The following is a 71912-nucleotide window of genomic DNA, read 5'->3' as shown; positions in this document are numbered from 1 at the left end:
ATGTGTAGGAGCAAACTAATAACTCTATGAGTTTGTAGTTGGGAGCAGAGATTCCTTTTACAAAAGACAGGTTAAGAAGAGGAGAAAAACAAGCTTATTAACGTGGATATTTCAAACATGCATAGGAAGACATTTATAAAATGAGTAGTTCTCAAAGAGTGGTTTTGAATTTGACCCTATATGGCATCTTCCACAAAAGATATGACAAGACAAAGGGAAAGGACTTTTGGTGTTTATAGCAGCATCTCAGGGGCAAACAACACCTATTAGCATCTCAGCAGCAAACAAATTGTTGCTGAAGTCGAATTAGTAAAACTTGCCAATGCCTTTCCACTGCACCATCTCCAAGCCCATAAAAGTCCACATTTGTCTGCAGTAAATGACCTTTGTTCTCCCAGGCAGAGACAATTTTATAAGACCCTTAAGGAAATAATGAAGGTAGTTCTAAGAGGAAAGCTACAAGTGCCTACATTAAAAATTTGGAGAAATCTCAAAGAAATAACCTACTAAATGACACATCATAATATCTTTTTTAGAAAGCAAGAACAAGTCAATCACCCGAAATTTTAAAAAAATCAGAGAACACACACACACAATAGAGCACAACTTATGAAATGGAGTCTAGGAAAAAATGCAAAGAACTAATCAAACTGAGTTGTAGCTTTGAAAAACTGAAGAAAATCAACAAACCCTTAGCCAAACTAATGAAAAGAAAATTTAAATTAATTAAATCATGGTCATGGAAAGGAGACATTACAACTGATAGTACTGAAATATTCAGAGAACAATTAGGGAATATTTCAAAAAATATTTGTACTATAATAATTTTGGAAAATCTAGAAAAGAATAAAGTTTTAGACACATGACCAAAGTTGAACCAAGATGTCATTAAAAAAATACTAAACAAATCAATGCAGACAATAATATTAAAACAGTAATAAAAAGTTGTGAACAAAGCCCAGAAGGCTATGGTGGCTCTCAGTCTAGTCTAGCTACTTGAAAAGCGGAGGTCAGAAGATCATTGTTTGAAACCAGCTTGAGGAAAAAGAATTTCACAAGGCTCTCTCTCAACCAATGGCTGGGTATGGTGGTGTGCACCTGTTAGCCACAGCATCACAGGGAAAGCACAGTAGGAGGATTGCAGCTCAGGTCAGCCTGACATAAAGTGAATCTGACCTCAAAAATAATCAATGTAAAAAGGGCCTGGAAGTATGGCTCAAGTAGTAGAGTACCCAATGAGCAAGTAGAGCTCCTGAGTTCAATCCCCAGTACTATAAATGAATGAATGAATAGCCAAGGACAGGACAGCATCACTGCTGAATTTTACCAGACCTTTAAAGAACTGACTTACAATGTTCCCCAAACTAGTTTTAAGGAAGGAACACTTGCAAATTCACTCTAAGAAGCCTGAATTACTCAGATATCAAAACCAGTAAGGACACACAGCAAAACAATAAGACTTTGGAACAGTTTTCTTGATGATCATAGATGAAAAAAATTTTTATAAAATACATACAAATCAAATTCAATAATGCATTTAAAAATCATACAGGGCTGGGAAGGTGGCTCAGTGGTAGAACGCTTGCCTTGCATGCCTGAGGCCCTGGGTTTGATTCCTCAGCACCACATAAGCAAAAAGAAAAATGCCGCAAGTAGTGCTGTAGCTCAAGTGGTAGAGTGCTAGCCTTGAGCTGAAGAGCTGAGGAACAGCACCCAGGCCCAGAGTTCAGGCCCCAGGACCAGACCCCAAAAAAAAAAAAATAAAAAATAAAAAAATAAAAAATCATACAACCTGATAATGTAGTTACATTCCACGAATGTGAGGTTGGTTGAACATATGCAAATTGGTAAGTGTAATTCAGCACATAAATAGAATAAAGGACAGAAATCTCATAATCATCTCAATAGACATAGAAAGAGCTTTTGGCAGAATTGAACATCCTTTCATGATAAAATTCTCAAAGAAACTAGGGCTAGAAAGAGCAGATTTCAACATAATAAAAGCTGTCTATAACAAATCTACAGAAGCATTGCACTGAATGGGGGAAAAACTGAAAGCATTTCCTTGAAGGAAATCAGGAATGGGATAAAAGTGTCTACTTCTCTTCACTCTCTTGGGTCTTAGGGTTTCAAATGTATCCAATCTCTTATTTAACATAGTACTCAGAAGCATAGAGCAATAAGGTAAAAGATATAAATAAAAGGGACACAAATGGAAAAGGAAGATATCAAACTACTCCTATTTGATTCTCTACTTAAAAGAGCCTAATGATTTCACCAGCAGACTCTTAGGCCAACATTTCAACAAAATAACAGCATAGAAAATCAGCAGCTTTGCTACACATCAATAATTAATTCACTCAGATGGAAAGCAAAAACATACCACTCACAAAAAAAAGCCAACACCAAATATAAACCTAACTAAGGAGATAAAAGAATTCTACAAAGAAAACTATTAAAACTTTGAAGCTAAAGAAGATACTAGAGGATGACATGACCTTCTTTGCTTATAGATCAGAAGAATTGATATTGGAAAAATTGACATATTACCAAAAGCAAAAGCTATAAATATATATATATATAAATATATATATATATATACATATGTATTCCGTGCAATCTTTATCAACATTCCAGTGACACTCAATGTCTAGTTTTATGACTGGGGAAGAGATGGTCATCTTTGTGTATCAGTTATTATGTGATCTGAGGATAATCACATCTACTATAAAAGGCTGTTTTTAGGAATATAGTTAATATACAGATAAGTGCCACTTCAAGAGAGGCAGTAGAATTCAAGCAGACAGAATACAGCCCTTGAATTTCTTCATGAGACAGAGTTCTAGATTCTCAGATCTAATGGAGGAAACATAGCTGAGCAGATGTGTTCAATAGAATGAGATAAGCAGGAAGAAACATGCATAAATGACAAGGTTGTGGCAGAGTAAGGATAATAGATCAGATCTATCCACTGGAGGCTGGTAAACTGAACTATGTCTTTGGATGTAAGAGTAAATTGATTTATGGTCCCAGCTATAACTTAGGAGGGAGTTAGGATAGAAATCAAGAACTTCTCATTTGACACCAATTTCTTTTTCTTTTTTTTTTGCTGGGGGGGGGGGGGTTAGGGTGGTATCTGGTCGTGGGGCCTGAACTCTGGGCCTGGGCGCTGTCCCTCTTCAGCTCTTCAGCTCAAGGCTAGCACTCTACCACTTGAGCCACAGTGCCACTTCCGGCTTTTTTCTTTTTGCTTATGTGGTGCTGAGGAATCGAACCCAGGGCCTCAGGCATGCAAGGCAAGTGCTGTACCACTGAGCCACCTTCCCAGCCCACCAATTTCTTTTTCATATGTTATCATATGTTTTGTTTTCAGGAACCACAAAATAACAATATCATTTTCAGTCTTTCTATGTAGAGTTCTTAGAGAGAAGAAGGATAATAGATAAAATGTATGGATCTCATTTAGAACATATTTCTCATGCCAACTCATCTTTGGAGTAAGATTGGAGCTGCATGGTAGAGTGCTTGCTTAGCACATGGAAGACCCTAGTTCTACATCAAATGCAGAAAACAACCAAACATCTGATTTAAATTTAATATCATATGTTTGGACCATTATTAGCTATAGAAGCTACAATATTCATTCAATGTTCGTCCATTCAACAAATATTTCAAAGCCTTTCATGTGTCAATAACTATTCTAGGTGCTGAAAATATTGAAGTTGATAAGACAAAATGAAAGACTATAATAAATAAATAAGTAAAGTACTTAAACATTGTCTCTGCTTGAATGCTATTTATGTTAGAAATTAACCATTATAGTAATACTCATATATTCAAATCTGACTGCTTAAAAATTGTTTTGCTTCAATATCCACTTTAAAATTAAGGTTTCTATCAGGTGCTTGCGGCTCACTCTTGTAATCCTAGTTATTTCAGAAGGCTGAGATCTGAGGATCATAGTTCAAAGGCAACCCAAACATCAAAGCCCATAAGACAACTCTTATCTCAAATTTACCAGCAAAAAGCTAAAAGTGAAGCTGTGGCTCAAGTGGTAGAGCACTAGCTTTGAGGCAAAAAACTCAGGGACAGTACCCAGATCCTGAGTCCAAGCCCTACTACCTACACACACACTCCCTAAAATTAGGGTTTGTTAGATATTTTCTATAGCCTCATTGTCTGAGAGAGGCGATTATGAGGAAACTGTGTAATACACATAGTAAATATTTACAGCGAGGAAGTTGAAGGAGAGGTTGAGATACGAAAGTATTTGCTTGTGACACTATTTGTTATCTAGGCAACTGTAAAGCTTTTCTTGGGCAAATGTGTTCTCTCTTTTACTTTCCCAAGAGCAAAAGAAAAAAAAATGAAAAGAAATGTCAACAAAAGGAATCAGAAACTTCAAGAAATACTTAAGAACCAAGTAGTGAGTGAGGGCTGGAAAAAGGGGCAAGGATTTTAATATTTGGGGGTCAGAAAGTTACAAAAAAAACCCAGATTTTGTTCCATGAATTGAACAAAGTTTTCAAAGCCCTAACTGGTACAGAATACAGGAGAATTTAGGAATGAAAGATTGATATTTAGAGAGTAAAAAAGCATTCTCAAATGAAGAATGGTAAACCAATTACTTATTTTAAAAGGTAATTCATTTTAAAAGGTAATTAATAAATCCTAGCTCCAGTGGCTCACACCTGTAATCCTACCTACTCAGGAGGCTGATATCTGAGGATAGTGGTTCAAAGCCAGCCCTGGCAGAAAAGTCCCTATGAGACTCTTACCTCCAATTAACCACTCAAAAACTGGAAGTGGTTCTATGACTCAAGTGGTAGAGTGATAACCTTGAACACAAAGAGGCTCAGGGACAACACCCAGGCCCTGAGTTCAAGCCCCACAATCAACCAAAAAGGTAATTAATGGAAATTGACGAATTAATTGATTAATGACCATTGATCAACTAATTATTTGAGGGATGACAGTTACCAACAATATTAATCCTTTGATCCTATTCAACTTGTATTTTTCAATTATAGTTACCAACAATACACTTAGAGCTGTATGGTTTCCTTAGAAACATTACAGCCGGGCTCCCGGTGGCTCACGCCTGTAATCCTAGCTACTCAGGAGGCTGAGATCTGAGGATCATGGTTCAAAGCCAGCCCGTGCAGGAAACTCTGTGAAACTCTTATCTCCAATAAACCACCAGAAAACTGGAAGTGGCTCTATAGCTCAAGTGGTAGAGCACTAGCCTTGGGCTGAAGAGCTGATACACAGTGCTCAGGCCCAGAGTTCAAGACCCACGACCAAACAAAAAAAAATAACAAAACAATTGTCAGAGTCCTCATCTGAACTCTCATGTAGCCATCCTTGTTTGGATCATGAGACAGAGCACAATTGATTCTGTCGAATACTCATTCCATTATTTCCAACACTGAGCTTGTGTTGTAGCAATGTACATATTGATAGAAGTTCATCCCAGAAGCCAGCATGATTCTATAGTAATTCTATAATTCTATCTGACTAATGTGTACCCAATATTTTACAAACAAACACAATCCCATATGGTCATCTGCAGGCATACAGAGCTCCTGCACTGCCAGCTAGCTTTACTTCCAGTAACCACAGATATTGGCCTACCAGCTCATCTACTACTGCTAACAGGCACCAGAATCATAAGGAGTACCCAGAAAAAGATTGGGTTAGAAGTGAAGTTTCTTTAAAAAAAAATGTTTTGTTTTGCTTTTTGCAGTATGAGGCCCTCAATCCAGGGACTATAAGCACCCTTCAACCCTGTACCACTTGAACCACACCCCCATCTCTCTTGTTTATATACTTGGTTTTGTTTATAACTTTGCATGAGCTCCAAGTAGCTGGGATTACAGGTATGACTACCACACCCAGTTGGTTAGTGAACATTCTTTTTTCTTTTTCTTCCTTTTTTTTTTCGTGAGCCAAAAAACAAGCTGATGTCCTAGGGATAATGAGTCAATAGTAAAGATATCTTCACTGGCTTGTAGAATATTTAGATGGGACAAACATTAAAGGAATCTGAATAGGAGCATTTGCCGCTCTCTTTCTCAATAATGATGGCTATTTTTATTAAAATAAAATTTCTTTCCACAATGCATTTTCTATCAAAAATAAGAGAACAAAACAAAGTTCCCATTTTCCCCAAAGAAATCTCTAGTGTAAGGATTAAAGTGCTCATATTAGTGACAGAGGACAGAAGACGAGAGATGTCACCTATTTGGTTTAGTCTGTATACTCAGAAGAATCTGCCTCAAGGTCTCAAGTACTTCTTGTTTCTTTCTAAACAGAAAGAAAAGCTGAACAACTCAGGAACATGTCAACTCTTCTCAAGTCCAAAAATTCTAGTTTTCAAGCCATGTTTTAGGTTATTCAGAAATGCTCAGCTCCTTGTAAAATCAGAGAAATTTCTTAACTGGTCAGCATAAAAAAAGCTACATTGTGTAACTTCCCTTTAGCTGAACCACAAGCAATAACAGCATAAACAGTCACATCCTTACAAGGAAGCAACTGAAAACTCTATTTCCAAAGCTCAACTATGGAGAAAGGGCTAGTTATACAGACAGACAGACAGATAAATATAGATAACTATCTAGATATAAATAATAAGTCGTGATACAGATAATGATAGATATCAATCCAAATAGATAATCTATATCTATATAGATAGTAAATATATATTTATATATACCTACAAAGAGTGATAGATCTATACATCTAGATCCATATAGATTATCACTCTAGACAATCTGTATCTATAGAGATATCTACCTAAATTATACATTATCTATCTAAATATTTATAACTCTATAGTGCTATCTAGATCTAAATAGTCTACATCCTACAGGTAGTTACCTCTCTCTCTCTCTATATATATATATATATGTACATATATATATGTATGTATTTTCTGATATGGGCTATCCCTTTCTCTAAGGTATAAAATCAGTAAATAATAGTTACTTAGTGATTATCACATGTAAGACACTAGACTGCTTTTTCTCTGGAAAATACTATTATTATTCTCCTTTTACAGGGGAAGAAAATAAAGCTTAGAGAGTCTGTTGTAAGGTTAATATATTTAAAAGTCCAGATTCAAAGGCAGATCTGTTCAACAGCAGAATTTACATGTTTATCATCTCTCCCAAATACCATGGACAGTTGGCCTAAGTGGTGTTGCTCTTTTCTCTTTCTGTTTGTTTTAACTATTGCCTTTAAAACCACTTTTCTCAAATGAGTGCCTTAGAATCAGGTCATTTCCTGATGGGGGACTCATGAGATCATTTGTAACCACTGACCAATTGTAAGGACTTTTACTTTAATTCTGAGTAATATGAGAAGTCATTGAAAAGGTTTTTTTTTTTAAAGAGTGAAATGGCAAAATCCAGTTTGGGGAAGGCAAGAATTTGAATTTGTTCATTGCTTTATCCCTAATACCTAAACAGTAAGAGGCTCACACGAAGTAAAATTTATTTATCAGGAGAAGTAAAATAGGGAAATACAAAGTTAAGAATGGGAAAAGGAAGGAAGGAAAGAAGGAAAGAATCTTTATCATACTTCTCTATAGGTGATAAGATAATTATTCTTTTCTCTTATTTTTGCCAGTTGTGGGGCTTGAAGTCGGGTGTTAGTATTATGCTCATCTTTGGTCCTCAGCTCCACCCAGACCTGAGCCCCTCCCTCTCTCCGCCCAGATCCATCTGGGCTCCCATCTACCTCACTTCCTACCCTCAGACCCCTCCTGTTACCTGGATGGTGCTGATGCCTTGTGCTCCTTCTTGGGCTAGGGGTGTGGTTCAAGCCCTAGAGTGCCTGTCTAACAAGCAGGTGGCAAAACCATGAGCTTAAATCCCAGTACTACCAAACAAACAAAACTCTAAAATTAAATACAAAACAAAAAATACAACAAAGGAAAGGTTCATGACTTAATGTTAACTACTCCCCCATAATCTCACAGACAATACTAAATACCCACTAAGCATCAACAGTCTGGTCTTCAACAGTTTAGTGAATATGAATTGTGCCAGGAAGAGTTTCATGAAACTGTTCTGACTCATCCAGGTGTTTCTGCTGATAAGGAAATGCATTGCCATTTCCTGCTGGAGACATCAAGACACCCTTTTCAGTCCTATTTGCAAATGGGTGGAGAGAGAACAATCTTGCTGTAAAGGAAAGAGGAGTGCCAGCTCCCTTCACCTTTGCCCAACGCGGGCCCTCATTTGCATGTCAATAGGAAAGGAGTCTCAAAAGAGAAAAAAAATCAGAAATGAAGACAAGCTACCCAAGAGGAAGCAGTCAATCAAGGCCAGTATCAAGAAGGCAAACTGCAATATTGGTTGCAAAAACAATGTTTAAGAATGAGTATTTGCTTTATTTTAAAAATATTCTTGGTGGATATAATATTCATACATATTCATAAGGTATAATGTGATGTGTTCATTCATCTTTATATTGAGGAGTGACCAGACATACTGAGAGCATGCAGCACATCCATCTTTAACAAAAAGTTGTTTAAATTATTTTTTAATGTGACAAATGGACCTTGTAATGGGAAGAACACATTTTTGCCAGCAAAAAATCATCCTCCTCCCTGTGAAACTCCCCACAATACAAATCTTTGCTTCCTCAATCCAGAACGAGTGACTCATCTACATAGCACAACTGGCAACTTTCCTCTTCCCACAAACTCAAGTGCCTCTGATAGAAAGCAAACCAGTAACTTTAAAAGGCAAGTGTTCGTTCAGGAGTATTAGCCAGAGGGATTTTCCTGAGAAATGACATTGACAGGAAGCATGCAAGAACACAGAGTCACGTACAAATCTGTCCAGGGATTCAGCTTGCCACACCAGTCAGATCACCTGACTGGTTTGAGAGTTCAGGACAGTCAGTTAGGTGGCCTGCCACTCTGAGCCAACATAGTCAATGATCATTTTGTAGGTGTCGTCACAATCTATAGCCTGTTATTGGGAGAATCCAATAATATACTGTTGGCAAGGGCATCTTAAACTGTTAATTCAGCAATAACAAGTTCTTATTACCATTAGCATACTAAAGGTCAATACTGATGACTAATCAAATATAAAACATTGATACCACATATTTACAAAGGGTTATGTATGTAATCCTACCTACTCAAGAAGCTGAGATCTGGTGAATTCAAGATCAAAGTAGACAGAAAAGGTTGTTAGATTACATCTCTAAAACAGCCAGCAAAAAGTAGGGCTAAAGATGTGGGTCTTAGCAATAGTGTTATCATCCTAGCAAGTATTAGTTATCATGAAAGAAAGAGAAAAATCGTCATTAAAAAATAGTGTGCAGTTTGGGGTTCTGACTCAAATGCATCTACTCTTTTTATTTTTTCATTTGCAGCTAGTCTGAGCACATGGACTAATATCAAGTCTGCGATAGATGGCATTCTTTTTATGCAGCCGAAATGGACATCGAAGCAAAATTTACAACCCTACAAGCATGGAAATAAAAACAACAATGATGTAATAGCTTTCTTTAGCTAGTAGCCCATGGTGCTCTAGCTTCTATGTCCCTTTTGGAGCCCCTGAGATGCCCCCATAACCTGCCAAGAAATTCTACACATTGGGCTAAATCAACATATTGTTTCAAACCCTCACAGTGATGCAAGGAAAGGGCAGGCAGAAAACGTGAAACCTAATGCTCAGCGGCGTGGAGTCCATGTCATTTTAAACACAGTAGAGAGCAGCAACGCTTCATCCCCATTCTCAGGATCCTGATGGGGTCAGAGTATTATAAAATGACCTAGGATTCATTAAAAGGAAAATAAAAAAGCACACGCTTTATTGACCGGTTTTCCGTGGTACCTGAGAACTTCATGAGGGCATGAAGACACAAAGAAGTAGTTAGAGTAAGTTAGTTACATGCTAAATTGAGCAAAAAAAAAAAGAATAGTTGTAAAGAAGTAACACGTTATGTGGGAGTCTCAGATGATGTCATTTTTAACAAGGATGTTACAGAGTTCTTCGCATTTTGATTATCTGTCCTTGAGGGAAAAAACCTCCGATCTTTCTATCCCAGGAGAATGGGTTTCTCAGAGGAATTTCATCATCTGTTTGTTAGAAACACCAGGAAGAGATCTCCTTTTTCAAGTGTCTTTAAGCTAAATAGTCAAGATGCCATATAGCACATTTTTAACCCCTTCAACCACAATGGCACTCTGACAGGAGATTAAGCAGTAAGAATAGATGGCGAAGGAGAAGTATAAAAAACATAGCCAGACGCAGGCTAGTAATGTGACTAGCCAGAAGAGCCTAAGAGCAACATCATAGCCACATTCACATAGAGTAGAGGGCAGAAATGGAAGGCATGATTTTTCTAATCCAGTAGCTTTTTTTTTTTTTTTTTGTCCGTTGTGGGGCTTGAACTCTGGGCCTGGGCGCTGTCCCTCAGCTCTTCAGCTCAAGGCGAGCGCTCTACCACTTGAGCTACAGCGCCACTTCCGGTTTTCTGGTGGTTTATTGGAGATAGTCTCACGGTCTCTCCTGCCCAGGCTGGCTTTGAACCGTGATCCTCAGATCTCAGCCTCCTGAGTAGCTAGGATTACAGGCATGAGCCACCAGCGCCCAGCTATCCAGTAGCTTTTAAATGCAAGTTTACACTTTTGACTAGCTACAGTAAAGACACAAAGGTCACCAGATTCTAGCCATCAGATCTGAGGGCCAGAAAGTTCGTGTGTGTGTGTGTGTGTGTGTGTGTGTGTGTGTGTGTGTGTGTATGGTTTTTTTTTTTTTCCAGAGAAAAAAATTCAAGGAGCAATATATAGAAGAATTAAGTAGAAGCAGGTTTATAATGCAAAGTGAAATAAAAGTGCATTCTCCACAGGGTGAGAGGGCAGGCTCTAGAGGGAGCACTAAGTAGGGAGTGGGGGATGTCCCAAGATCTCAAGCTTTTATTGGGGTCTAAAGATGTGGAGGTAGCCAGTCCTAGATAACTAGAATTATGTGTCATCAACTTCCAGATTGGGTATCAGCCCATTCTGCACACATAGCAGGTGGGGAAGTTCTTGGCCTTGGATGATGATCAAAGTAGGATGTTCCTCCTCCTCTTCTTCCTTCTTCTCTTTCTTCCTTTTTCTCCCTCTTCTTCTTCTCCCTCCTCCTCCTCCTCCTCCTCCTCCTCCTCCTCCTCCTCCTCCTCCTCCTCCTCCTCCTCCTCCTCCTCCTCCTCCTCCTCCTCCTCCTCCTCCTCCTCCTCCTCCTCCTCCTCCTCTTCTTCTTCTTCTTCTTCTTCTTCTTCTTCTTCTTCTTCTTCTTCTCCTTCTATTTTTTCTCCTTTTCCTCCTCTTCTTTTTCTTCTCCTTCTCCTTCTTCTCTTCCTTTTTCTTCTCTTCTTTATCCTCTTCCTCTTTTCTTCCTCTTCTTCCTTCCTTTTCTCATTCTCCTCTTTTATCTTTTCCTTCTCCTCCTTTATCTTTTCCTTTTCCTCCTTCTCCTTTTCTTTCCCTCCCCCTTCTACTTTAAGAACTGTAGAGGTTTTGAGTCAAAAGACCCTGTTCAGTCATTCCTTTAAGTCAGAAGGCCTACATGTGACTTAATGACATCAAGGTCATCATTCTCCACCATCAGATCTCCCAACTCCTCTATTACTGTTGTTCATGTCAAATCAGACTCCTGTGATGTGGGTGCCTTATTAGAGTTTTTGAACATTCTTCTAAAATAAATCACTGTGCTAGGTGGTCTTACTACTTGATCACATTATTCATTTGGACAAGTTTAGAGAAATCATTTTGACTATAAGTTGTAACTTGATGGGGAGAGTATGCTGGGAAAAAATAATGTGTTTGTTTTTCTTAAAAGAGTATCCAATGTAATGTTTCATTTCTAATTCCTGATTATGCCTTGTTTTGATATTCATGCCACTGGTGAAAAAGAGGTGAAATTAACTTGGACAATATATATTATCTAATTCAATATATGCAAAGTAAGATAATCTACTATGCAGTCAATAATTTAAATATGGAGGAATGCTTTTTTACTTTCTTTGAGAAACAGTAATGTACTCACACTTAGAGCACATCTTAATTTGGACTGGCATATTGGTCAGTGGTCACAGAAGACATCTTGGATAATACAAGTTAAACTATTAAAATATTCCCAGATGTTTTCCCCAATTTCCTTTCAGATTTGATGTACTGAATTATAAATCCAAACCTTTGCCTTTTGAAAATAAATTGTATATTCAATTCACTTTCTGTTCCAAAATTCTCCACTTAAAGGAAAGAATCTACTTCTGCAAATTTAATCTGAGGCAATATTTACAGTGAGTACCCAGGCTAAGAAACCACAATCTTAGTTCAGCAAATCCCCTTTCTCCTCACCACTGCTAACACATTAACACACATAGCTCAAACCACAGAGGTGGGGGGGGGGCACACAGATCTTTTGAAGTGACAACAAAGTAATGGTTAAAACTTAACACCTTCTAAAAAGGAAATGGCTGCGGCTATGTCAACTTCTAGGTGCTAAATCAAACCTCCCAAACTTCTTTGTGGCAGAGCTATAAGAATCATTTGTACCACTTAAAGATTCATGTAATTACATGCCCTTTTCTTGAAAGAATCATAAAAATATATTCATGTGCCAGGCCCTGGTGGCTCAAACCTGTAATCCTAGCTACTCAGGAAGCTAAGAGATGAGGCTCAATGTGGTAGAACACTAGCCTTGAGCAAAAAAGCTCAGGGACAGTGCCAGGCCCTGAGTTCAAAAGCCCCACGATCACCACCACCAACATTATATATATGTATGTATATATACATATACATACTTATATACATATATATACATGTATATTCAAGTAATCACCACTGTCATAACCATTTTATAATAAAGCTACCAAGTTTGATCATTTTAAAGCAAATATAAAAGACAAACTCAGACTCTGTTTCCAATGAGGCTAGGGACAGCCACCGAATAGCTTCAAGATTAAGACTTGGTCTTTGTGTTCACCCAGTTAGACAAAAAGCCATTTCCAGCTAAGAAGGACTCAGTTCCCTTCTCTTCCTCAACATCTTCAACAGTTCACTTTCCCTTCCATCTCATATGTTCAATCTTCCTGAGGCAATGTGTCCTTGATATATGTGAAAACTACCCATTTTCTCTTCCTTCAGCAGATGCTAATTTATCTTTTCAGAACATTTTGTCTTCCATAAACTATAGGAATAAATTCAACCATGTAGGCTTCTCAAGCGCTGCCAAAGCCTCCAAAAACCTGGTTCTGTGCCAGCCTCAACCTCCTTGGTCACTTCACTCAGAGGAGATAAGTGGCCCTCAGCCACACAGGAGGAAATCTGCCAGCAGATGGTCTTCAGCCTTGATATGCAACTTCAGCAGCTATTCCCTGGTCTCCAATAGGACCACCTTTAGATTTGAACCACAACACCCGTCCTTCTCATAGTCTTCAGCCTGCTGTTCTGCCCTGCAGATGTTGAGAGACTTTCCAGCCACTATAATCATGTGAGACAAGTCCATAAAATGAATCAAGATAGATGAATGGATCGATGGATGGATGCATACCTACATGCATATACACATCTTAATTGATTCTCTTCCTCTGGAGAAATTCTTATTTCTATAATCATGCTTACTATGTCATTGCAAGTTTAGATGGTGATTTTTGGTGGGGTTGGAGGGGAAGAGTCTTGATAGGAATCCTAGGTTGGCCTCAAACTTGGGATCCTTTTGCCTCAGTCATCCAAGTGCTGGAATCTACAGGTATGCACTGCCATGCCCTACTTAATTGGTGATTTAATAGACTTCCCTGCTTGTTATTTCCAACCATGCTTAGGAGAGACTCTGGATACCCTGTGAACATTTTGGTTGGCTTTTGCTATATCCTTGGGAGTCTTTTCTCACTGTATAGTCCTCACTGTGTCTAAGTATAGCAGACCCCACTGCTCACTGTAAGTGGCACCATGATGGTTCTTCAGGCCTAAGCTTCCTCTTATTGCCTGCCTACAGAAACTTATCAAAAATAGTCTGTTTGAAGTTTATGGAAAATGCCTTCTCTCTCCATCAAAGTGGGAAGGAGGAGTCTCATGGCTCTTGCTTCTGCAATCCACCTTGTGACCACGAGGGAAGTCAGGCTAAAGAAGAGGAAGGACCAAGGGAAGTAGGGAAAAAGGGGGTTGTGTAAACTAGACCCCAACCTAACCCCACTTCCACCATGCTTGTTTATATAAATCACTGACTGCTCACTCTTCACACTGGGTCTCTCAGGGTCATCTTATCTAATGTCTCTCAGCCTCATTGGTGAGTGGTGAGTGGGTTTGTCTGTGAACTTGATGCCTCCGTTGTGGTTTCTGCTTTGTGTTCCTAGCATTGCTGTGTTTTCTGAGCCCCAGCGTTTGCAGAATTCTTATGGGGACTTTGCTTGGTTCTTCAAACTTAAGGCTTCCCTGTTCATTTTACATTCTTATTTGTCACCAGAATTGGAGCACTGTCCAACACACCAACCCCTTGGCAGAGGTTTTGAGAGTCTGAACAATCCTATCAAACAAGAGCGCAGAGTCTTTCCACACACCCCGTCCAGCCTCTGTGGGGGTACTGTCATCTACCTGGTAATCCGTGGAATGAGGACACTTGCAATGGAGATGCTGCTTGGTCAGATTGTTTTTTCCACTTTCTGAAAAAAAATGGCTTACCTTCCTCAAAGGCCAAGTTTACCACCTAATTCTCGTCAGTCCCACACTTAACATTTTGACTCTTCCACTGTTAGCCAACAGTGATCTATACTATGTAAGACATTATGTAAATGCAGACATTTGAGATGGAAATGAAGATTGGTCAGCAGAAAGCCAGCTCTGCTTCACCCTTTACCAGAAACACTCGCCGTCACTAACAATCCAGTCTTTTTTCTAGTCTGTGGGTCACCCTTCCAGGCTTTATCTCTGAAGCCAGTGTTCTTCCCTATCATCCTTCATATTGCTTTCTGTATTCCTGGATCCCAAGTGCAAGCAGAGTTCAAGGTCATTTCAAAAGACTGTCAGCCCCAATGTATCAGGGATATGACTGGATTTCTTATTAGCCTACAGGAAATACATAGTTAAATGTCTCTGTTTTTTCTACCTATTAGGCAGTCACTAGGAGCCCAACATGAGATTAGAAACCTATTCCAAGGTTAAGTTCAAAAGTCTTGCTGCACAGAATTTACTGACCACGCCCTATGCCCCGAATAGAATTGGTATCTCTCTACTGTGTTCTCACCAGAGTTGCTACAAACTTCTAGTGCAAGATTAATAAAGCTGAATAGCTTTTAATTTACAAATCTCTTTCTTTCTGTCTTCTCTCTTCTATGTTGCATTAAAACACTGCGGGAGGGAGAGTCTAAATAATACATATAACTAATGTTCATCTGTCTGCTCGTTAAGCATAGGACAGTCTTTATATGCATCTCATTTAACCCTCAAAGGATTATTCTACCTCCACTCTACACAAAGACCTTAAGTAATTTACCCAAGACCACATAACTGCACCATGATAAAAGGGGTATTCAATTTATATGATCCACCTTTGAGGACCCTCAGCTTTGTTGACAGTCTCGCAAAATAGTTGATTGTTGCTAACCACAACTGGGGACAGCACAATGGGATACCATAGCCAAAGAAATGAGAACAAAGACAGAGGAAATAGAGGGATCAGGGATCCGGGGGTCCAAGGTTCACAGAGAGCCCAAGGTCCCATAAGCAAGCCTATTTATTTACTTCAGTGCAGAGAAGGTTGCTATAGGTAGATGCAGAAATAACAAGGTATCAATCTATCTTGTGGCTACAATCATTAATATGAGGCATAGGTTGTGTACCTCGTAATAACTGACTCCCTTATTGTTAGGGAAGAGAAGGAAGTAGTGGACTTTTTGAAATCCATAACTGTAACATAAAGCATTCATTTTATTCCCAATGTCTCAAGCTTCATACAACTTCAAACCACTGTGACTCAGACATCATCCAGTGAACAGTAACTTACACACTTATTTTGCCTTGCCTATTTTGACCTTTCCAGGGTCCAGTTCTCAGCCTTCTGAGTACTGACCAGGTGGTATTCCAACCTCTTAACCTTTTCCTGCTCTCACAGCTCAGCCTTAGAGTTCTCTATATCTGATGGAGAAAGACTGTTACTCACTCCTAACAAACAGCTAGGATTCCTGTGATAATATAAATTCATGTTCTCAGACACTAAGTCTCCATGTGAGCAAAGTAAACTATAATCAACAGAATTGGGGGTAATAAGACATTATTTGTTTAATTTTTATTTGATTGCTAGACTTTAAAATCCTAGGATAATTATTAATTCAATTTATCTTAATTCCTTCTTATAGGTCTAAATTTTTTTAGTACATACACATATTGCAACTCAAAGGTATAGAAAGCAGAGATGTCTCTTTTTACCCATTCTTTAGGTTCATGGTGAAGGCATCTACAATAAAAGGCAGGTTAGTCAGAGACAAGGGTACACATTATTCAATAAGTAAGTTTTATATGGTACAGAGCCTTCATGAGGAAAGGAACACCCACAGGAAAAGGGAATTCTATAACTTTACATGTTAAGTTTGAGGAAGATAGAGATGGAAGTGCAACTGTCAGTATGCCTGGAATCTACTAGCAATAAACTAAGCTTAGCAAGACCTGTCATTCAAATTCTGCTCTGTGTACCTGAGTTTTCAGGTATGAGGACATTCCTTAACTCCAGACAGTAGGAAGAGACTTCTGAAGTGAATGTATTATTATTTGTTTCCGAGGAAAGTCAGAGAATCATCTCGTGGTTTACTTGGAGAGAGAAAGGCAGGAGGTCAGAGAGTTCTTTCTGCTTCTACTGTTTCCTTAAAAGTCAAAGTAATATACGTTGGGATAGATCCTAAACACTATCAGGGGCCAATGCCTACAATCAGAACCAAAGAGGGCCAGTACTTGTACATCCTTGTAATCTCAGCTATTCAAGAGGTGCAGATAGAAGGAAAACAGTTTGAGGCCAGCCTGAACAAAATGATAATGAGATCCTATCTCAAACACAAGCCAGAAGGTGCCTCACACCTAATCAGGAGGCTGAGACTGAGGATCATGATTTAAATCCAGCTTGGGCAGGAAAATCTGTGAGACTCATCCCCAATTAACCACTATAAAACTGGAAGTCATGTTGTGGCTCAAAGTGGTATAGCACTAGCAAGCCTTGAGCAAAAGAGCTCAGGGGCAGCACCCAGGCACTGAGTTCAAACCCCATGACCAACAAACAAAAACACAAAGACAAACAGCCAGGTATGGTGGTCCAGGCTGGGTATGATAGTGCATGCCTGTGGTCTGTGCTATTAGGAGGCAGAGATATAGGAAGATCATGGTCTGAGGCAAGACTCCATTTGAAAAATCTGAGACCCTATCTGAAAAACAAACTTAGAAAAGCAAACAGATTGGGTGTAGGTCAAGTGGAGCAGGCTTGGCAAAGGCAAGGCCCTGAGTTCTCAGTATGACTCCCCAAAACAAAAAACACAAAAAATGAACCCAGAATGTAATGTAGGCTAAGAGGGGTGCAAGCCTGTGACTCAGTTTGGAATTATGGGTCACAGAGATAATCCTTTTTTTTTTTTAAGCACAACTAAGGTTTTTGAGCAAATTTGTTGGAGACTTGGGAATCTGAACTGAAAGAGCAAGGCTAGAAGTCAAGAATGATTATGAATGAGAATTCAGAAAGATTTAGCTCCCCAAAGGTATATTTTCACATCAAGGAGGCATGAATTCTCAAATCCGTAGAGTCATCTCCTGAATGTAAGGTTAGAGGCTTTGGTCTTATGATTCCCACAGAGAAATTTATTTATATTCCACACACTGGCGACACATTCTTTGTACTCCTAAGGAGACTTTGTTTATGGGAGGGGAAAAAACATTTTTCTTCATGTCTCAGCAGGAACAAGGCCTCTTGTCTTGGATATAAATGCACAGATTCATTTTGCTGGGTGTTCTTGCCTGCAGAAGACACCAAGACACATACAATGATATCTGGTTCTCATTATACCATCTCTAAGTTAAGAACTGGATATTTGCCATAAATAACAAACATCCCACTTGCGTTAGAAGCTCGGTATTGGCATTCAAAGTAATAGTAATAAGTACAGACATTAAACACCTAATAGCAATTCATGACTTGCCTAATACCAAAGGAAATAAAATTGTTTGTTGGCCAAACACAACATGTCGTTTAGCTAAACCAAGTCACCAGTCTGCTAGTTTGTGGTAACTAGTGTGTAAGCTATGCTTGGCCTTTTGAAAAATGAATTATTATGTCATGATTTGACAGGCTCCCATAAAACCTCTTTGCCAAAGGTAAAATATAGCATTTCCTACTTTTCTATCCAGACCTCCAACGTTATTATTGGGAATCTATTCTTTTGCTAGTTAAGAACTGTTTTTGTCTCAAATTATATCTTTGGAGTGTTAATTCCCAAATGATTATCAAATACAGCAATAAGTTAACTTGTTTAACCATCATTCTCGGGACCACCTATGCATATCTGCTGACAGAACACAGAATTGTTTTGCCTAAATGTTGACAAAAATCAGAGTAGAGCCAGCAGCAGTGGTGCCCCCCTCTAGTCCCAGCACACAGGAGCAGAGATAGGAATATCAGAAAGTTGAGGCCAGCCTAGGCTACTCCATAGTGAGACCCTGTCTCAAATCAAACAAACACAAAAAGTTCAGAGTGGAAAGAACTAAGCTGAACCCTTGCAAATGGGAAGTTCTAGATATTCTTAAAATAGGAGGGTTTTGGGTGTCCAGAAGCAGAGAAAGGGCATGGGCCACTAGAACGGTGACTTCCCTTTCTGGTGTGTAATCTGGAGAGGAAGACACACTCAAAGAGAAAGTAATCAGGCATGGAGACATACTTGGCACACTTCTTCAGGGTGCTCAGATCTTCCTAACATTTATTTTCTCAGTCTAGGGTTGAGTGTGATGTTGAGAAATCAGAATAAGGAAGCTATCCTTTTTTGAGATAGACCACACACAAAGTTAGTGGGCTCTTGTAGTTGCCAGTCACAGAGATATTCTGATAGATTTTACTGACAAGGGATGTGGTAAAAATGTATAGCAAAGTCAGAGAAGAAAAGGCAACAATGTGCTTGTCCCCAGAGTCCCCAGGGACCCCAGATGGGGGAGGGAGTCCTGCTCAGTTCCACCAAACTCCAGCCACTACTGCAGCTGCAAGACCTCGGCAGGCCCTATCCGCACCCCTTGGCAAGACTATTTTAGTTTCTAGCTTCTCTGCTTGAGTGGGTGGCCTCTTCTTTTCTACCTTCTCTCCCAGCCATTCTCTTCTCCACTGTGGTTTCTATTTTAGCTCTCTGAATGAGGACTTAGGGTCATCTACCATTAAGTGAGAGAAAAATGTCAGCACAATTAACAGAAAATCCAATTAACAGTAGTTCAAAATGAATAGGGTCTGGTTTATTTCTCCCATAGGAAGAGACCACAGGCACTGACACTGGTTCTGTAGCTCAAGGCTGATATTGCTGACTCAAGCTTAACCTTCCAATTCTTCCAATTTTATGTATCAGCTTGTGGCTGCAAGATGGCCACTGCAGAGTTAGACATTACTGTGTCTACATTCAAAGTAGGAAATAGGAAAAAGGTCAAGACCTGCAAGGCCTCCTAAAGCATCTGTTCATTGTATGAGATGAAAGATTTCTCCCGTAAGTGCTTCAAACTCCCCGTCTACACACACGTAACTTTTGTTTCTGCAGCATTAATCAAAACTATATCATATGAACACACTTAGCTGTCACAAAGGTTGGAACAGTAGCATCAAGCCTCTTCAGTGAGAAAACAGTGAGAGAGAAGGTGAGAAAAGGTGTTGGCAGTCCACAGTGAACCATGTCTGCCATTGTGCCATGCAGCATGTGCCATCTACCCTAGGCAGAGCTGTATCCTAGGACTTCGCTGTATTGAGACAATTGTCACTAAGCCAGCGCTTTGTCAGACATCATCAGGTGTCAGCCTGGCAGCTAAGAAGATAAGAATGGATAAACTCTCCCCAGGGACCCAATTATAGCTTAATCAATCATGCATTTAGCTCTACTTGCTTCCATTCCACCTCACTTCATGAGCTTATTTTTTTTTTTTTTTTTTTTTTTTAAATTTAATTTAATTTTATTTGTGAACATACTGTACAGAGGAGTTACAGTTACATGGGCAGGATAATGTGTACATTTCTTACCAAGCATTGCAGCCTCCTCCTTTGTTTATCCTTCACATCCCTTCCCAGCCTCCCCCCTCCCCCCCTAATCCCAATCCTTCTCCTTCCTCCCTCCCCCCAGCTCCCCCCCCCCACCAACATTGTAAAGTTCGTTTTGGACATGACAACTTGTACTTCTCATTGTTGCAACAGGTCCACCTGTATCCTTAAACAACTGGTTATCTTATTCATTCATATGTTCATCAGGAAAATATTAATGAGAATGGCACACACTTGTCTGAGTAGAGGGCATATGACAGTGAAGAAAACACAAACTTTATTTTCTAGCAAGTGAAATAAATATTACTTGTGTCTATGTCCAGATACATGTATTTACATGTATATATATTTGTATATGCATAAAAATCTCAGATCAGGTCCCTTTCATGCTCCTATAATCTTACTGCTGTCCTCAGCAAGGATTAGATGATTTCAGTAATTACTTGTACAAAACATATTATATATACACAAATACCACCCCCCCCACACACATACACATTCCATGAAATCCAGATGGTAATAAGAGCTACAACAAAAGTAGAGCATTGGCTATAATTTATAGAATGATCAAGAGAATGCAGAACTATATGTTTTCACTGAAAAAATTTCAAAGTGTCTCCTTGAAAGGGAAGCTGGCTGACCTTCTGCTCTGGAGAACAGGGGAAGGAAATGCATGGTGCCAGAGCCCAAACAGTGTGGGCCACATGTTCAGTTCTCACCGATCGCATTGTATTTTTCATTTCTTCATTTATTTTTATTTGGCCTGTTCATTCCCTTAAGCCGTATTGAGTGTGGCTTTCAAAATATGATCCTGAGCAGCATTTCCGTGAGTATTTGGCTTTAGAATGACCACACAAATTTGTTTTCATAGTTTTAAAAACTCACCAAAGGCTATCATGGGACCAACATGTACTTGGATATTGTCCAGCCATCAGATATGGGAAATCTATTGAGAAAGCTAGCACATTGCATATTTGCTTCCACAATAGATGCTGTGATTGTTAAACTTTGCCCAAATTATATTTTTTCAAATTTTCTATTAAGTGGTTACATAATTTCCCAAATTTCACAGTATTATGGGATAGTGAAGCTTAGTTAAAGTCTCAAGCACGTTCTAACTTTCATAGGACAAATTGTCTATCATGGTCTATAACATTTATGAGTTCTATGAGCTTTGCAATACAGTTATTTCTTCCACATTGGGTGGTATGTACATTTCTTTTGTTTTGCATAGCATCAGCTGTTCACTCTTTCCCACTTGCTCCCTCCCTCCCACCACTGCCATTGAGTTGCTTAGTTAGTTCATTTTGGTCAATATCCAGTGCAGTTGATGGGTCCTGCTGTTGTATGTTTTTCCCTGATTCCCTCTAATTCTGTGTCATCCTCCTGGTTTCCCTCCGGTGTGCACATATATACCATACACAGATCAGCAGTATGTGCCCAAATTATTCTTTAGGAATAGAAGACAGAATCCTATCCTTCCCTGTAAGTAGGAGTGCTGTTAATACTCTCAATTGTCAGCTTTCTTTGGGAAAACGCTTCAGCTGAAGTCATAGGAACCCAAAAATCACATCCATTCAACACTGGAGCTTGTGGGCTAAACCCTTACTCCCACTCAGGACACTGCCACAAGGCCATCTTAGCTTAGAGCTCCCATTGCATTGGTTGAAATGAAGCCTTTGTTGGCATGGCATCACAGAGAACTTGTTCCTCTGTCTTGCTTCCTGTCCCTACTTTTCATGGGGTTTTAATCTCAACAGAGATTTAAAAAGTTGCTGGGCAACTTAATCTTCACTCCAGATTATACTGCAAATATTATGATCAGTTCTAGACCCCTAAGGTCAGTTATTTATCCTTACAACTCTGCAATGGCTAGAAGGTGCCTCTTATAGGTAGACATCATAAAAAAAAAATCAAAGGAAATAGTCCTCCTTCAACTAAATTACGTCTTCCTACTCAAAGTAGGTGTCAATGCACCCAACCCAAGGGCACTGGCTCTTCTTGAATGTTTTGTCAGAAGAAGGCAGCATGTCAAACTCCACCTTGAATCAGAGGTACTGAATCTGAATCTGATTTTTCAGAAGATCCCCAGGGTTCCCATGGACAGTAAAGTTTGATAAGTATTGAGCTAAGAGATTTAGTAATATTAGATTATCTAGCTGATAATTCTTTTTACTTGTACAGGATGCCTTTACAGGATGCTTTTTCTATGTAAAAGCTGGTTTGGAAATACTGGAATAGTACATTCTTTCATTCAACAAATACTAATTGATCGCCAGCAAAGATTTCAGCACCATGGGGTTTACATTCCAGAATAGAAAGAAAATAAAATCTGTGTGTGAGAGTATTATAGAGTAGGTTGTAAAAAGCACCATGAAGAAATACTATGATAATACAGTCTGGTCAAGAGGAGGGAGACTAGCTTGCAATTTCAGTGTTTTGCAAATGACCACACGTTAGGCAGAGAATTGAAGCAGGTGAGGTAGCCACAGGCCTATTTGGACACCATGGTAAAGACAAGAAGACCAAAGTGGCTGGAGTGGAATAGGAGAAATGCAGCCTCATAATAGTTGTGGTCAGAGAGGCGAGACGGCAGATCTTAATGAGCGGCTACTGGATGGATCGTGTCTGGACATTTCCTTGTTACAAAGCTTTCTCCCGACCCAAGTCCATTCGATTCTGGTCCTGGGTGTGTGCTCAAACCACGACGATCACTAGCAAAGTCTTAGCCCTGGCAGGACTGGCCTTCCAGAGAGGGTTCTGAAGCCTCAGGCTCCAGGACGCCCAGAAGGCTGGGCTACGTGTCTGGGCGTGGACGAGGGCCCGGCTTTGCCACCTTAGGGCACAAACAGGAAGAGGAATTGCGGAAGGTGGTGCCAGGCTGAAAGAAAGTAACCTTTGGAGCCAAGTTCCTCTCACAGCCAGTACCCTGGATCTTGAAACACTGTACTTATTCGCTTGAACCCCTTCCTCCAGCCCCCCCCCGGGCCCCGCCGGCACTACCTCGGCCTAAATCCAGTCTCCAGGTTTCCAGCTGCTCCGGGAGTCTCGGTCACGGTCCCACCCAGACCCACGGTCCCACCCACGCCCCGCCTCGCCATCCTAGCCCCGCCTTCCCCGCTCCACAAGCCCCGCCCCTCCCAATCTCGTCCACTCCAGGTCTTCCAGTCAGGCTACTGACCCCGCCCCCACAATGGCCACACCCCCCATGGGTGGGGCTCAGCTTTTACAACCCCGCCCCGCCCGGCCGCCCAAGCTCGGCCTCCCTCAGGCGTGGTAGTCGGGAAGGGTGGGCGGACGTGACGCGGAGTGGAGGCCGCGGGGCCCGTGCCGCGAGTCGCCCTTTGTGGCTCCGGGCTGGACCCATAGGTTATCGGAGGTATCATGACTCCCCTCGTCGTTTTCCTGCTTCTGGTGGTGCAAGCCGGGAGCGGGGCTACAAGGAGCCAAGAGGATCCCGAGCTGCCCTCCGGTAGGGTGTCGCGGCCGGGTGCGGACGGGGGCGGGAGGCCGGGAGTCGTCAGGGCCGGGAAGCCCCGCCTGGCCCGGCCGTTGTCCCCGCGTCTCCCCGGCCGAGCTCACCTTGGATCCCGCACCTGCGCCGCGCGGCTGCGGGGCGGCTGCGGGGGGCGGCGCCGGCGCACGCGGGGCCCGCGCGGCCCTACAGGGTTCTCCGAGTGTGTTTTTCCGTGCGTTCCTCGGCGCGCCGTGGACGCCCTGGCCCCAGCTGTGGCCTGGAGACGCTCCTCGGGGCGCTGTGTTGCCAGGCCTCGGTTCGCCGGGGTTGCTCAGCGACTCTCTAGATAGTGGCCTTGGGACCCCCGGGTCGCTTCTCAGGGCGTAGCACTTTGTTTCCATCTGCTTATTGACTTTTCTTAGCAAACACAGGCCAAAGATCGTTTCTCTGAAGTGGAGGGTAACGGTGATTAGGAGAAGGGAAAGCAGTAGACTTGAGTTCCCCAGTAGCCTTCGCTGGAAGGCCGGTGAGGCCCCACCTGCTTAACTCCCGGCGACCCCCGCTGGGCCTCCCAACCTAGGACTTCTTCCTAGAGTCCCTGGGGGCGCGCGCCTGTCAAACGCAGCCCTCCTTCTGAAGTCCTGCGAAGCAATACTTAGTCATTCCTGAGGCAGAGGTGGTTACAGAATGGGAGAAGACAGTTGTGGTTGATGATCTCTGCTTTCAAGGATCTTCACACTAGCTAACAGTAGCTGCGGCCCGGGGCACATCTCATTTCAGTCACCTGTGAAGTCTATGCTGGTGGTCTCCATGTATTGATGAGAAAGGGATACAACTGATTGAGGGCTCCTTGCTACTTGTGGGAAGCTGTTGTGGTTTGGCTCCATAGTCCAAGTTCTTATCCAGTCTATCAGCTGGCATTCTATCTAGGGCCATTTATAGCACAGCTGTGATGAAGAGTCTGGACTTGTGCACCAAGTACAAGGAGACACAATATATATGTCCGACTCTCCAAGGGAGTCTGGGAAGGCTTCACGGAGGTGGCCCTGGCCTTCTTATCAGAGGTGCAGAAGAGACTTGAGTGTACAGAGGTGTGAGAAACAGTGTTGAACTCATGGGATAAAAAGTGTTTCATCATTTGCCTGGGCTCCAGTGCCTCATGCCTGTAATCCTAGCTACTCAGGAGGCTGAGCTCTGAGGATTGCCGTTCAAAGCCAGCCCGGGCAGGAAAGACCGCGAGACTCTTCAATAAACGACCAGAAAACTGGAAGTGGCACTGTGGCTCAAGTGGTAGAGCACTAGTCTTAAGCTGAGGACCCAGAGGAGTTTATTGGCTCAGAAAACTCAAGTAAAAGTTGAGGAGAATGTCAAAGATGCCAACTGGGTCGTAGGAAGCTAGAAGCAGGAAGGCAAACAGCTAGATTTCACCATTTCATATTTCTGTTGGTCTGAGTATTGACAGCTTTCCCTGCTTGGCAGGAGTTATAGCTGTTGATAGCCCTCATCGTAGTCCTGTCCATTAACTGCCCTGCTTGTTCTGTCTCTTCTGGATTATCAGCTTTCCAAGAAAACAGCTCTAACCACACCTTTCCTTTTGTTTCTGTGATGAATTTGAGTGTACCGAGAGAAGCTGGTACTCCTCTGTATGGTTTTGTTAAACCCTCAGCTTTGAGGTCAAAGCTTTGAGCTTGGAGGAGCTTTGGGAATTAGATCTTAAAACGGGTAAAGTTTATTCTTGGTAATTTGCTTGCATACTACACCAACTTATTATCAGCTTATTTCCAAAAGCAATAAGTTATGTACAACTACCTGGGCATTTTCGAGAAATGTAAAAAAAAAATCTATGAGATTATTTTAGTTTATAAAATCATTCCAGCAGGATCTTTTAAAAAAACTTTATAGATAAAACACTCTTTTTCTTTTTCAGCATATGTTTTTCTTTACACAATGTAAACATCATAAATAATAGTTTGTAGTGATCCTTACTTTAATCTGAATGTAGAGCTATATAAAACCTCAGATTATAAAATCTTGAACTTAAGAAAACTACTATGTCTGTGTAGCACATGGTTTTGGCAAAGATAATGCAAGTAATGTCTAATAACCACATGACTTCTCTTTGATCGTGTTAAAACTCCAATTACACCTTTCAGTATAAATATACAGAAGCTTCGTCTAATAGTAATTTCTGCCTGCTGTAATTCGTGGAAACTTCTGCCTATCGTGAATGCTTTGAAAACTATTTTTTAAGTGCTTATCCTAGACTAATATGCTCCACTTTAAATTATGGAAAGCATAGTTCAATTCACATTGAAAACTAAGACTTCGGGGCTGGGAATATGGCTTAATGGAAGAGTGCTTGCCTAGCATGCATGTAGTCTGGGGTTCGATTCCTCAGTGCCATATAAACAAAAATCCAGAAGCAGCTCAAGTGATAGAGTGCTAGCCTTGAGCAAAAGAACCCCAGGGATAGAACCCAGGCTCTGAGGTCAAGCCCCAGGACTGGCCAAAAAAACACATATACAACTAAGGTTTGATAAATCTCTTACTATGTGCTATTTATTGTACCCTTTCCATGACTGAACTGACTACTGTATGCCTTTTCCTCAAAAAGAATTTCAGACTTGAATACATGTCATTTCAGTTGGGCATAAATATATAAAAAGGCTTAAAAGACGTGGTAGGCAAAGTGTGGTGGCTCTTATTTGTAATCCCAGTTACTTTTCAGGCAGAGATGAATAGGAAGGATAGTGGTTTGAGACCAGCCCAGGAAAAAGGTTAATAAGATCCCATTTTATTAAGTCTACATCTATAATCAAAGTGACATGGGAGGACCAAATAGGAGAATCACGGTCCAAAGTTGGCCTGAGACAAAAAAAAGTGAAAGACCTTGTTCAAAAAAATAACTAAAACATAAAGTACTAGGGGCATGGCTCAGGAAGTAGAGGGCCTACTTAGCCCTGGTAGAATGTAAAAAGACCAAAAAAAAAAAGTGGAGGGAGGAAGGGGGAATCCTTGTGTAGAGGTGAAAATTTTAGTTAATTACCATTGCCTTCAGTGTCCTGGAAAGCTGAAAATGTGCCCAATGTGAACAAGCTCAGGGGGTTTCCAAGTGAAATGGTGAAGGTGTCACCTGGCTTCTTTGTATTTCTTGTCTAGAATATGAGCCTGGATAAATTAACATGAAAAGGACTGTTGGGCTGGGTGCCCAGGATTTAAAAGAGAAAAAAACAAAATGAAATATTGAGTGTGTTTGGTAAAAAGCCCTTCCCATCCCAGAAAGCTAACTGTTGATGGCACTGGAGTTGTCAGTGACTGCTCCAGTCAGTCTCCACACGTCTGCCACAACAGAAGGTGTTAAGGGTCAGCACAGTATTCCGTGGTGAAGGGTTGAGAGCCAGGTGGCATTTCAGAGTGAAACTGGCCATCCCCACTGGTGGCATTTCAGAGTGAAACTGGCCATCCCCACTGTGGCTGGTTTTCTCTGGACAATGATTGCAATCTGTGTTGTCACACACCAAACATTCTGAAGTTAAGTGAATTCAAGAGTATTGGTGTATGAGGCAGTAATCTTATTTATATAGACCTTGAATATAATGGGAGTTTATTGCCCCAGCAATAAATTTGCTCTTGTATTTACATTTCCATTATTTTGCAATGTTTTCACAATTGAAAAATGAATCAATACATAAAAGTTGACCCTTAAAGATGACAAATCATATAAGTTTAATGCAGTCTATATACGTATATAACTTCCATAGGTATATATAAAACTTCCCAGCAGACTATTCAGAGCAGAACAGATAGGCATTTTTCTTCTTTATTATAACTGGCACACAATAATTATACATATATTCCATATATTTATAGAATGAAGTGTGATTCCTTTAGACATGTACACAATGTGGAATGATCAGATCAGAGCTAGAAATTTACTCTTACTTGAAATGATATCAGTATCTATTGCAGTATCTGTTTTTCTTCCAATAAACCTATTTGATTAATATGACATTCATAAGGTTTTTCTCATGGTAATGTTAGTTTCTTATTACTGTCCATTTTACTCTTACAGTGCCTTTACCAGCCAGTGTGATAATCAAATCTTATAACATGGACCCTGTCTTGTGTTGGGAGTACCAGAACATGACACAGAACCCTGTGTTTACTGTACAGGTAAAGAACTACGGGTAAGTGTGTTTTTTTTTTTAAATATCTATTTGATTCTTCCTTTATCTACATTTTTGCACATTTCACAACGCTGTGTTCTACTTTCTGAACTCCCTGTAGGTGGCCATAAGTACTAAGGATTCAAACTGGTTCTATACTATTCTACCTGCCTCTTATTTAGTCTTCCTGTCAAAATTGAAGTAGAAAAATAGCACTAACTTCCATGATTCTTTCTCTACTTACTCTCTGTTTCTCTGTCTTTCTTTCTGTCTCGCTGTCTTTCTTTTAAAAGTAGCATCAGGTAGTTATATAGGCTGTTTCATTTTAACATAACTATTTTTGCATACAATACATCTTAATCAGTCACCACACCACTTCCACAATTCTGCTCCCCACCCACACTTCACAAACCAGGCTCAGAACGTTTCCTAGAAGTGACTGCGAATAAGTAGCTACAGCTCAAGGACTCCCAAACCAGAAGAGTAACTTCAATGTGCATTAGTTTCATATTTTCCTTCATGGTTTGATTGAGGTTAAACATTTCTCTCAAGCTCCCTACAATGTGTTCACTATAGAGAACATGGTAGAGAGCTTGTTTCATTATTGGTGATGTGTTTATTCAGATGTCCACCACACAGATTCCTTTCAGTAAGCAACCAGATTCCTTTCAGTAAACAATCTGTGAGAGAAAGCGTATGAGTGTGTGCACATGCTGCTTTCTGTAAATCCATGAATATCTTTTGCATCCATTCATTAGTTTTGTTATTACTGTGATAGGCGCGCAGCTAATTTTTTTTTCACAATTTGTTCTATTTTACTTGCTAGATTGACAAACATTCAAAATGTAAACACACTCCTTTTGAAAATGGGAGACATAGGCATTCTCATATGTGAGTTGCATGGATACAAAATTGACCTAGCCTGAAGAAAAGAATTGGGAAGGATCTTCAAAAATTTTATGAGTTTCCCTTGTTTGTGTATTATTTGTTTATTTTGGCAGTACAAGGGATCAAGCCCAGAGCATTTTCATGTTCCAGGTAAACACGTTGCCACTAAGTTACATTTCCATCTCCCATGCATTTGCTTTTTGACCTAATAATCCCACATTATGACTTATCCTTACGATTTATAAAAATACACTTTAAAGACATTCCCCATGTTTAGGAGATAGACTGAACAAGTGGCTGCTCATCACAATTTGGGATTCTATGTACCTTTAAACAAAAACACGAAGAAAATTTCTAGATCTTATATGTAGTGATTTCCGGGATATGTTGTTAAATGAAAAAAAGAAACTAAGTCAATAAAGCATACATAGTGTAGTCTTTCGGAGGTAAAAAGGAATGGAGAGAAACATTTACATAGATAATGCCTTAATTTTGATAAAAGAATGATAGCAAGTGAAAACTTAAAAACCAATAAATTGACTATCTACAAGGATAGGTAATAATGTAGATATGGATAGAAAAGGAAAAAAGAAAACAACTTCAATCTTTTTTTTTCCGCTTGGAGAAATGCTGATTCCATGGTGAAGCTAAGGAAAGGCTAAGGCTTGAGTTTTTGGGTTTTAGGGAATTTTATGTTTGTTTGGTAGATTTGCCCTATTCTTGTAGAAGTGGGCATTGAACTCAGAGTCTCATGCATATTAGGCCAGAGCTCTACCATTGAGCTACGTCTTCAGGCAGGGAAGGATAATATAACTAGAAGGCCTCTTTATGATAGAATTTCTTTTAAAAATGATGGAGATAAGCCAGGGATAAGCCTATAGTCGTAACTACTCAGATAGCTGAGATCTCAGAATTGTGGATCAGAGCCATCCTGGGCAGACAAATCCACAAGATTCTTATCTTTAATTAACCATCAATTAACTAGCAATGGGTAGAACTAGAGGCATAGCTAAAGCGGTAAAGTGCCAACCATGATTTAAAAAAAAGCCAAGTGAAAGCACAAGCCTCAATAATAGCACCCCCTCCCCTTCACAAAAAAGACTAAAATGATGCAGAGATGTCAGAATGACCCAAAAGTCATCATAAATAGACACTAGCTAGCCAAAAGTTAGCAGTTTGAGCAGCAATATAAGATTACACAAAGAACTAAGAAAGGATCCCTGTATTTCCAACTGAAAAGAGAAGGGCTTCCTACTTTGGCTCCTCCATCCTATTTCAGCTTAGTTTGTTCTAGCAGCTCTGAGCTATGAATAAGAGCAAAGAGAGGAAGAGATGGTTCAAATGACTGCTATAATTAAGTTACCTTCGTGTTTCTTTCTTGTTTGTCATTTTAGGAATGGAGAATGGATTGATGCCTGCACCGATATCTCTCATCATTGCTGTTCTATTTTCAACCAAGTTGATGAACCAGAATATCCTCTCTGGGCCAGAGTTAAAGCTAGGGTTGGACAAAGAGAATCTGCCTATGTAGAGTCAAAAGAATTTACTCTGTGCAAACAAGGTAAGTAGAATGTACGCATGTATAAATTTTAATTTTGAGGATGTTTGTCTTCTGCATACGTTTGCTTTGCTTCGCAGTTGCTACAAATGATCATGATGCCTAAGACATTTGCAAAAATTTAGAGAATCATTATCTATCATTATTTTCATTCCAAGCTCCACACATAGGACAAGGAGACAACCATCACTTTGAAACTTATGAACCATTAAATGTCAACTCGATTTAAATCCCTATAGACGGCCATTCTCTGGTTGTACTTAGCAAATACCCTTTCCCTCCCTGTCTTCCTTGTCATTTATTTCCGTTTTGTATTCACACAGGAGTTTGCCATGGGTCTCTCGTTTTTTTTTCTTCCTCTGCCTGGTCCTTAAAGTCCTTGGAAATTTAAATAACAACTGAATACATTGAACATTTCAAAGCTGGACTTTGCTGGCTCACACCTGTAATTCTAGCTACTCAGGAGGCTGAGATCTGAGGACTGCAGTTTGACGTGAGCCCACTGGAAAGTCGGTGAGACTCTTATCTCCGATGAAGCACCCAAAAGCTGGAATTAGAGGTGTGGCTCAAGTAGTAGAGGACCAGCCTTGAGAGAGAAAGCTCAGGGATAACGCCCAAACCACACTTAGTTCAAGCCTCAGTACCATCACAAAGGGAAAATACACACACACACACACACACACACACACACACACATACACACACACACACACACACACCACACACACACACACACACACACACACACACACACACACACACACACACACACACACACCTGCAACTCTGTGACTTTTAGGTCTTGGCTCTTCTAGCAGCTACCCATGGCATACTTGACCTGTGATATCACTGTCGCTCCAACTCCAGAATGTTCATTGTCCTCACCCTGACAGTCATCTCTCTCCTGGGTAGAACCCTTTGGTTGCCTGACCCTCAGCTGGTCTTCTAGTCTTCAGTGCCTTTTCTTTTAGCTACACTTCCTTCTGGTTCAGCTTCTGTGCTGTTTCTTCAGCTACTGCCCCGTGCATGATCTCCACGGCTTTGATTCTGCTTCTGCTTTTCAGATTGCACCACTGTGAGCTTCCTACGGGTCGTTCCCCTGCTTGTCCTCTTGATGTTTTTATTCCCCTGAGTGCACGAATTTGTCAGCTGACACTGCCATCTAAATGATGCTTATCAAGGGCCCACTCTCTGTGTTCAAGCAAATATGCTAGGCCCTGAGACACTGACAAGAAAACTAGATCTGCCTGGCACACGGTAGGTGCCTAGTGAATACTTGAAGCATAGAGAAATGGTTTCCCAATGAAGTTGCAGATGTCGAAGACACAGTGATCATTTGCTGATATTTGAATTTCTGATTTTGACTTTCCCAGTAAAGATCAAACTGTTGACGAACTCTTACAGAGCCTAAATTTATGCCACACACTCTAGTGTGTGAAGACACAGAGTTTCACTGATAGAAGATGACTAAAGTGGCCTTTCAGAAACAGTTTTCGGGGGGCTGGGAAGGTGGCTCAGTGGTAGAGCGCTTGCCTTGCATGCATGAGGCCCTGGGTTCGATTCCTCAGCACCACATAAGCAAAAAAAGAAGAAAAAAGCCAGAAGTGGTGCTGTGGCTCAAGTGTAGAGTGCTAGACTTGAGCTGAAGAGCTGAGGGACAGTGCCCAGGCCCAAAGTTCAGGTCCCACAACTGGACCCCCCCCAAAAAAAGAAATAGTTTTTAGAAACCAAGATTTTAAATATATAGAAACAAAGATAAAGGAACATACACTTAATAGAGCTTCTTTTATGTCAAGGGTTTCTTTTTCTTGTTTAAGTTGGTACAATATAATTGTTTTTCTTTTTTAAAATTATTTTTTTTTTTACCTTTTGGTGTTTTTTAAAACCCAACTATAACCAATTATATTTCCCTGAAGCTATAAATGAAATTAAACTGCCAAAAGAGGTTTGGATAAGAGAATGTCTTGTCTGCAATTTAGCACACATTTGTTTTTGAGATATATTTAGAATGGCTTCTAAGGCTTTGGGGAGAAGTTTAAATGTGGTTCTAGTAGAATCATAACAGAAAAAGTAGATTGGTTTATGGATTTTGATAATCTTATGAAATGCACTGGGAAGGTCCACAACTGGTATTAATTATACTTCTTTTCTCGGCCAGGAGAAATTGGACCACCTGCACTGAAAGTCAGAAGGCAGGAAGACCAGCTCATCACTGATATATTTCACCCTTCAATTGTTACAAATGGAGAAGTGCAAGGAATTATGTATGATGCTATGTACGAAGGCGCTTGTTACACGTTCGACTACACCGTGTATCTGAGAGTGAATGGGAGCAAGGTAGGTGTTTCTGTTGCACCTTGTGCAATGGAAATTATTCCATAGCTACCCCCAAGTTATTGGTTCATTTAATATTCATAAGTAGAATGCTTATGGGTCTTTAAGCAAGAATAAGACAGGTCTTATTTGGGGAAAAAGCACACCTATGGTGTTTATGACCAGATGAATACACTTGTGATTTTTTTTTCTTTTGTCCTAATTTAGCAAGGCCTAAACTATAATTATAATTGGTATACTCCACTGAGGAGATGAGACTAATTTCAGCTGGTGGTGGTGGTGATTCAACTAGAAGGGCGGGCTGTGGTTTATAATAATGGATCAGAACAGGCCTCCAAGGAAGGTGTTAACTAGAGCCAAGGCTGAGGTCAAGAGGAGAGACTCCTAGGATAGGCAGGGAAAGTGTGTCAGGTGCAGGGACCCAACAGGGCTGAGATGGCACTGGAGGGCAATAGGGCAGTGGGTGGAGGGTGCAGAGAATGAGGAAAGGGAGGGTATTGGAGGGATTGACTTTGATCCTTGATGTGGCACCTACAGAACTATTTACTCAGCAGAGTGACATCTGAGTTAGAGCTTCCAGTAGCCCCTCGGCTGCTAGCACAGTTGTCTTTTCAAAGAGCTGATCTAATTGTGATATTCTACTGCCTAAGACCTTTCCACACATCCCATCAGCTTCAAAATACCTAAATGATGACGTAGGAGATTCTCGGGATCTGGCCCTTTGTGTCCTCTCCAGCCACCGTCCCACATCCCCTTAGCCACCGACCTGCATCCCTTCAGCCTTGTCTTCCATGCTTGTGCCCTGCTGAGAAGTTCCATACTCTTTCAGAGAATATCCTCCTTGTCTGTCTATTGGCCCATCTCTGACCATTCCTTGGCACCATCTCCCTTTTGAATTTTTTTTTTATTTCTGGCAATGAATATTATTTCCTTTTCTATGTCTGGGTGCTATTTCCTAGTTCCATGTAGGATCCTATTCCATACTCTCAGTTGGCGTTTCTTTCTGATCTGTACACTGAATTATAAGGTATTTGAAGTTAGGCCCCACATACTACCCATAGTGGTTACCCGTGTTACCACAACAAAGTACCTGAAACAATTAATGGAAAGAAAAGCTTTATTTAGGCCAGTTTTCCAGGCTCAAAGGCATGGTGCCTTGGCTGACTCAGTTCTGGTAGCACATCATAGTAGAAATCATTACATCTCAATTCTTTCCTGTGCCTCACATACGTTAGGCGGGCAGTAAGCTGCTCCTCTAACTCAAATGGTTACATCTCTAACTAGAGAAGAGAGGAAGACCAAGGTCTCACAGTCTCCAGGGGCATGCCCCCAGGGACCTAACAACCTCACGGGTGGCTCTGCCTCTGAAGGCCACAGCACCTCTCAAAACCACCACCATGGGGCTGGGAAGGTGGCTCAGTGGTAGAGCGCTTGCCTTGCATGCCAGAGGCCCTGGGTTCGATTCCTCAGCACCACATAAGCAAAAAGAAAAAAGCCGGAAGTGGCACTGTGGCTCAAGTGGTAGAGCGCTAGCCTTGAGCTGAAGAGCTGAGGGACAGAGCCCAGGCCCAGAGTTCAGGCCCCATGACCAGACCCAAAAAAAAAAACAAAAAAACAAACAATCAAAACCACCACCGTGGGACCTGGGGAGGACATTTGGCCAAAACTCTACCTTTGTCTCTAGGTCTCACTGGGTGATCCTGGATTAGCATTGTAGGAATAGGATAAATGAATATTGGTTGGTTTAACAGTTGCCAGAGAGCATTCTTCTTATTAAAAACAAAACGAACAAACAAAAAACCCTGAGCCAGGTGCCTGTGGCTCACACTTCTCAGGAGCTTGAAATCTGAGGCTTGCAATTTGAAGCCAGCCGAAAAGCCCATGAGGCTCTCATCTCCAACTAGCCATCAAAAGCCAGAAGTGGAACTGTGGCTCAAGTGGTAGAGCACTAGCATTGTGCAACAAAGCTCTGAGACAGTGCCCAGGTCCTGAGTTCAAGCCCCAGGACCGGCAGAAACACAAAACAAAACAAACAAAAATCCAATAATTTTCTATTCCTATAAAGAACATGGTAGCAGACACACATTGTACAGCTATGTTGAAGAAACAAATGGACTTACTATTTGATGTCACAGCTGTTTTCAGACATACTCAATATATATCATATATATTTCTCAATATACTTTCGTGTGTTTCTTAGGTGATTAAGCAATATAAATAAAGTGATTTATTTATTTACTTGTTTAGCAGATTAAAGAATCCATGTGTTTCTATTCGTTTTTTCTTTTTCCATGTAGAGCCTCATTACAAAACATGTACATGCGGACAATTGCAACGAGACCCTGTGCCAACTCAGCATCCTCATATCCTCACTGGAGTCTGAGTATTGTATTTCAGCAGTAGGAGTCTCAAGAGAATGGGCGGTAACAACTGAGAAGACAAAAGAAGTTTGTATTACCATTTTCAGTAGCCATATAACAGGTAAGTCCTTGGGTGCAACTGTAACTGCCTGGGGTCTGGAAATTCTTGGCCCCATTTGAGGACTGCATAGGGAAAGTTGATCCAGGATGCCATAGGGCCAGTGGTTCTTAGAAGGAGTTTATGTAAGTTCAGGTGTCACCAGAGATGTGTGCCTGGGATATCCAATGTGCCCTGAAGAGCCCACATGTGGCACTTTCCATAGGTGGCTTTGTGATCAAGGCAGGCTCTTTTAATTCTACAGTAACTGATGGAGGAACATGGACTTGGAGAGAAGAAAACGGTCCATGTTATTCATCTAGAGACAAGGAGAAAATACAGACAGTTGTAGGACTTCTCTTTTAGAATCTGAATTTACAGTGCATATTTGTATTTGTTAATCTTTTCTCTTGCTCCTTTTGAGAAGTATCTATTCAAATCATTTGCTCATTTTATATTTTTTGCTGTTAAGGATTTTTTTCTTGTTGTTGTTTTGTGTTTTTTTTTTTTGCCAGTCCTGGGCTTGAACTCAGGGCCTGAGCTCTGACTCTGAGACTGAGCTCATAGCTAGTGCTCTACCACTTGAGCCACAGCACCACTTCTGGGTTTTTCTGTTCACGAGATATTAAGGACTTGAACTCAGGGCTTCATGCATGCTAGGCAAGCACTCTACCACTAAGCCACATTCCCAGCCCATTAAGGGTTTTGAATTCTCTTATATGAACCTTTTGTCAGATGACAAGTTGGCAACTATTTTCTTCTGTTATATAAATTGTCTCTTTGTGGTAAGGAATCTTTTTCATTTGATATAATCCCATTTGTTTATTTTTGCTCTTGTTTCCTGCGTGTTTTTTTTTTTTTTTGAGGTCCTAGCCCAAAAAATCATCACCTGTATCTTGAAGTGTTTCCCCAAGTTCTCCTTAGTAGTTTGAGTTTTAGGTCTATCTGATTTTGTTCTAAGCATTACAATTTTCTAGCCTATAGTTTTTCATAAACCCTAAGGATATTTTGTATTTCTGTGGAATTAGTTGGCTTGTCTCCTTTTTTAGCTCTAATTTTATTTAACAAGTATATCTTTGAAGAATGGAAATCTAAGCTGAACTTCAGCTTAGATTTAATACTAATAACTTTGCAGCCATTATATGAATATTTCAAATAGGTGAATTAAAACAATAGAGAGCATTTCTGTTCATTGCCATTATCCACTTTGAAAATTGAAGCCCTACTTAATAAGCAAATTGTAAAATAATGCACCTGCCCTAGATACAACTTTTCTAAAGCCTAGATGAAAAATGGAGCAACACACTGGCCACATGGTGGCAGCACTGTAGCTGGTGAGCAATAAACCCTCTCATGTCTTTATATACTAGACACTCAACCCTAGATTTCTAACATAGTACTAGAATTCATTATGTTGATATGTCTTAAATTTGCCAATACTGTTGAAATACTGCATGATATAAATTTTAGTAAGTAGTAACTTGCACTATTACTATTTGGAAGAGGTAACTTTGGAATAGAAATTATAGGGACAGATAGATGCCATGAGGACCAAACACATCTATGATATATAGATTCCTATTCAATTTTAGAAGAGAGAACTTATAGGAAAAATGATAAAGATTGTACTGTAAAAAATGTGAACATTAAAAGCAGAACTAGGCCAGACATGCCTGTAATCCTAGCTATTCTGGAGGTTGAGATCTGGGGATCTCAGTTCAAAGCCAGACAAATCCAAGAGACTCTTATCTCCAGTTAACCAGTAAAGAGCCATACTGGAGGTGTGGCTTAAGTGGTAGAGCAATCCAGCTGTAACCAAAAAAACTGAGCAAGATCTCCAGGCCCTGAGTTCAATCTCTAGTATCAGCATTCCCCTGCAAAAAAGAAAAGGCCATGATAGAGCAAAATGCATAATGGTAATCACAGTGGTATAGTCTCTGAACTACACTCCTGATTTATAAAATTATTCTTTATATCTTGTTTGTAATCCAGGAGATTTTATTCCTATGAAACATATTTGTGCGGGTATATCTATGTATATATATTCATCTGTGAATCTTTATGCATAATTTATAATCTTGAAATAAAGGTAAGAAAAATTGTAAGTAGTAAGACTAAATTATGTAAGAGTTATGTACACTGACACAATTTGTGTGTAATGTGGTGTGTGTGTGTGTGTGTGTGTGTGTGTGTGTGTATATGTATGACAGAGAGAGAGACAGACAGACAGAGATGGTCCTTGGGCTTGAACTCAATGCTATCCTTGAGCTTTTTTTGCTCAAGACTAGTACTCTACCATTTGAGCCACAGCTCCACTTTCAGCGTTTTTTTGTTTTTTTTAAGTTTATTGGAGTCTCCATCCCACGCTGGCTTCAAACCATGATCTTCAGATCTCAGTCTCCTAAGTAGCTAGGATTGCAGGTGTCAGCCACCAGCACCCAGCTAAGAGAGACTTAAATACCCTTGCCCTTTTTTACTGAGAAAAAAATGGAACTATCCTAATATCCTAAGGTTTAGGCTATAAGGAAGTTGTTAAGGAAACACTATTTCCACTCTACCAGACATGATGGTGTCGTCCCAGCAAGTTTCAGGCCTGTGGAGCTGGAACAAATCAGATTATAATCTAGGAGAGATGTCTAGCTTTTTCCTTAGAGTTCTGTCTACTTCGGTGTTCTTTGAAATTCAGATCTTCTTAATTAACTAGTGTGCAAATCTGTTAACGAACATTGCTAAAATTTTTTGGTAGATATCAGTATTCCTTCTTAATTCTAAGTTGTATTTTATCTTCTTTTTTAGATTCTGTTTGGATTCCAGTTGTTTCTGTCTTTCTGTTTTTAGCCATTATCCCATTACTTGTGTATTGTCTTATGAAGAATCTATTTAGGAAAAAAAGTATCATGTTACCCAAATCCTTGGTAAGGTATTTAAATATATTCTTTTAGCTATGGATGCTAACTTGTTACTTGTTAACTTGATCTTTTTGTTATTGTTGTTGTCATTGATCCTAGAACTTGAACTCAGGGTCTGGGTGCTGTCCCTGAGCTTTTGTGCTCAAACTAAGCACTCTACTACTTTGAGCCACAGCTCCACTTCTGGTTTTCTGGTTAATTGGAGATAAGAGTGTTGGGGCCCAGCTTTGAAATATGATCCCCAGATCTCAGCCTCCTGAGTAGCTAGGATTACAGGCCTGAGCTTCTAGTGCCTGACTTTGATTTTTTTTTTTTTTTTTTGCCAGTCCTGGGCTTGAACTCAGGGCCCAGGTGCTATCCCTGGGCTTCTCAAGGCTAGCACTCTACCACTTGAACCAGGGCTTCATTTCTGGCTTTTTCTGTATATGTGGTACTGAGGAATTGAACCCAGAGCTTTGTGCATGCTAGGCAAGCACTGTACCACTAAACCACATTCCCAGCCTGGTGACTTCAATTTTACTTACAAAATAGAATGATTTCAACATCATTTAGGAGAATGATATGATATGCTGAACTCATTGTATTTAATATTAGTATAGTACTGATCATCAAAGAGAATCTCTCAATCTACCACATATCCTAAACTACGTATTTGACTGCTCACCAAGTCCTTAAAAAAAAAATTAGCACAAAAACACAGAAAAACTGGGGTTGGGAAGGTGGCTCAGTGCTTGCCTTGCATGCATGAGGCCCTGGGGTCAATTCCTTAGCACTACATAAGCAGAAAAAAGCCGGAAGTGGTACTGTGGCTCAAGTTGTAGAGCACTAGCCTTGAGCTGAAGAGCTGAGGGACAGCGCCCAGGCCCAGAGTTCAGGCCCCATGACTGTCAAAAACAAAACAAAACAAAAACAAAAACACAGACAAACCTAGTAAAGAATTTCAAATCTTGTGGAAATAAAAGATGAGTATACTGTGTGATTGGTTCAGAGATGAAGGCTTAGAGGTGCCCCTGTCAGGACCCATCCAGCTTAGGAGTCGAAGGTGAGTTGTAGCTTTGCCCTATGACTTACTATAGAACAGGAGTTATGTTTGTGTGAGGAATAAATAGGAGTTTATCTAAGTACCTAGGGACACTAGAGGATAAAGCCAAAGTCCAGAAAGTTCCTATATGCAGGCTAGCATATAGGAAAGATGGTTAAAAATGAGATTGTGACAGAAATTTAATATTTAAATATCAAGCATTTCAGTGTCATTTGAAATGATAAAAAAAAATAGCCAGGCGCGGGTGGCTCACGCCTGTAATCCTAGCTATTCAGGAGGTTGAGATCTGAGGATCACCGTTCAAAGCCAGCCCAGGCAGAAAAGTCTGTGAGACTCTTATCTTCAATAAACCACTAGAAAACCAGAAGTGGAGCTATGGCTCAAGCGGTAGAGCACTCGCCTTGAGCTGAAGAACACAGGGACAGCGCCCAAGCCCAGAGTTCAAGCCCCACGACCGACCAAAAATAAATAAATAAATAAAGCTAATGGGATGATAACTGCTTGAATCAAATATGATAAGGATAATAGGAACATAGTGAAATTTGCTATAAAAAAGAGACTACCTTTAAGTCAGGAAGTAAGAAGAATCAGTAGTAGACAATTCAGACATGAATGATAATGGACATGCTTAATAATTAAGCACAGAGTCACCTTGCAATATGTTATTTACTGTTTAGTAGAGCAATGAAAACAAACCTGACTGTCTAACAGTGCTATTCCTACTAAAACTGACTGGTGCTGGTGAGAATAGCATAGCCTGGGTAGGAAGGTAAGTGTGCAGGAGCCGCGGCTTGATGGCGAGTGCCTTAAGCACACCATGCCCTTTGACCCTGTCATTCCAGTCTCTTATTCATAGGAAATAAGTTCATAAATAAAAGATATGTGAAAGGTTCAGCATGTTCTGTATCTTATCAACTAAATTATCAGTACGAAAAAGTAATGTCACTGACCATTTCAATGACAAGGCAGATGATAAGACTGAGTCACAGTGCTCCCTTTGCAAACGTAGCACACCCACTTGTGGAAGGAAATGCAGGTAAAGCAACCTGGGTTGGTGAACTATTAACTGACTTCATTTGTTTTTAACCTTAAGTGTTTTTTATGGAAAAGAAAAAGAAAAAAAATCACTACCCTGTTCAGATATGTTATCCTAAATATGTCCTTTGGTGGTCCATTACTTTGAGACCTCCTTGGTTGGTTGGGTGGGTAAGTGGCTGGCTGGCTGGTTTTGAGAATAGGTATTTAAGTTTAACCATCTACTTTCTTTACTTGATTTCTCTCTCTTTAGATCTCTGTGGTAAGAAATGTCACCTCAGAGACAAAACCTGAGTCAAAATATACATCGCTCATCACATCATGCCAGCCATTGGTACCAGAAAATGAGACGGTGATCTGCGAAGAGCAGGCCTCTCCAGCAACGGTTCCAGCCCTGCAGACAGAAGACAATCCAGGAGCAGCAGGAAACAGAGAACCTTCTAGTGAAATAGAAGTGGTCACTACTGAAGAAAATATTTCTCAACTGACCACCTGTGGCCCTTTGACTCCATTAAACAAAGAGAATTCTTCCCCTTCAGATAGTAACCAGTCAGAGCCAGGCAGCTTCACCTTGAACTCCTATCACTCCAGAAATGGTTATGACAGTGGCCTCATGGGATCCGACAGCCTTGTATCTGACTCTGAACTCCCCCCAAATAATAAAGCTGAAGTGAAGTCAGAAGGACAAGAGCCCATAAGGCTGAGAAATGCTCCCACATCTTTTGGCTACGATAAACCACATGTGCTTGTGGATGTGATAGTGGATGGGGGTAAAGAGTCTTTGATTGGTTATCGGCCTACAACAGATTCTGATGAAGTTTCCTAAGATCTAATGAAAGGATCTGAATTTCCTGAATTGTTTTCCTGCTTTGACTTTGTAAAAACATCATGAAGTCTGACATTGTATCCTCATTGATATTAACCAGATGGAATATCTTGGCTAAGACAAAGATGTAAATAACCTTTTGACTTTCACATCTGATTTGAAACTACAAAGACTGTTGAAAAAAACTCATTGTAGTCACAAAGTACATATAGAGTATACTATGATAATAATAAGTTACTCTTTGAAGCATGAAATTTTGGATAGCACATTTTTAAAGCACTGATTTTATACATTAGAAAAGATTAATGTTAATAAAAAAAATCTATAATGTTAAAAAACAGTCCCTCCTGACTAAAGTGAAACATAAATGTAGCACAATTAAAGAAAAGCTAAAAAACCACCTCATTGTAGTTAATGAGCTTTTCCACCTAATGGATAACAGCAGATTTTTAATATATATATATATAAAATTGGTTATTTTTCTGTATGATGTTTTATAAATTTTATGACGTGTGTGTGTGTGTGTGTGTGTGTGTGTGCGTGCACGCGCGTTCACATGTGTATATTTTCCCAGTACCTATATTTGAACTCTTGGCCTTGTGCTTACTCAGCTTGCTTGCTCAGTTGGTGCTTCACCACTTGAGCTATTCATCTAGTCCAGCTTTTTGCTCGCTATTTTGAAGATAGAATCTTATGGATTTCTTTTTCCTGGACTGGCTTCAAACTGTGATGGTCTGGCTCTCAGCCTTCTGAAAGCTTTTCCAAGTTGTACCTACAATCTAAATCCGACTAGTAGAACTTAAGAGGATGTATTACTAGAAACATGTACAGTTCTTTTTTAACAATATTGCATTTAGTGCTTTTGAAATAAAATACTTAAAAACTTAATTTGGTATTATTAAAACACTTAGGTAATCTTTCATAGTTAACAAGAGTATTTTTAATCTATTGTGTGTTTCTAGGTATTGATCCTGTAGAAATATTTTCTAATTGTTTATTCTTTTTTTTTTTTTTTTTTTGGTCAATTGTGGGTCTTGGACTCTGGGCCTGGGCACTGTCTCTCTGCTCTTCAGCTCAAGGCCAGTGCTCTACCACTTGAGCCACAACACCACTCCAGTTTTCTGGTGGTTAATTGGATGTAAGAGTCTCAGGCACTTTCCTGCCCGGGGTTGGCTTTGAATGCGATCCTCAAATTTCAGCCTCCTGAGTAGCTACAATTACAGGTGTGAGCCACCAGCACTTGGCAGTGTGTACCTTTTCAAGGCATTTCCCAAATGACCTACTGCTTCCAACTTGGGCCCATCTTTCACAGTCCCAACAATTTATTCAGATTTTGAAACCATAAATGGATTAAGCCATTGATTAGGTCAGATTCCCCCAAGATCTAATCATCTCCATTAAAACCCTTACTGATATACTTCAAAGTATGCTTTAATAATCTCCAATGTCTCTCAATTCTGTCACGTGGACAGTCATATCATTTAGATTTTTAACTTTTGAGGCACCGAATTCTTTGTCAGTGTTCATTTCTCATCTTACATTGCAATAATTGTTCTTTCCAGTGAACCACAGAAAATTTTGTCCAATTTTCTCCAAACTTTGAACTCCTTTTGGAATTGTGTTTAGCATTGCATTGATGCCATATAATAATTAGGAATAACTATTTCCCAAAATCAAGTGTTCTTTTATAAGTATGGGGAATATTTCTCTTCAAGCATTTTATCTGCCTCGTTAGTTTTATGTAGGTATAGAGCAGAAATGACCTGTCAGAAGTGATCTAGTAGGAAATTACCAGATTTCTTTGTAATATGATACTTTCTTTTGTGTTGCAAAATGGCAATGTTTTCTTGCATTATAGTTTCTAAATGTCTGGATTTTTAAAACAAATTTATTGTTATAAAGGTGATACACAGAGGGATTACAGTTAGATAAGTCAGATAAAGAGTATATTTCTTTTGGGACAATGTCACCCCTTCCCTCTCTCCCAGTTTTTCCCTCTTATTCCCACCCACAAACTGTAAAGTCCATTTTCAACATAGTGTCTAGTGAGTACCACTGCTGTATTTGTTCACCCTTTGTCCCTCCATTCTGTTCCCCTCTTACCCTCCTGAAGACAGGTAAATGAACAAACAAGACAAAAAGAAAAACAGTTCACGGGGCACAGGTGGCTCATGCTTGTAATCCTAGCTACTCAGAAGGCTGAGATCTGAAGACTGGTTCAAAGCCAGCCTGGGCAGGAAACTGTGAGACTCTTATCTCCAATAAACCATTCAGAAAACCGGAAGAGTTGCTATGGCTCAAGTGGTAGAGCACTAGCCTTTAGCTGAAAAGCTGAGGGAAAGAGCCAAGCCCAGAATTCAAGCCCCATGACCAACAAAAAGAAAAAAAATGAAAAAGGTGTTTTTCTCATGCTGAGGTTAGTGATAAATTTCAAATTTTGTTTGGACACTTAGCGTTCATCATCATCTAGCTATATCTTATTTTTTTGTGTGTGGGCCAGTCCTGGGGCTTGAATTCAGGGCCTGAATACTGTCCCAGAGCTTCTTTTGCTCAAGGCTAGCACTCTACCACTTGAGCCACAGCTCTACTTCTGGCATTTCTAGTAATTTATTGGAGATAAAAATCTCATGGACTTTCCTACCTGGTGGCTTCAAACCAATCCTTAGATCTCAGCCTAGTAAGTAGCTAGGATTATAGGCATGATCCGCTGGCACCCAGCTATGTCTTATTTTTGTACCTTATCCCCTCCCCCTTTTTCATTATCTTTGATATTAATTAGTATGTAAACCTGTGGATGCTAATCTTGCTCTTTACCCTTCAACTCTGAAGAAATTAAAGCAGTATGGGTAGGACTGGCAAATTGGGCATGCTTAAACATGTCAGTATCCTTTTATTCTCTGGAACTCACAAAATAGTAACAAGAATTGAAATTAAGTGGTTCTTAATACTCCTCCAAGATCCCTGGGTCAGTTAAAGACATCCAAATTGTAGAATTGCTAAAGCAAAAAATAATGATGATGAAAATACCACATTTCAGGCGATAGAGGAGCTTATGAGGTACATTTCAGCTGTGCAAATATTTGCATTGAAATAAAATAAAGAATAAAACAAATGAAGTAAACATTGGATTCAAGAAGCAAGCTCTTAACTTAAAAAAAAAAAACAAAAACAAGTTAAGTAGAAGGAAACCAGAAGGGAAGAATTTAGAAGAAGATGAAAGGGGTAACACTGGTCAAGATTCATGGTATTCAAAAGCTGATTTGCCAAATGGCAACTCTGTACAACTACTTAAAGATAATAAAAATAAAATATATATAAAAAAGATTTTAAAAGATAAAAAGATGAGAATGAGATGACTTTTTAAATTAGATACATGAGGTAGTAATAAATGAGATATTTAACAGATGTTCCTTGAAAAAAAGCTTCAAAAGCTAATTTATTAAAAAATAATAGATAAGGGAAACAACATCATTACTCAACATTGGAACTATAAAAAAGGGAAACTACAAACAGGAGAGACTAGGTAAATCATAAGGGAACAACTTGCTCAATTCTATGCAAATCAAATATAAGAGCATGAATAAGACAGATGTGGTGGTGTATACCTGTAATCATTCAGGAGGCTCAGGCATAGGAATCACAAGTTCAAGGAAGCCCAGGTTATATAATGAGAGCTTGGCCAATTAAAAAAAGACAATGAAGAGAATGGAGAAGGAAGAAGAAAGAGTAAGTAAAAGAAGAAAGAAGGAAGAGGAGAAGGAGGAAAGGAAGAAAGAGAGGAAGGGAGGAAAGGAGGAAGGAAGGAAGAAAGGAAGGAGAAAGAGGAAAAGGAGAAGCAAGAAGACAAGGAGGAGGAAGAAGAAAAGGTGTGGCATGAATAAAATGAATATTTTCTAAAGAACAAAACAGTTTGCAAAAACTAGAGGTAAGTGAGGTAGAAAAATCTAAACAGACTAATGACCATAGACGTATCAGAGGAAGAAAAATGCCCAAGATCTTTCCCATATGCTTCACCATTGCAATACAGAAAATCCCCAGATGATTTCTTAGGGAAATCTCTCCAGCCCTTAAAGAAGTAAATGATTCCTTGGTCTCATAGATTACTTTGTCTAGCTGAGGAGCTGGTTGTGGTGTCACATGAATTTGCAATGGCAGGTATTCACCATTAATTGCCTTTCACTGAAAGAACCACACTGACCTCACAACCAGAGAACTGCAACACCCTCCCTCCTCTCAGCACTCCACCCAGATCATAAGCAAGCAGAGAAGCAGCTTCTAACAATTCACATTTACATGTATTCATACGTGTTTCAGATGTATTGCATCTTAACCCATGTAAATGCGTGTCCGCTATAATGCCACATTTCTTTCCATTGGTTCCATGGATCTGTGCTGTGTCCAGCTCCGTTTTAAGGGGTAGTGGTGGGATAAAGGAGGAAACAAAACACATAATGTCTTCGACTTTATAGCAGCAGACACAGACCAGAGAAATAAAATAAAACATGGCTTATGAAATGATGGTCCCGTGTCATGGAGACACATTAAGCAGATAGACAGCTGTTGGGGAGATTGCAGCTATTACAAGCTATGAAGGAGGGGAGGGAGGAAGCCTGGGCACCTCAGAGAAAACTTTAGGAGAAAGGACTTATGAAAATGAGCCTGGCATGTTCCAGAAATGGTAAATGGACCAATCAGCTAGAGTGCTGGGAGTACAGGGTAGAGCTGACAGCTGCTGTTGTGATGAATGGGACCGCAACAGACAAGGCCTTGTAAAGGACTACAAACATTTCAGCTTTCATTCTGAATGAGATGGGAAGTTATCTGAGTGCTCACATGTCAAAAAAACAAAACAAAAAAACTCCAGGGGCTGAGAAGATGGCTCAGTAGTAGAGTGCTTGCCTCGCATGCTTGAGGCCCACATAAGCAGGAAAAGCTGGAAGTGGTGCTGTGGCTCAAGTGGTAGAGCACTAACCTTGAGCAGAAGAGCGGAGGGACAGCACCCAGGCCCAGAGTTCAAGGCCCACGACTAACAAAACAAAACAAAAACAAAAATTCCACCCAATTCAAAGGCAGTGGCAGAAGCGGGGATACCAACCCAGGAGGCTGCGGCCACAACCTAGTCAAGAGATCATGGTAGCCAGGAGTCCAAGAGGTTCTAAGACAAGGTGACAATTGTTTGGATTCTGATTATGATATGAAAATCTTTCCAGTGTCAAAACTTTACACGCAAACAACATCTAGTAGGATTTTCAAGGTCAATGAAGAACCTTGGTCAAGGAGAATCAAAGCTAAAGCAACTAGGTTCTTTTATCTAGAAGAGATGAGCAGAAAAAGTTAATGAGTCACTCAGTCTTGTGATTGGAGATTTTTAAGAATACAAGTTGAGGTACTCCTTATCTAAAACATTTGGAACTGGATATGCTTGAGATTTTGGAGTTTAAAAAATATTTTGGAACATTTGCATATAAATTATGAGATACCTTAAGGAGAGGACTCATGTCTAAACAAGAAATCCACTTACAATTCATATGTAACTTATACATAGCCTGAAGGTAAAACAAATGCAATATTTTAGTACAACTGTCTTCTGATTGTAACATATCACATGAAACCAGGTGAAGAACTTTCTTTTCTGAATTGTGGCCCATAAACTATTTTGAAGAACAAGCCAATTATTTCCAGAATGTAGATCTGCTTAAATGCCACAGGCATTTCTTAGGGGTAGGAATATGAGTTGCTGTACCAGTGTTATATCCTCCTCTTCCTCTTCTTCCTTCCCTTTCTCCTCCTCCTCATTTTAGGACTATACTCCAGAAATGATCAAGAACATGACATGTGTGGTTTTCAGCTTGGCTTATTTTGTTCAACAGGATGACCTTCAATTCCACTCATTTTTCCTGCAAGTGGAATAATTTTGTTCTTCTTTATGGATAAGTGTGTTAGTGTGCGTGTGTGCAGTATTTTCCTTATCTTTTCATTAATTGTTGAGTCCTTTTTCTGATTGATTCAATAGTTTGGCTCATTTGAACAGAGCTGCAATAAACATGGGAATGCAGGTATCTTGCTTGTATGTTAATCTAGTCTTCTCTGGATCTATACACGAGACTGGAATAGTGACATAATAAAGTATGTCTAGTTTTAGTCCTTAGATGAACCTCCACATAGTGTTTGCACTAGTTTACATTCCACCCAGGGCACATAATAGCTCTTTTCCCACCCTCATCTATGACAGCTTGTGCTGTGGTTTGTTTCCTTGGTGATTGCCAGTCTGGTTGGTGTGAAATGGAATCTCAGTGTAGTTTTGATTTGCATTTCCTTTTTGGTCAGACATGCTGGAGATTCTTCTGAAGGCGAATGAGAAGCATGTGGCCTTTTGCTAACAGCACCTGGCTGAAGAGAATGACCTCAGCTCCATGAGGACTGCCTACCATCTGGTATATTTCTGCTTCCTAGTGCCTAGTATCCACTGATTCTGTGTAAACATTTGTTCGAGTGAATAAACAATCAAAGGAGTAAATGATCGAATTTGTTTTACATCATTAGGTTCCATTTAGGAAGGAATACGAAAAGTATAGAAAAGCACAACAGCCAGACTTTACCTCTCAATTTGTGAATACTTGCTATAAAACATTTGGTCAAGTTCTCTTAGCTTCTCCATTTCAGCTTCTTCTTCTGTAATATCAAGATCAAAATCCCATGTTGCATGTAAATATAGTTTTGAATAATTGTTTACTTGGGTGAGTTGTTGGTCTTCCAGAAGCCATGGGTAAAAAGAAGAAGAGACTCACGTCTGTACAATGAGGATCTCTCAGAAGAGAGATCTCCTGAGAGGTGAAGAAAAGGCAGGAAGAAGGCAGCAACTGAGACTGAAGACAGAATTTCATACCTAAAGAAGACAGAGCAGGGGCTGGGAAGGTGGCTCAGTGGTAGAGCACATGCCTTGCATGCCAGAGGCCCTGGGTTCGATTCCTCAGCACCACATAAGCATAAAGAAAAAAGCTGGAAGTGGCGCTGTGGCTCAAGTGGTAGAGCACTAGCCTTGAGCTGAAGAGCTGAGGGACAGCGCCCAGGCCCAGAGTTCAGGCCCCATGACCGGACCCAAGAAAAAAAAAAAAAAAAAGAAGACAGAGCAGAGCCTTGCCCCATTAATTGTAAGTTTCATACTTCCCATTTGAAACACGATATTGCAATCTACTGAATTTCATTTGAAACAATTCAGTGTAAATTCCTCTACTTCCAAAGTAGTGAGAAAAATATAATTTAACCTTATCCTGAGGCAGTGTGGACCATGTTGAGTTTTACATTCATTGTGATATTATACAATGAGAGGGCTCACTGAATGCTGACAAACCTGGTTTGGTTACTGAAATTTCTGAAATTACTGAATTTGGCCAAATTCAGTTCTAAGAGTTTGTCACTCTTCCACTTTCCTCGTAATTTCCTCTTACTTGTTCTACAAAAGCAGTGACTTAGTAGAAACTCTGGTTTCATTCCCTGCTACTCTCTAGATGAAGCCATAAAGTATTTCCTTTTTCTTCTTAACTAGCAATTTGATTGTTTACACACACACACACACACCCCGATTTAAAAAGCAAGATTAAGAAGGTTGGCACAGCTTGGAGTAGTTAGGTGCCTGGTGTTTTCACATGTCTTTCCAAACAGCTGTGGTTTACAACGGTCATCAGTCAACAGCATGGATCACAATCTCCCTCAACTCTGGAATTTGCCACAATGGCAATGGTGATGGCCTGTCCATGATGTTTGAGGCAAGTCCCAGAGGGCTCTGTTCTGAGACCCTGTGTTTGGAGATGGTTGAAGGGCTCAGGCATAGTCCCAGCTCCTCCCAAGGCCTGTCACCAGGTGCTTGTGTATCTAGTATTGCTGCCACAGACTCTGGGTTGTAAAGTTGGGAATGGAGGAGAGTATCCACCTCCCTGAATAACTTCTCTACTGCTCCCTTCCTCATGCGGAAGGTCATTCTTCCCTCTCTGTGCAGACATCTCCTGTGCGTCAGCATTGTGCACCTTGTCCTTGTACCTCTTCCACATTTCCTTACCCCCAGCCTCCCAGAGTTCCAGTCTCAGCCAGTCTTTGTGGTGGAGGGCAAGTGATAAAGTAGCGTTCTAGCTGCCTTCTGAAGCTTTGTGTCTCTCATTTAAGGAGGGAAAGAGACAAATGGGGAGGTGAGGCCACACCCTGCCTTACCTTCTATTGTCTACATCCCCACTCACCCAGGAATCTTAGTTGCTGTTCAGACCAGTGCCTAGTTTATGGCAGAGCAACCCAAGCTTGTTGAATGTGAACGAATGAATGAATGAATACTACTGTTCAGCATCCATCATTATTCCTCACATAAGAGGCTGCTTTACGGAAAACCATGAACAGGATCAACTGCATAAGAAACAAAACATGAAGTCAGGAACCCTTTCCTCTTTTGACTTCAAGAGCCTCTTTAAAAAATAGCTATGATGCCTTAATGCATACTCTTAGTGTCTCTTAAAACATATGGAAAAAAAAGCTTTATGAAACAATTTAATAAATCGTGGTGAAAGAAAAGATGACTTCAATCAATCTGATTTCAAGGGAGATATTCAAAATGATTTAATGTATCTCAACCCCCTGGTCCCCTACCTGCCTGGTCTAAGGCATTGTTCGCTTTAACAGATGTCTTGTCAAGGTTGCCTGAAACTAGGGGTTGGGGTGGAGAAAGAGGAGGAGGTATTCGTTGAATGGGATCCAAGGCCCCATCGAGAGGAAAAAGCCTGTGGAGAGTTTGAGGGTGCCGAAGGGCCCAAGGGAGGTTAACTAGGGAGCTCCCCAAAAAAGGGAGGAAAAGAAAGGATCTATGAGAGACTCCTCATTTTTTAACAAGATAGCCTGTGATGCTGAAAGCTGTCCTGGCCAAGCCCAGCACTCAAAGTCACACTCACATCCTGCTTCCTAAAGCCCTTCCGGCAGGTGAGTGGCTGATGCTGTCACTCACCCACATGCCACTTGCAAAACCTGGGTTCTTCCCTGCCCGTGGGGGTCTGTTCACAAAGCCCTAGGAAAAAAAAAAAACACCGCCACCAAAAAATGTTCCAAGCTTATACACATTTCCATGACTTATAAATGGCAAAAAACAGCTTCAAGAAAACATTTTCATTGGCTAAGCCTAAAAAGAGGTTGGTCAACGTGTATAGTTCCCTCTTCTGAGCTGTCTCCCTCATCAAAGGCAGCAGTCCACCTGCAACCATGGGGCCTAAACATTGCTTTCTAGGCTTCCTCATCGGGGTCTTCCTGACCAGTGGAGGAGGTAAGTGCTTCAACTCCTTTCCATTGCCCAGCTCTGCCTGAGTAGAATCATGAGGCTATTAGAAACACTTACGCTGTTTTTCTAGGCTTTGTAAAGATTCCATCTTATTTTGATTGCTAAACAGTGCCAACATGGGGTCAGTTTCCTTCTGCAGCCTCAAGAACCATGCCAGTACCTAATGAGTGCCTGCCAGCTACACAGGTGCAGAGATCTTCACACAGGTTAACTCTATGCACATTTCCTTGTCTGTCTTCAGAACTGCTCTTACCTTGAAGGGGCGCTGTTGCATAATGGTTAGGTGAAACAGGGTCTAGATTTTACATCTGCCATCCACTCAACATGTTCATTAACACACTGTGCTTCTATTTCCTCCTCTGTGGGAAGGTGAATGTGGACCACTTTGAAAGTTCAGTGAGTTAATGTACACACCAAGTTTTTAGAGCAGTGCCTGGCACAGACTAGGGACCATAAACAACTCGGGAGAGCTCACTGCTGATGTTTACAGACCTCAGCAAGTGTGCAGAACACCTTAGCACCACAGCACACCTTTCATTCAGGGCGCTGAACTCCCAAGGCAACGGACAGGCCCTCTCAATGTAAGTGGCTTAAACAAATGCCTATGGCCATATACTTTTCCCATGACTATACATAAAACAACCCAAGCTACCATCTTCCAGCCATCTGAAAAGAGGAGTCGACTGTGCCCCTGGCCCTTGCTAACAGCAAGAACTCATTTAGAAGGAATTTAAATGCTACTAAAATAATTATGGCCTACATCTTCTAGGTCCATAACCTCCATTGGAAAATAAAGTAGTAAGAATATTTACCTTATTTAGTGGGTGTAGGAACTGCATAAATGGAACATAGCCTGTTGTATGTTGAATGTCCACATCTGGTCAATGTTCTGTGCTCAAAGGAAGAAGAAGAGAAAGAATTTTCTCAACCTCTGATGTGCTGCTTCTTCTATAAGTTCCTCTCTCCTGAGACTTTGCTCTTGGTTTCCTTTGGTCAGTCAGAAAAATCCACTCTACCACTTGCTGTTGAGCAAGTCCCTTCACGTTTCTAAAACTTAGTCTTTAGTCTATAAAAGATTATAGTAATACTTCTCTCATGGAAGAGATGAGAAATTTGATGTGAATAGAGATAAAAGTCCCTTGGTTTCTGGTACAGAGTTGTTATTGTGGGTGGTAACAGTAAGATGGTTAGATAAAATAAGAGAAGAAGAGATGGGCACCATGGCTGGCAATCATAATCCCAGCAATTGGGGAGGCAGAGACAGGAGCATCATGGTCTGAGGCTGGCCTGGACAAAAGCAGGAGGCTCTATCTTCAAAGCCAAAGCTAAAAGGTATAGAGCTTTGGGTTTTCTACAAAGTCAGTCCTCCTCTCTTAAGGGGTAAAGTGCTTAAAAGTCCCAGGATTGCCAAAAAGAACAAGAAAGAGGAAAAAAGGAAGAGAGGATGGAAGGAAAGAAAGATAAAAGGAAGTGAGGAAGGGAGGAAGGGAGGAAGGCAGGAAGTTTGTTGTGCATCAAAAGTTTTACATTAGTCCAAAAAAAGAAAATAAGAAAAAGAAAAAGACAATTTCTGAGCTCTTCCCAGAACGCAATTTCTGAGCCTTACAGCAACGGCTCCAGGGATCTTGATGTAGGAATTACATTAAAAAGTACTGCCAATAACAATCCTGCTGATGATAATGTTCAATGTTTTGTTTCTCCTCTTCTTCTTTCAGAAGCTCAGTCAGCCCATGAATCTCTGAAGCCTCAGAGGGTTCAATTTCGGTCCCGAAATTTTCACAACATTTTGCACTGGCAGCCAGGGAGGGCCTCTTCCAGCAATGACAGTATTTATTTTGTGCAGTACAAAATGTAAGTAATATGAGCTTCCTCTGGCCAACAGAGAAGCCCTCAGGGATAACATGTCCTGGAATGCACTAGACTGTTGGGTCTGGGCTTTTTCCAAGGGAGTTCATTCAAGCTGGGAAGAAGCAGAGGTAGGGACAGAGGGACTTTCTTGTTTGAAGGCTTCCTGCTGGAAGACAGGAGGTGCAATCTAGACAGGAGACATATGAGGCCTCGGGAACTCAGCCCTGAGACCTTTGCACAGCAGGTGCCCAGAACGTGGTGGGCTCCCGTTATATATTTTCCAGATTAATTGTTTGGCACATAGTAGATTTCCAATTAGAGTGACACTGTTTATTGATTGAAATGGATTTGTGGCAAACATAAAAATGAATGTGTAAAGATACAGTTTTAATCTAAAAGTCAATTTTTAGAGTGAGAATTACTTTCTAGAAAGTTCTTTTCAAATACGAATGACTCCTGTGAGCACAAACATGAAGTGGGACACGATGCTACATGCTCTTTTCACAGAATCGGCAAACTTAAGGGATCCTCGCCAAACTTCAGATACAATCTATTCCTTTCTTCAGTCAGGGCTTAGAAACAACTGACTGTTCTGATTTGAAAATAACAGACACTCCCATTCATCAACATCCCTTAAGGCTTTTTCATTTTCTTTTTAAATTTTTTGAGGCTATCCTCCTGGCTGTTTGATGTTGGTTGAACATGACACAAAAAATATTACAGTTTTCTAAATGTCTTAGAATTTCAGAAAATAAGATACTGATGTGAGCCAAAATAACAAGTTTTATTCCATGAATGTATCCATGTCTCTCTAACCTGAAATAAATCCTCAATTAGAGTTTCCTATAATAATCTCAGAAGGAACATCCCCAGAAAGTTGGTCTTTAATGGCTCCTGCATTTCTCTGTATATTTGGTTTGCCAGTTATAAAACATACAAATCTTTATAATAAAGATTCTTCATCACACAAACTGATTTGTAAAGCTATGAGGATGCTTCCAGCATATAGGAAATAGAGACTGGTTCTCACTGTAACATTCCCTTAGGCAGTATACATGGGTCCAAACTAGACCTGTTGGTGACGACAATAAAAAGTGTATTAAAAACCCTTTTAGCACAAGCTAATGAAGATTAAACTTTAAATAACCATGGAAGAATTTTGAATTTTGAGTTCTTCTTATATAAATTTCAGACCCTGAATCCATTCCTCAACAGCACAATGCAGATTTGTGTGTGTGTGTGTGTGTGTGTGTGTGTGTGTGTATGTGTGTGTGTGTCCATTGTGGGGCTTGAACTCAGCCATGGGCACTGTCCCGGAGCTCTTTTGCTCAAAGCTAGCATTTTGAGCCACAGCTCCACTTCCAGTTTTTTACAGTTAATTGGAGATAAGAGTTTCACAGATTTTCCTGCCTGGACTGAGTTCAAACCAGGATCCTTAGATCTCAGCTTCCTGAGTAGCTAGGATTACAGGCATGAGCTACCAGCACCCAGCTACAATGCAATACAAAACAATAATTCTGAAAACTTCCATTTGGTTATATCCAATTCCTGTGATTCAATGTTAACATCCATACCTTTACAAATACAACAAAAATGAGGTCTCATAAAAAATGGGAACTCTGTTATTATAACTAGGGTCAGCCTGCAGTGTCAATATCTCAGCAAGAAACAACATTCAAGAATCATCCAACTGTGTTGTTGTTGGCTCTGTTTTAATCCTCAGGTCTTCAAATTGTTGTCATTACACAGCCTGAAGAGTGTAGCCCAGCATTCCTCATGATATGGCTAGAAAGTGAGATTGTAGGCCCTGCGCCCAGGAGAGCCTTTGCCCCAGCCTCTTCTTCCTGTGCTGCTCTCTGCCAGGACGTGACTGCATTTGTTTTGATCTGTGACTATGAGGAACTCAAGTCTGAATCTTCCCTTTGGCTGTGGCATTATCACCTGGCTTGAGGCTGAGTCTATCTGTCTCATCATTGCCTCTTGGCTTCGTGCAGTGGTTTCTCACCCTCTCTCCCTGCCCGAGTCACAGGACGGCCTACAGCACCCTCACCACAACCTCTGATCAATTTTCAATAAAAAAGACAAGCCCTCTGTGCTCAGTAAACATCACTTGAGATGGCAAGTGATAGAAACTTCTCAGAAGCAACTTATTATTCAATAATGAGCTAATGAGAAGTAAACTCTCAGAGTTGGAACCTCTGAAGCAGTAAGGATGTGGAAGATGAGTACTTAAAAACAGATGTTGGTTTGTTTACCTGAAGAAGCTTAGTTGGCTAGGTACTAAAATAAATATATAAATAAAGCCCCTTAGGTTAATGATATAGATCTCAAGCTTCCATTTATCTTTTAGCAAGCTAACACTTTGGTTACTAAGAAGGAAAATTCCAAATCCTCTCCAAGGTAACCATACAGGGTACTGATATCAGAGAACAGGTTTCAATCTGAACCAGGTACCAGTGGCTCACGCCTATAATCCTAGCTACTCAGGAGGCCGAGATCTAAGGATCATGACTCAAGGCCAGTCCTGAACAGTAAAGCCCATGAGACTCTTAGCTCTAGTTAACCACCAAAAAAGCCAAAACTGGAACCAAAAGTGGTTCAAGTGGTAGAGCACTAATTTGGGGCTGAAAAGCTGAGGGACAGCACCCAGGCTCAGAGTTCACGTCCTAGGACCAAATAACAAAAAACAACAATAATACTCTAAGCCAATATATAGTGACTCATATCTGTAATGCTAGCTACTCAGGTGGCTAAGAGCTCCTGGCTGGAAACCAGGTCAGTCAGAAAGTCCATGAGATTCTCATCTGCAATTAAGCAGCAAAAAGTAAGACATGGAGCTGTGGCTCAAGTGGTAGAGCATAAGGCCTTAAGATCAAGCCTCAGATCCAGCACACCAAAAAATATAACAACACTGTGAAAGAACCAGACTCCTTTTATGCAGAAAAGAAACTCAGGTCTTTGTCTTTTGCCTTTCTTCAGGTATGGACAGAAAGAATGGAAGAACAAAGAGGAGTGTTGGGGGATACAGGAACTCTTTTGTGACCTCACTAATGAAACGTCCAATCTGCAGGAGCCTTATTACGGGAGGGTGATGATGGCCTCGGCTGGGAGCTACTCCGGATGGACCATCACACGCCGCTTCACTCCTTGGTGGGCAAGTGAGTGCTGGGAGGTGCTTTGCTTCTGGCCCCTGAACAGCCCTAAGCAGCTGGGTCAGTTTCCAGGCACCATGCTGTACTGAAGACCACGTGGTGCTGTCACATGACAGAATTCTCAGGACAGCTCTGGGGGTAGCTTTTGGTATCCTCATTTGACAGCCTAGAAAAATCAATTGTAGAGGTTTGGCCATTGCTCAGTTTCAAGGTTTGTTCTCCCTGAGTTGGTACTGAAATTATTTTCTGACTATAGAGCCTTCACTCTGAAATGTGACAGATTGTTACTTCTGAACAAGGTATTTTTCACAAGAGCAAGAGCCATATTGCCCTATCTGTCTCCAAAATATGAGATATTAAGTCCCTAAAAACTCACATTATAAGGATTTTCTATTGAGGAAATGAGGTCCTTTAGTGTCATCTTCGAAAGGAGACACCAAAATCTCTCATATCTACCTTTAATATCTTTTGTATTCTAGTTTAGTCATGTTCACAAAATAATATATTATCATCTAAGATCTAAGTTACAAAATTAAACATTACTAACAGACCTTGTATAAAAAATCAAGCGAAAAGAAGAGAAAAAAAGTACTGAGGCTTGAACTCAGGGCCTGGGCACTGTCTCTGAGCTTAATTTTTTCCCTCAAAACTAGCACTCTATCACATGAGCCACAACTCTACTTTGGTGCTTAATTGGAGATGAGAGTGTCACAGATTTTCCTGCCCAGGCTAGCTTTGAACCTTGGTCCTCAGAGCTCAGCCTCCTAAGTAGCTAGGATTACAGGTATGAGATGCCAGACCCCCACTTCAACCATCACTTTTATTTTTCGTCCAGCTTCTCAGCTCTTCGTTTATTAGTACTTTCAGTCTTTCCGGTATTGGCTTGATATAATATTACGTTCATTTTATTTCTGAATATGGAAGTTCTCAGAGGCATTCTAGAGAATACTAAACAAAACATCCTTCTATCTGACCCTACTGTATTTATAGCAGCTCTGTTTCCCCATTAAATAATCGGAACTAATTATCTTTGACAACTTCATTTTCTCTTTGTTGGTTAAATGGCACAAGGAACTCTAAATGATTAGTGGCAGCCACCTAATAATTTCCTTTGAAATTATTTTAGTTATAAACCAGAAGAACTAAAAGTCAAGCAAATAGAAAAAAAAAGATTGGTTTTTCACTATGTGTAATACCGAGACTTGCCCTTCTCACCTCCAGTTTTGAATCCAGTGTATTCTATGAAACTGTATGCTGTTGACAGGCTCACAGCATATAATATTTCATATGCCACTTCACAAGACATGTCTATTTGAGTTTTCAATATCCTTTTCACCTTCTTCTAAAGACCAATTATTGAGTAATGGGATATATGGTAAGGTAACATCATTTGGTGAGTGTGAGACTTTACTTCTTCCAGAGTAATAGTTTCTTTGTCATAAGCAATGTACTGTGGGGGTATGCTCATGGATAATGTATTCGCTGCATCTATGGGTGGGTTGTAAGTGGGGAGGAATCTACTGATAAAATAGTAAAACAGCAAAGTTCACCTAGTAAGATAGAAGTTTTCATTCTAATGTTTTACCCCTTCTTGATTTGAGGGGAACTCAATACAAAACAAAAGCTTATGGCCAGATAGCACGCAAGTGCCTCTGGAGCAGGGCATTATATAAAGGGCTCAACACCAGTTTTCTTTCCACGAAATCCATGCTGATGGGGTTATATCCCAAAGAATGGAAAATATAAGTTGTAAAAGCATGCATTACGCCTGGTCTACAGCTTAGCAGCACTACACATTGTACAGTACAGGGTATGTAGGCCAAATAATACTCCATTATATGGGTATACTACTTTCTATTTATCCACTCTTCAATTGATGGGTATTTTGGCTTGCTTCTATTTTTTGGCAATTACGAGTACTCTAAATTGAGTTCAAAGGGGCTTAGATTCTTACTTCATGGCCACTTTTCAGAAAAGAAAAAAAAAACTCTCAGGAAGTGAGCTTCAAAAAGCCTTTTCACCAAATACTACTGGCTCATACCTATAATCCTAGCTACTCAGGAAGCTGAGATCTGAGTATTGAGGATCTAGGTTTGAAGCCAGCCAGAGCAGGAAAGTCCATGAGTCAGTTCTCTTCAGTTAACCACCAAAAAGCCAGAAGGGAAGCTATGGTTCAAGTGGTAGAGTGGTAGCTTTGAACAAAAGAATTAAGGCTAGTGCCAGGACCTGAGTTCAATACACATTACTAGCATAAGAAAAGAAAATCCTTCTTATGCCAGGGTTTCACAGGTAAATGAGTAAGAAATCCGTCAATAAAACAGTTAAAAGCTAGAACTACTCTTTCCCAAGCAATTGTGAGGAGCCATGCCCAGTCAACCTTCTCCTCAAACTTCAGCTTGTCCTTGTCCCCCCACAGCCCCTGAGGCTCTGTAAAAAACCTGTTTTGAAAAAATCAGATTTGAGAACAAGCTGTTGCAAAAGCCTAAGGTGCAGATGAATGAGCCACTGGTATGCATTGCTCAGCCAGCATCTCTTGTGAGTTGCAGGGCATAGTCGTTCATTTAGAAGTTCTGCTTTCTGGTGTCTATCTAGAGACAACATTTTTTTAAACAGAAAAAGGAAAGTTAAAGTAGCATTTGATGCTCAGTAAGATTTCAGCATTATCTGATGCCAGAATTTCTTGGACTAAAAATAAATGTGACCTGTTTTGGAATAGATCTGATATTCTGGTGTGATCGGCTACAGTCAGAATCATCTTTTCTCTTTATTCATTTGGGAATTAGTTATGAAGTATTTACTTTGATCCAGGCATTTAACTGGATCCCGAGGCAGCTTGGCAAGCACAGTAGCCTCCTTCTTTCTAGAACATTCTGTTTAATAGGGAAGACAGATATATTTAAAATAATCATGCATCCTAAATGATAGTATGTCTAGTGATACAAAAGAAAGAAGACTCATGCTTCTGTGAATTCTTAAACGGAGGGATGTGGCCAGAGATGTCAGGAGAAAACTTCCCAAGAAAGGGACACTTGAGTTGATATCTGAAGATGAATAAGGTCACAGAGGACAGAGGAGAGCATTTGTAAAGGCGCTCTGGCAGGAGGAGGCAGAGCGAATGTGAGAGAAGTAGGGCCTGTGGAATGGAGTAGACATACAGTGGGACTCAAAAAGCAAGCCTGGTATCAGATTCTCCACTAGGGGTTGTGACTTCCTCTAGAAAACAAAAATGTATTTGTAAACAACACCTTTATCGATACTCAGAGTTAAACCCACCGTGTACATCCTAAGCAAACACTCTGAGCAAAGTATAATTTTAAATGGGATAACTAGAAGAACTATAGAAAATAAGTATACCATTAGAGGGACATTTAGCAGAAAAAAATTGGCAGGATTTGGTGACAGTTTGAGTATACTGGTAAGGAAGGAAAAATTCCAAAGGCAATCTTTTTTGCATAACTAGATTGTGGTTGTTTGTGATGGGGTTTTATGGGAAAAGGCTAGTCTGGTGGAATGCACAATAATCAAGAAGAATGAATTCAATTTTGGATGCATTGAGTTTAAGATGCTTTGAAGTATCCAAGGGTAATGTCTATAGAGAGTTAAAAGACTTAAAGGTAAGGTCTCTGTTAAAGATACAAATCTATCTGTGACTCATTTGCACAACCTGCTCTAGATTATAGTGTCTAGGAAGAGAGCATTGAATGAGAAAAACTGTTTTGTAAGACAAGCTAGTAAGGGAACTTCACCAAAAGATGCTTGAGATGTGTAATTTTGTGAAGGAACAGGGATGTGTAGGGAATAATTAAGAAGTTAGAAGAAATCAGTAGATTGATGTATTCATGGGAAGAAAATGTTTAAAAGAGAGGTTGGAGATATAGCTCAGTGGTAGAGTACTTACCTTCATACAGAAGACTGAGTTCAATCAAGAGTCCTGTTTGGGGATTTTTTTTCCAGCATTGAAGAAAAATCAGTGAGTAAAGTAATTGATTTGGCCTTGGAACATAATTAGAATCCAGTGAATGATGAAGAATGACCATCCTCTTGCAAACTCTAACATCACAGATCACAGACCAAGAGGCCTGAAGATGTCAACTACTCAACTCACTGATACTTCTAGGCCAATGACTGAAATATACACTTTTTCACAAAAGGGCAATAGCTCTGTTATTTAACTATACCATCGGCCTGTTGAAACCCATGAACATGGATTGATACATTCAAAGAACAAGATAACTATGTCCATGAGTACAAAATTTTTTGTCATTAATCATAGCTTGGGCCATATGGAAAAAATAGTTCTCAGCATAAATATGAATATTTTAATCAGAAAAAATGCACAAGAATGTATAATTGCGCCAAATGAAGGAAGTAGAAACACAGTCACATACAAGAAAATCTGGTTTAGGGGAAGTCAATGTTGATCCTTGTATTTTTCAGTGCTGGAGATTATCTCCAGCACTGAAAAATACAAGGATCAAGGGTGGAGTGTTGAGTACATGATAAGAATGTTCAAAGTATCCTTTTTTATCAAAGAGGGAATCAATGACACATCATACTACTATGCAAAACTGAGCTAGGACTCATTCTCCTTGTTTATAGATGGTAGACAAGAGGGTCATAAGAATTTGGAGCATGAAAAGCACCATAAGGATTAAATACCAGCTCCTTTAGAGGTAAAAAGTGTAAACAAGGGGAAATTCTTTCTTCTATGAACATGGACAAAACACTGATAGAGCTGAACTTTCAGTTCCAAATTAGTCTGGATGGGAGTGTGGAAAGCCTTTCTCTTCTAAACACTTAAGACAAACAGGATAAACACAGTAAAGCCCAGTTATTCTGAGGACATTTGCCCAACTTGCTTTGATTTCTGAATATAATCATTCTTCATGGTAATATTGTGTCTATGTTAACTATCTCAATGTTTTTCGAGTCATTCATTAACAATTTTTATTGTTTTCCCAGCAAATATAGACCCTCCAGTGGTGAATGTAACCCAACATAACAGATCTTTGTTGATAATTCTGCATGCCCCCGATTTGCCATATAGACACCAAAAAGGAACAAATATAACTGTGGAAAATTACTATGACTTAGTATACCGAGTTTTTTTAATCAACAATTCATTACAAAAGGTAAGTTCAGAGGAATAGATATTAGTACTGTTGCCTGTAATTGACTTGGTGTTTTGCACTCTTTGGGGGGGGGGGGTTGTTTGTTTGCTTGTTTGTTGAATCAGCGTCTTACTATGTAGGTCAGGCTGGCTTTGAACTCCAGAAATACCTCAGCCCCCCTGAATGTTGGTATTATAGTCTTTGTTTTGTCTTAAGCCAACATATTGACCATGTTATGCATCTTCTCTTTTGCTACTCTTCAGCCTCTTCCTTTCCATTTTCCTTCTTTTTCTCTTTTGACATCAGTGGTAAACAGTTTATCACCATTAGAATTTATATGTGAATGTATTATATATGTGTGAATGTGTGTATGTGTTGTGAGTATCCATATTTGCCCTTTCAATCACTCAGCTTGTCTACACGCTCTCTTTTTCTTTAAATTTAATTCTATTACACTCTCTTTCCTGCATATTGAAGGATAGGCAGTTCCAAATTTCAACATTTTAATTTAGCAGCTGTTGAATCAGTATATTCTATATAACAATTTTGCTAGGGCAATTTACTACTTATTGACCATCGGTGCCTTTCTCTGAGCTTAGTGAATTGAATGTTCCTTTCATATATCCATTTGAGATAGGATCCCTTTGGTTAGAAGGAACACAACCTGCACTGAAATGAATTCAAATTCAAAAGAAATGAAAGAGAAGTTTTATTTGGAGATATCCAGCAAACTCAGGGGCAACCAGAAACAAGAAACCAAGTGCTGCCAGGCTTTGTACAAAAGAGAAAGGAAATGGGAAGCGAGTGCTACAGGATCCTGCTCTATCTCTGACTTTCTGTCTCTGTTGTCATCTATAGTTATCTCTGAGAGTCAGCGCCTTTCTCCTTACTGTACAATTGAAATCCCTGAAAAAGAGACTCTGATCAAGGGGCCAGTTAATCAGCAGCCCTCAGTAGTTCTTACTTGGCCACTTGACATGTCCCATTCCAGATTACATCCCAAGTCTCTAGAAAAAGGGATGTGTCTAGGAAGGAAGCCAGACACCCAGCTACTACCATACCTTGTAAAACTCAATGATTTTCACAACACCAAAATATATCAGTGACTCACTGGAAATCATTTATCACTCACTTTTTCTCCCTTAGATACAGGAGCAAAACATCTATGAAGGAGCTGGAAGAGTTGTTGCAATTGGGGCTCTCACACCTCACTCTGGCTACTGTGTAGTGGCGGAAATCCATCAGCCCATGTTAGGCAGAAGCAGCCCGAGAAGTGATGAGCAGTGTGTGAAAATTCCCTGATGGGTCTGGAGATTCCTGCCACATGCAAGTCGAAGCACGTCACAAATCTAACGATCCTGCTTGTAGAATCTCACTGAAAATTGTTTTCATTTTCTTAAAACCATGTTCACTAGGACTGTTAGGGACCTCTTTGTATATTCATTCTTTCTGTATACTTCACTTGCAAACTAAATTTGAGCAACACTGATCATAAATTAGAACTGAAAGCCAAGGCAAAGAATAAAAGAGCTCTATGAAATGCAGAACTGCATTTCTGAATGTGACATCTCTAACAATATTTACTGTGATAAAATGGGAAAATATAGATGAAAAATCTATGATGAATGGATTTTAATAAAAATGCCAAGGTTCTTTTTATAAAGTAGTATTACAATCTGAGAGATTATTGTCTCTGCTTTGGAATTTTAGCTTCTTTTCTTCTTTTATTTGTGAATTGAATTGAATTTTTTTTTTTTGGGGGGGGGGGGTCCGGTCGTGGGGCCTGAACTCTGGGCCTGGGTGCTGTTCCTCAGCTCTTCAGCTCAAGGCTAGTGCTCTACCACTTGAGCCACAGCTTTATTTTTCTTATGTGGTGCTGAGGAATCGAACCCAGGGCCTCATGCATGCAAGGCAAGCGCTCTACCACTGAGCCACCTTCCCAGCCCCTCTTCTTTTATTTGTGATCTTTTTGATTTTTGTTCTTTGCAGGGCGGATGATAAGCAAAGAGCATGGGGGAGGGCAGTGAAATCCATGGGATGGGTGAGGAATAGGGACTGTATGTGCCAACAGCATTTAAGTGTATGAAATAGGGCAGTTCTAAAGCCCGATGATAAAAGAAATGGTTACAGTTGCCTCATGAAAGTTATTAGGTAGCATCAGTTTGGGCTTTTAGTTTGTTAGCTTTGGTTTTGTCTTCATGCTTGAGCACTTTGGTATGCATAGGCAAATATAAAATGTCTCATAGGAAACGATGTTTGTCACATTCTTCATCATGCTAAGAACACACTGTCATTTATCTCAATAAATCTTGCCATGTTTTGCTTTATATTCTGAAATATTTGTTATCTCCACTCTTTAAAAAAGACACAGGGATTAAGTCTGTCAGATGAAATACTACCTAGACATTTTAAGCCCATCCTTAGTTCCAGCCAAGGAGTGGAAGGGCTCCAGGCATTCACTGAGCATGCACTGTGATCACATGGGAATCCACTCTTATAGTTGTCAGGCTAAAAGCCATAGAGCCATCATTGCCCCCTCTCACTCTATATTTAGTGCATCAAGAAGTTGTGTTGGCTCCACTTCAAAATAGGATACTTTTTGCAACCACTCTATTCCAGGCCACCATCTTGTCGCCTCTAGATAATGATGGCTACCACCTCACTCTGCTTGCCTTGCTCTGGGCTCAGCAGAGTGCCCAGGCCAAGCCTTTGAGCATAAATCTGAGAATTCCAATGGTTGTCCTGTATGGATGAAACCAAAGTCATTATGGTCTTCCTAGCTCCGCACAGTTCATTTTCTATTTTCACTGTTGCTCAGATGTCATGTCATTCATTTCCTAATTCTCACTTTGCTCACTCCACACTAGCACATTAACCCCATTGCTTGTTTTTAAATGCAAATTTCTGACATTTAGTCCTTTGTACTGGCTGTTTTCTGGATGGTGGAAACTCTGATTTCCAGAGTTTTTCAGATAAGGTCTCAGAATGACCTTAGACTATGATCCTCCTACCTCTGCCTCCCAAATGTCTGGGACCAGAGGCCTGTGCATCTTGCACACCTTGTTTTTCGAATAGGGTCTGACTAACATTTTCCTGGGCAGTCCTTGAACTGTGATTCTGTTTATCTCTACTTCTTCAGTACCTCGGATTGCAAGTGTAAAGCACCAAGCCAAACCTTTTGATCTTTTAAATCCATACATTTATTGCCCAATATTCAGTTACCTGTAAGTTACTTTTGAAGTTGCTTTTAAGGCTAATACCAGTCATTTCTATGAAACTAACTTCAAGGGAAAAGGAGAAACCTGTTTTCTAAATAAAGCTACAATTTTTCAAGTAAGGAGAAAAAATACCCACGAAATGTAATAACATCAAGACTGACCTCCAATGAAATCTTGACAAGCCTTTCAAAACTATAATCTTTGATTCTTATGTCAAACTGCTTTGTTTCCTTAACTTTTATGTCATATACCCAAAGGAATAGGTGAACTTTGAGAACAGAATCATTTGGCAGGTTTTCTTAGATCCTTTGAGATCGTGTACCCTGGAAAGGAAAGTAGGGTTGTTTTTGGTGTGTTAAACAAAGACAGAACTCTTGGCCCATTGCTGATTGATTGTAACTTAGAGCAAATCACAGAATTAAACTCTACAGAATAGGGTGGCCCAAAGAGAGACATCTGGCCCACAATGTGCCAAAGACATCATTCAGCTGAGGCTATAATCTCTTTGCACTTAAACTGTATCTTTTCAATGCACAACTGGCCTGATGTGGCAGGGGCTGGCCCAAATGGCATTCTGGTCCTTCCAGCAGGAGTCTTGCACCCATCTTCTTTAGACCCCCTGTTAGATACAGATAGCAACAAGCAATACTTGCCAGACACTCTCAACAATGAATAAGCTAGGTCTGTCAGATATTTGCATTTGGAGTTTTTGTCCGTTAAAGGTTGTTCTAGAACAAAATACTTTTCCCTGACCCGTGTTTACTTGCAGCCAAGGTACAACTGGAAATTTATATTGAAGGCAGGAAAGAGCTTCACCTTGTTGTTTTAATCCTACCATGGCCAAGCTTGGTTCTAGAGTCGAGTATGTGTCATCTTTGTAGATGTCCACCCTCTTTTCACATGTATTCTTCATTTTGTTTACTAACCCCAAGACTTCTTATGACAGCTACAGGGCCTGACTATCCTTTCCCTGTCTCTGATTATATCCTTATGAAATAGGTCTTCCCACTTAACCACATGCATTCATAGGGCTATCAATAGTGGGCAATCAGGTAGGTCAATCAGAGTTCTCTAATACTGATTCAGGAAAGAGGAAAAAAGCCTGCTGATTTCTCTGGAACCATGTACTGCAAGCATTGACTGTGCCTGGAGCTGCCAAGCTCCACTAACAAGTGGAGAACAAAGTACCCAAGAGAAACAGTAGAGACAGATCCCTGTTGATAGCCAAGTAAATCCTGCTGTTCAGAAAACCAAACTAACATCTGAACTTTCACTGCCAGTGCACAAACCAAGTAGGTTCTCCATCTACTTTACTTTCACTTGACATTGTATCACTTTCTATAAAAACATCCTTGACTAAAAGAGCAAAAGTATGAGTAGGTGCCGTTAATGGTGTGCATTTTTTACCAAAAATTAAATGATTTTCATGTCCAGACAGACATGGAAATGTTCTACCATTGAGAACATTGCTGAAAAGTGTTTCTTTCTGCAAATGACACAGATAATGCAGCTTGAATACCAGAAGGCCATATAAAAAAGGTATATGGTTATTCTACTCAGTACATCAACGGAGGGAATGTCAGTCAAATTCTGATGTTTCCTACAGATTCTCATCTTGGTTGTATTATTTAGTATAATTTTCATCTTTATTTGCACTGAAAACAGGTGGAATTATAAAGAGAACATTTTTATAAGAGCAACTCAAGGTCCATTTGATATCCTTCAGAGGTCATATGGCTCTATGAGTATATAGCCAAAAGGCCAAGATCTCTTGTATACTCTATTAATACAAGCCTAAAGGAAGTCTTTGTAGCCAGATGCTAGTGGCTCAAGACTAATTTTAGCTACTCAAGGCTGAGATCTGAGAATTGTGGTTTGAAACCAGCCTAGACAGGAAAGTCTGTGAGACTCTTATCTCCAATAAAACACCAAAAAACAGGAAGTGGGTCTGTGGCTCAAAGTGGTAGAGTCCAAGCCTTGAGCAAAACTGCTTAAGGAGAATTCTCAGGCCCTGGTTCAAGGACTGGTGCACGCACACGCATGCACACACACACACACACACACACACACACACACACACACACAGTCTCTGATCTTTCTGAGATAGTCTCCTTACACAGCACAGGCTGGCATCAAGCTCCTGATCTTTCTGCCTCAGCCTCCCAGGTGCTAAGATTATGGGCATGTGCTAATAGACTTGTCTTTAAAATTCATTTCATTACATGGTTTTGCTCGCATGCTGAATCTAGAGTAAAATGCTAAAAATAACAACAGTAACAGACTGCACTGTAAAGACAAGAAGCATGAGAAAGTAAGGAAATAAAATCCCTCCAAACCCAACAATTACACAACAAATGATCGATCAGAATGTTAGAGAACTGGAGGAAACCTCATTTCCTGAGGCCAAAGGAACAATGACAGCCTTCAATGAAATGCAAGAGGACTTTTGGTAAGAAGAAGATATTTATAAATAAGTCAATGAAATCATAGAGAAATGAATTCATAAGTATTAAAATAAAAAGCTAAATGAATACTAAGAAAATGCAAACAGTTAAAGAGGATATAGCTAAACAGCTAAAAGAGATCAAAGAAGACACATAAACAAATGAAAAACCCAATCAATGCAAGACATACAAAGTGAGTTTTCTTCCTGGGAGGAAAACGTCACACTGAAGTCCTAAAGATGAAGAACACAGTGGTAAGCCTCTGCGTAGCAGAGTTGATACAATGGAAAGCCAAATATCAGGGCTGGAAGGCATAGAACACAGAGTAGAAAAAGCAGAGGAAAACACACACACACACACACACAATACAAGGAATTTGTAAGAACTTCAGAATTCTATTGAAAAGACCAAAACATGAATGATGAGTAGAGATGAAGGTAGGTGATAATAAAAGGCATAGGAAATCTATCCAACAGCAATAGCAATAAAAAGCTTCCCAAATTTTGAAAAATAGAAGTCTATTCAGATACGGGAGGCTTTTAGAACACTCAACAGACCAGATCAGATATTACCTCCACATGACATATTATAGTAAAAAAAAAAAAACCAAACAACTAAGTACAGAGAGCAAGAAAGAAGAATGAAAGTCACGACAGAGAGAAAGCAATGGGAAACCTATCAAAATAGCATCTCAAGAATACTCACCTTAAGTAAAGCTCTGTCATTCATAACTAACGGACAAACAAAAACAATCATGACAAGCAAAAACAAAACAAAAAATCATACCATTAAACCAGTACTATGGAAGTACTCAAAGTAATCCAGCACACAGAAAATCAATGCATACATGAAATAGTAGAGAGAGAAAAATCGCACCAGGTAATATTAGCTTAAAGTGTTGAAAAAAGATCTTCCAATCAGATGGACCTTGAAAGAAGGCAGGAATAGTTATATTCATATCCGATGAAATAGACCTCAAACAAACAGAAAAGTTCAGATATGTTGATGTTAGGTGAAATAAACCCCAAGATAAGTATTCAAATGTTTTTATTTCTTTCTTGCGATTGTTTCTAACATATTTATAAGATGATTTCTTTGTTTCTTTGTATGTCCCTCCCCCACGGTATAACCCCTGCTTTCACTGTATTTGATGTTGGTATAATTTGTGGAGGGGAAGGGAAAAAACAAATCATTTAAATAGGGATACAGGCGGACCCATTGCAACAATGAGATGTACAAGTCGTTATGTCGAAAACGAACTTTACAACTTTGGCCTGGAAGGGGGGGAGAAGGGCTATGGAAAGGGATAAGATGGGGAAACAAAGGAGGAAGCAACAATGCTTGATAAGAAATGTATTCATTATCTTTACCATGTAATTGTAGCTCCTCTGTACAGTATTTTCATAATAATAAATTTTTTTTAAGAAATAGACCTCAAATCAAATTTAGTCAGAAGAGACAAAGGTCACTTCTTATTAATAAAGGTAACTTCCCATCAACAGAATGTAACAATTGTTAGCATTTATGAGCAAATTGGCAATGTATCCAACTTTGTTAAACAAACATTCTTGGACTTAAAAATATACTTCGATCCCAACACAATGATAGTAGGAGACTTAATTACTCCCCATAGGTCATCCAGAAAAATCAAACAAAGAAATCTCAGATTTAAGTTACATAATATATAAACATATATATATATATATATATATATATATATATATATAATTTAGGAACAGAGGAGTCAGAAGTAGAAAACTATAAACAACTATTTTTAATACAAAAAATTACTATAATTTGTATCTAAAATGTCCCTAAGAGGCCAATGTGTTAAAAGCTTGGTCTCGAGTTCCATGGTGCCATTAGAACACCTAGGAAGTGGTGTCTAGTAAAAGGAAGTTGGGATATGAGGGGTTTCCCTGGAAAGTGAGTGTGTGGCCCTAGCCCTTCTCTTTTTCCCCATGCTCCCTCACCGCCACAACATGAGCAGCTTCCTCTGCCACCTGCTCCTACCCTCATGTGCTGCTTCATCACAGGCCCCAGAGGCCTGCAAAGCTCTGAGTGGAAATAAACCTTTCCTCTTTCTAAGAAACAGGTCAATTGTAAAGTTTTAAAACATCTACAGAGTTTTGCAGAGCCTGCAGACATACTTGGAAAGCCCCGATGTGTTCTTCTAAGGCTTTGGTTTGGGGGTGGTTGAATGGGGAGGAAATGCAGAAGAAGTGAAAAGGAGTCCGTGAGAAATTGTGCCTTTCTGTATTCTATGACTAACTAAATGGCCTCAATCAGACTTTGGTGAGCTTTATTTAAAAAAAAAAACAAACCCTAGGAGCCTTTTAGAATACAGAAGTACAGTTCTAAACACGAAGGTTTTATTGTTTTCAGTGAGTCTAAGTTGTTTTTGTTTTTTTTTAAGCAGAGGCTTAGGATGTACATATTTTCAGCTTGAAACCATATAATATTTCTCAAAACTAACTAACTTGACCATTGTAGGTCAAAAGCAGCCACTGAAAATATGTAAACATAGGAAGATGCCTAGATTCAAATAAAATTTCATTTACAGGTATATTTGGCCACCAAGCAAGTTTTCCATTCTTGTTCTAGGAGTACTATATTTGGAGCATACGAGTACTATTTTGGAAAACTATTATACATCTATAAAGTGCTCATTAAAAATTATGAGAAAACATTACAATAAAGATGGCAACAATTTACAACACAGGCAGTTCCAAAAAGACATCAAATTATCTTAGAAACAAAGAAAATTTCTAAGCATAAGTTTAAAAATGAAAGCTATAGCATGACACATCTTACACTTAATAAACTGGCAAAACTACACTAGGTAGCCAGTGGCTCATGCCTGTAATATCAGGAGACTGAGATCCGAGTTTCATGATTCAAAGCCAGCCCAGGCAGGAAAGACCGTGAGACTCTTAATCTCCAATTAACCACCAAAACGCCAGAAGTAGAACTGTGGCTCAACTGGTAGACTACTAGTCTAGAGCAAAAAAGCTCAGAAACAGGCCCAGGCCTTGGGTTTAAGCCCCGTGTCAGCACTAAATAAACAGTCACAAAACCTAAAAAGCTCAATAAAATGAAATTTTGTAAAGTTGTGAGAGGTGGGCACATACAACGCCCTTAATATGAAGATGTATTTCTATCTCATTTAGTGGGTACAGCTACTAAATTTACAAAGTTCAAGTGTTACTTAGGCTTAGGTATAAAGATATAATATGTTCTATATGCTGTGTATAAAGCACAGTTTATATATTACATGTAATATATAAGAGGGTTTATAATAGCAATAAATTAGAAGCCACCTAAAAGCTTACCAAAATACACATGGTTGAAGGCATATTTGTGGAATCATACCCTACACAAAACTACTGGTAATTCCCCAAAATTTTACCCTCACCCTTTTCTTGAGTGGTGCTGCCTTGTTTAAGATGACACTTTCTAACTTCTTAGCAGTCATGCACCTAGAGATGAATGAAATTGGCAGATAGACCTAGCAGCTAGATATTTACTTATGAAACTCCCTGTTGAGTTGGTACCATGTCTTCACCCACTAATTTTGAAAGAGAGAGAGAAAGAGGGAAAGAGAGAGGAAAAAGAAAGAAAGAGAGAGAGAAAGAGAAAGAAAGGAAGGAAGGAAGGAAGGAAGGAAGGAAGAAGGAAGGAAGGAAGGAAGCAAGCAAGCAAGCAGGAGCTCAGCATTCTTTTCCCAGTAGCTTGGTAATTGCCCTGTGTGATACAAAAACGGAGCATGGCACTTCCATAACTAAGATCAAAGCTTGGCATTGGTATAGGGGTGAACAGATGGGGTAGGGACCCTGCTACTTCAGACTCAAAAGTTAACATCCCAGCTAGGCCTCAGTGGCTCACTCCAGTAATCTTAGCAATTCAGGAGACTGAGATCTGATGACCATGGTTTGAAGCCAGCCTGGCCAGGAAAGTCCATGAGACTGTTACCTCAATTTTTTAAAAAAGCCAAAAGTCAGAAGCAGAGCTGTGGCTCAAGTGGTAGAGCACTAGCCTTGAGCATAAAAGCTCAGGGACAGCAACCAGGCTCTGAGTTAAGCCCCAGAACAGGGGTGCACATGCACACACACACACACACACACACACACACACACACACACACACAAAATAATTGCTCCTCAAAAATATCCCTCCTGTTGTCACAACAGACTTGGTGAAAGTATTACTGACAGTCACTGGAAAAGCTGTCCCTTCAATGGACGCTACTGGAAATAACCAACAAGGTAATGTATTTTGATTACTGCACTATTTGTAAAAAGATTTTTTATAGGTGGTAAACTAAGGCAAGAAATGGCAAGTCTGTAGGCAGAGGTATAGGAGAAAAAAAGATGAGACTTCTAAGATTGGAAATGCTAACTGATAACACGCCCTGAACTGTGGAAGATAAAACTATTGCTCAAACCCCTCTTCAAAGGCTTGTTAAGACACAAGAAGCCTCAGGCAAAGCAAAGATTTAGCCTGATGCTTTCCCAACAAGGCTAAGTTGTTTTTTTTTTTTTTCAGGTGACCTATGAAGAAAAAGTATGTCTAACCTACCAGCCAGGAAATGAGTCAGATTGAAGGCCTACATACAGACAAGAACTTTGAGTGTGTTCCTGACAAGAGGCTAACAACCAAGTCAACAAAGCTTGAGTTGTTTCACCAGAAGCTGGATTGAATGGTGAAAATTGGTGCAAAACAAGCCCCACTGTGCTGGGCTACACAGAGGCATAATGGGCTGAGAACCAAAGCAAATGTAGAATGTAGACACAGCCACTTCCCAGGGAGAAATCACTGCCTGCCACTGCCCCTCTGACCCCTCACTCCCATCCCCAGGGCCCCAAGGTCTGCCAGTATGCAGTGTTCACAGGTCACTGCTATGAGTGGCTCTAAGGGGCAGCAGCCACGATGGGCCTGAGGAAGAGGAAGGCCAAGCTGCTGACCCACGCAGAACCTCCATAGCTACCACTTGGCCACTTGCTCATGAACACATGGAGGAATCCCTGATGGGCCTGGTAAAGAGACAGGGAGGCCACACATGTACAGAGTGGTCCCCTTGTTCATTCATTCTGCGGCCCACTGAACCCCACAGGCAAGGTGTTCGTTTTGAGAATAGGAATTACAATTGTAGCACACAGCCAGGAGTGGACCCAAGGTGTGTTCTGACAAGGGACTGGGAGGAGAAAATGAGCAAAGTCTGCTATTGAGCTGCTTTTTTTTTTTGTCCTTTGGCCCTGGCTGGCAGGGGTGCGGGTGGGAGACTGCAGGACAGTGTTGTTTAATGACGGATAGCAGCACAGTCTCCTGGCTGGCCAGTTCCAGAGATCTAGGGAGTGGCTTAGCCATGTAGACTCAGCCAAGTTGCCTTTCACAATGACAGGCCAAGTATAACATGGAGTCCAGTAGGCTTTCAAGAAATTCCACAGATTGCAGTTGGGAGCAGTCTTAAGACGCCCCTCCTGCCTGGTAGCTCCGGTTCACACCACACCTGCTCATGGCGGAACGCTCAGGCCCTGTGTCACAGCTGTGCGGTGGGCAGGCTTTCAGCCTTCATTCGCACCCTATAACAAGCCAAGAGCGGTTTGCCAGAATGAGAGTGTTTGCTGAGGAGGATAGGATATTAGTTTAACAGCCTAGAAGTCTGCTAAGAAAGCTATCAAGGCTTACCACTGACTTCCTGTTCGGTCTCTTCCCTGCTAATGTTCATATCTAGCCAGAGTAATCTTCCCAAAAGTCATATCAGAACCTAACTAAAATCTGATGTGTAATTCATTCCATCACAAGCCTTAATATCTAATTAATAAGCACTAAGTATGTGCCACTTCCAGATTTTAATGATTCTACATAAACCAAGAGAGAAAGCTCTTGAAAG

General features: G+C 40.2%; 2 protein-coding genes and 1 long non-coding RNA gene across 5 annotated transcripts; 2 read left to right on the top strand and 1 right to left on the bottom strand.

Annotated features, from left to right (window-relative positions):
- The first annotated feature begins 23640 nt into the window (after positions 1–23640).
- Ifngr1 (interferon gamma receptor 1) lies at positions 23641–41423 on the top strand. Of its 2 annotated transcripts, none has more exons than XM_042692049.1 (7): positions 23641–23736; positions 27794–27908; positions 30170–30336; positions 32492–32670; positions 34965–35148; positions 37921–38039; positions 40364–41423. In XM_042692049.1, exons 1-7 carry the CDS (start codon positions 23649–23651, stop codon positions 40934–40936), a joined length of 1425 nt encoding a protein of 474 aa, XP_042547983.1. In that variant the 5' UTR covers positions 23641–23648; the 3' UTR covers positions 40937–41423. The 2 variants fall into 2 exon arrangements, with proteins under 2 accessions (XP_042547983.1, XP_042547900.1); XM_042691966.1 differs by having other exon boundaries at positions 23653–23736; positions 27794–27905; positions 30167–30336.
- Positions 38457–42696, bottom strand: LOC122118194. The gene is made up of 3 exons (XR_006149299.1): positions 42191–42696; positions 39809–39813; positions 38457–38466 (listed from the first exon to the last, which is right to left on the bottom strand). It is a non-coding gene; the product is annotated as an uncharacterized LOC122118194 (long non-coding RNA).
- A 7461-nt stretch (positions 42697–50157) lies between these two features.
- Positions 50158–62023, top strand: Il22ra2 (interleukin 22 receptor subunit alpha 2). Of its 2 annotated transcripts, none has more exons than XM_042665531.1 (5): positions 50158–50231; positions 51962–52097; positions 55074–55252; positions 60209–60378; positions 61510–62023. In XM_042665531.1, exons 1-5 carry the CDS (start codon positions 50171–50173, stop codon positions 61657–61659), a joined length of 696 nt encoding a protein of 231 aa, XP_042521465.1. In that variant the 5' UTR covers positions 50158–50170; the 3' UTR covers positions 61660–62023. The 2 variants fall into 2 exon arrangements, with proteins under 2 accessions (XP_042521465.1, XP_042521402.1); XM_042665468.1 differs by having other exon boundaries at positions 61504–62023.
- Positions 62024–71912: the final 9889 nt, after the last annotated feature.

Source organism: Dipodomys spectabilis, unplaced genomic scaffold (genome assembly GCF_019054845.1).
Source record: "Dipodomys spectabilis isolate Male_0828 unplaced genomic scaffold, ASM1905484v1 ptg000001l, whole genome shotgun sequence".
In the NCBI taxonomy this organism is placed as follows: domain Eukaryota; kingdom Metazoa; phylum Chordata; class Mammalia; order Rodentia; family Heteromyidae; genus Dipodomys; species Dipodomys spectabilis.
Note: the sequence above shows the minus strand (reverse complement) of the source record. Positions and strands in the feature narration are given on the sequence as shown.

Coding starts and splice junctions, on each gene's coding strand:
- Il22ra2 (XM_042665468.1), top strand. CDS start 50,171: ATGGGGCCTAAACATTGCTTTCTAGGCTTCCTCATCGGGGTCTTCCTG. Junction 50,232..51,961: donor CTTCCTGACCAGTGGAGGAG/GTAAGTGCTTCA, acceptor TTCTTCTTTCAG/AAGCTCAGTCAGCCCATGAA. Junction 52,098..55,073: donor TATTTTGTGCAGTACAAAAT/GTAAGTAATATG, acceptor GCCTTTCTTCAG/GTATGGACAGAAAGAATGGA.
- Ifngr1 (XM_042692049.1), top strand. CDS start 23,649: ATGACTCCCCTCGTCGTTTTCCTGCTTCTGGTGGTGCAAGCCGGGAGC. Junction 35,149..37,920: donor TTTCAGTAGCCATATAACAG/GTAAGTCCTTGG, acceptor CTTCTTTTTTAG/ATTCTGTTTGGATTCCAGTT. Junction 38,040..40,363: donor TCATGTTACCCAAATCCTTG/GTAAGGTATTTA, acceptor CTCTCTCTTTAG/ATCTCTGTGGTAAGAAATGT.